The following is a 61979-nucleotide window of genomic DNA, read 5'->3' on the forward strand; positions in this document are numbered from 1 at the left end:
ACTTGCCCTAGCTTTTCCATCTACGCGTTGTGACATTGCTGAAAACATCTCCAATATGGGCCCTGCGGGTACCCATCGCGGCATGGCTCCGCGGTATTCATCAGCGACAACGCAATAAGCAGAGGTCCATGACACACGGGACGGTGTTTCCCCCGTTCTTCATGTTTGCAGGCGACAGTTTGACTTTGCTTGCGGGTCGTGATTTCATCCTTGGTACGCCAACCATTGACTTGAAAAGCTGGCGGCTGATCCGATCTCTTGCACAAAAGATGCGCCTCGTCCAACAAGACCATCCGTCTATGGTAGTGCAATCGTCATGAGGACAGACCGCTTGTCCGGACGCTGGATTTTTCCTCCCTGTCCTTCCACACGAGTCCGGACGTCAGCCCGCCCCTCCCTGCCCTCCCACGCGTGCCCGAACGTCGGCTCATCCCTCCCTATCCTCCCACACGAGCCCGGACGCCGGCTTATTCCTCCCTGTCCTCCCATACGAGCCCGGACGTCGGCCCGCCCCTCCCTATCCTCCCACACAATTCCGGACGTCGGCCGGCCCCCTGTCCTCCCACACGAGCCCGGACGTCGGCCCATCCCTCCCTGTCCTCCGGCACGAGCCCGGAAGTGCGCCCGCCCCTCCCCATCCTTCCACACGAGCCCGTCGCAGTGCGTGCCACTGACAGCGCGTTGGTGGCGTTCGACGACCGGCGTGGGCCGTGCTGCCGTCGCCGCCGGCCCAGGACCGCCAGATGACCTCCGCCACCGCTCTGAGAGCCCCTCCCCCTCCCCTCCTCCTGCGAGCGGCCGGAGCAGCGGCCGGGACGGAGAGCAGGCCGCGCGCACCCCCTCCCAGGCAGCGCCCACCCGCCATTCTCGTGGCTTCGTAAGACGGGCAAAGTCGAATTTATCGCCAGCGGCACTGCGGCGTGCCAACAGCGGCATAAACCACGGGGAGGAGCGGCCGAGCGCGGTAGCAGCGAAGGAAGCTGCGCTGGTTCGTGTTGGGCCGTGACGCGGGTCGACCAGATGCATTATGCAGCGCCGCAGACGGAGCCGTGCGCGAGAGGTGGAAAAACACGCGCCGCCGTTGAGCCAAGCGCCTTTGAAGCATGCGAAGAGTACGAACTTCACCCAAATTGCTAAAGCCAGCTTTTAATAAAACGAGACACTTTTGCCAAGCGCACGCTGTTTACGGCAGCGTACAAAGAAGATTAGTGCTTGGTTGCTTGAAATATCAGACCAAATAATGCGCGAAAAAAGAAAACCGTTTTAACTGCCAACAGCCGAAATCAACACGAGCAAAACACCAGTTATCAGTGAGATGCACAGCATGACCATCAGCTGCCACCTAAACCTCGTATTGTTTCACATTAGCGTGACTAGTTCCACTCACGCGACACTGCCGCGAACACCTTGTAACGCAAGCATGGAGCGTGTATAGCATATGTGCTTCAATCTACCTTAAAACGCACGATATCGCTCGTTATGTGCCGAACATGTCAGAGGTAGGCGCATACTATCTCACTCCACGACTCGTTCAGCGTCCGTACAAAACATTTCATGTTTTGTAATTGCCGTGTTCATCTATGTTGAAATTTTTTTTTCTCATTGATCCCGCTTTCTTCATTAAACATCTGTACCAGCGTTATATTTATAAAGCTGGGCGTTTACCGATGATCATCACACAAACATCCTGAGAACACTTGAGCAAGTCCTAATGGATAGAAGTTGAGGGTATGTAACTGGGAAAGGTCACCCGCAGGAAAGGCTCGATGATCACAGTTTCCACCAATGTAACGCTAACAGCCCAAGCAATTCAGACGACGATCGAAATAGAAAAGCTCAACAAACCTATCCTGAACTCCAAACAATATCGCCCACGGCCCTCTTCTTCCGTCTCCCCAAGGCCAAGGTACATAACCTCTCTTCTTACCACGATATGCTTCACAAAGGCGCGCCAAGGGGTTTGATGCTTTTTTCCTATCAGAGACACAGTTGGCCTTCCAATATGTGTTTTCCTGAACCAAGTGTTGACAGTTTTCTGCCGTGCTCGAACAGCGCGTTGCTCCAGTACGTAAAATGTACGCGGAACAAACGACAGATGAAACACTTTGGGCAAGGCCAGAGAGCCTCAAAAAGATCCAAGTATCTTTAGAGATTTGCAGAAAGTCCATTTACGCGCAGAGAGCTTTGAACATGCTCAAAAACTGCCTGTCATTTCCATACCCTCCCAGATGTTCCCGCACTCTCCCAGACACCCTCAAATTGTCCATAACACTTCTGCAAATCCCCAAGAAATCGCATCAATTGCAAACGCATCTAGACAAATCCCCACATTGTCCGACAGAGCTACGCATCAGCACTACGCGTAAGGCCGCGCCGCACATCTATCTCCCTGACGTGGGACTCTACCAGCCACCTGACCCACTGATGTGGGACCCTGCCAACCACCTGCTCCCTGACGTGGGACCCTGCCAACGGCTGCCTCCCTGACGTGGCACTGTGCCACTCTCCCGCCTCCCTGGCGTGGCACCCTACCAGTATCCTGCCTTCCTGACGTGGGACCATGCCAACCATTTGCCTCCCTGACGTGGGACCCCACCACTCACCTGCCTCCCTAACGGGCTTGACACTGAGCTGGCTGCGCCGTACGCGCAGCATCTCCAGCACATGGCCGTTGACGAGCAACGCGTGGCCGGCCGGCGCCGCCTCCGACACCGACTGCGAGTCCGAGTCACCGCACTCGGCGCTGAGAGAGTCGAGCGAGCGTGTGGTTGACTCGGACTGGCCGCTGCTGATGGGCGGCTCCTCCCCGCCGCGCACGTCGCCGCCCTCCAGGTGGCTGGCGCCCGAACTGGACGAGCGCAGCGCCTGGAACGCCGCGTCCTCGATGAACTTGGAGATGGAGCTGCTGTTGTTGGTGACGGTGCTGTACGAGGTGGCGTTGATGATGTTGGCCAGGCTGGCGTTGAGCGCGCAGATGGCGCTGGCCAGGCTGTACTGGCGCACGCCCGGGTCGCTGCGGCGTCGCAGCAGCGGCTCGTCGGTGGCCGGCACAGACAGCAGGCCGTGGTGCACCACGCAGTCCAGTGAGCTGCGCCCGAACTTGCGCACCGGCACGTGACTCTGGTTGAGGATGAGCTCAACCGCATGGTCCTCGCCGTAGCTCTCCTCCTCGTTCTTCACCGTGTAGATGCTGGAACACGTACACGACGAACATGAGCGACGGCATGCTTAAACTTCATGTGATGCACATGGTACATTTTGACCGATGCTTTTCATTTCAGCTAAAGACGATTTTGTGAATGTATGAAATAAGCTAGCGCTCCTGCTTTATGCTTTGCATTGTAATGCATATTAATCCAGGGGTCGCATTAATAGAGGGCGTAGACGGATTCGTGCAGCCTGCCTCAGACACAGGCTTTGCTAATGGCCATAGCAGTTATGTACGTCACTCGCTGCTTTAACGGTCGTCATTAGCTATCTAAATACACCGAAGATAGTCAATTTCTGGATGCTGCAGTCATTGTTGACTGATGGGACATTAGCGGTGGACATCAAGCGTCACTTTCCGGATTAATGTTTATGCGGAGCTCCTATCCGAATATATGCTGGATGCAGGCTACTAATACGAACTCATCAGCAACTCAATCTCCCCAGCCGCCCGGTAATTAAATAGCTGGGGACCCCGCAGTGTGCCTGATTGATCTGCTGAGTCAACAGAGATGTTCCATAGCCTCTGAACGGTCAAACTCTGTGCCACTGTCGTAACAGGAGCCCGAGTTTTGAGTCTATATCTTCTCAGCACCTCACGCTGTACAAAAGCTGGCTGTTTGAAATGTCTGTGAAAACTCACGACGAACGCTTCTTAGCCAACACCACGGTACATGGGATATCCTCTCCAGATATGTACCATCAGGTATTCAAAGTAGTTACCTAGGTAAAGAAGACTCCGATTACTTGGAACGCTGTTGTTATGTAGCTACTGTGGAGCCACGCGGCACTGTTATTTTACCATAGCAGAGGGGTCGGTGCTGGTCGGCACGCACCCATATACCCTCAAACTACTTGTCGCCTTTTAATTTCCTTGCCTGCTCTCGAAATGCGAACGCCATTTCCGATAGCCGCCCCACACGGCAGCGCGCCAGCTAGCGCCAGCACCGCGGCCGGTGCACCGACAGTCAGGGGTTACGGTCAGCTGTGGGGGGGGGGGGGGGGGACAACAGCGGCCAAACAAACTACCTGCAGCCCGGGCCGCAGCAGGGGCCTAACAGCTTTGGGCCATATTCTGGTGCCCCGCAGCCACGCTGAGCGGCGCCTCGCAGCCACGCTGAGCAGCGCCTCGCAGCCACGCTGAGCGACACCCCGCAGCCACGCTGAGCGGCGCCCCAAAGCCACGCGGACTCGACATAGCCGGAAGGTGTCCGCCTGGGATCAGTTTCAAACTCCGGCGCCCGACTCACGCGGCAGATAGCGGCCGGATGCCGGAAATGAGTGTGCTGCTGGGCCGCGACGCGGCGCGTCTGGGCCGGCGGCACGCCATCGACCGCCGTCCGCCGGCCGCCGCGCCGCGCCGCGCCGCGCCGGCACCCTGACCTGGAGCGGCTCCCCGCGCGGTGGGCGGTGCGCACGCAGTCTGGTATCAGTCACCTCCGGTGGTGTGCCATATGAACACGGCAGTCGCTCGGCGCGCTTTTGGATACCACATGGACACGGGCCAAGCGGCAAACTTTGCCGACATTATGGACTGGCCGCGTAGAGTCAACGGTGGCTAAGCGCCCCCGGTGATTGAGCCCAAACTTGCGTTTAAAGTTACATTAGATATTCTCGGCAAACTTTTAAGACGCAAACCCGCTCAATTCGTGACCAACGTAATAAAAGCATAGGATAATGGCAGCATCACATATTTAACACCACGCTAGGGTATCCCATGAGGAACTGATCGGAACAGAAATAAAAATGCCTGACATTGAAAAATCCGCGACATTTTGGGCAAGAACAATTGTACGGCGCTGTCGCTCGACCCATTGTTTGACACTTGACGTCTTCTTTATTGCTACGGCAGCCATTACCTGCCTCCCGTTACGGACATAGACCAGGACGTCTGAACGCCACTTAAAAATCAGGATATGGATTTCCTTTTATTTGATCAGTTCCACTAGCACGCCAGAGATCAATCACAAAATTTACTGTAAAACAGTCAAAACACTACGTGCCTGTGGTTTTTGCTTAACACATTCTGAGCTAAGCAACAGCGCACTTCGCACAGGCGTAGCAAGATGGATGAAATCCACATTTCATTTCAATGTAGTAATATGTGGTCCTTGAAAGCACGATGTCATGGTTCTTAATAATGTTTATGCCAGACAGCGGTGTATTACGTGCTGCGACTGCGCGTCATTTACCCCGGAATGGGAACATGTCTCACGTGGCAATAGCCTCTAAGAACTGGCTCGCTTCATCCTACAGTAGCAGCCAATGGGGCCCATTAAACGATCAAACGTATGATGGATACACTCGGAGCGCCAAATGCGTGGAATTCACCGGGAGCCAAGCTTAACACACGCCCAGGTGGCCGGCTAGATGCCCTTCGCTCGGGTGGGGGTCAACTTGACCCTTCTGAGATCTCAAGAACTAGAAGAGCTAAAGACACCAAACTTACAAGGTGTATTGACCTGTACGCAAACTCACCTAGGTCAAATTTTGAGGTTCATAGGTCATGACCTTCGGGTCGAAGAAGGTCAAACAAGGTCAAATGTCAGGTTGGTCTCCAAAGTACCCCCAGAACCTAGTTAACTGTTTCTAAGCAAAAGGACACATGCTCAGTTAAGGTCAGTGACCTTGTTTGACCTTTCGAAGATTATGGTGACCAATATCATACATGACTGCCTGAGTTTTGCATTTGAATAAGCGACAAAGATTACGCTAGGCAGTATGTCCCTAAAAATAAAATTTTTACCTGGTTTAGGTTAATGACCTATTATGACCTTTAAGAAGTTCATGGAATATTTATAATGCGGCTCCTGCCATCAATAAATTAGAAATGAGCGCCAGAAACTCACCCATACATCAAGCCCCAGAACAATTTAACGGGTTAGTTTTGACCTTAGTCTGACCTTCAGATCTGACCTTAGGTCAAATTTGTTTGCTCATTCAATATTGGTGTTGCTTATGAAAGCATCTCAGAGATGCATGGCTTCGTCTAACACTCCGTTGTTTCATCAGATTGAACGGTTCCCTAGAAATTGACTTCGCTGAAACCACGGCCTGACTTTGACCTGCCATAGTTAGCGACCTTACAAGGTGCACCTAAATTTTTGTTACCAAACGATCCGCTATTCAATTGTATGCAGCTATGCAAAATTTGGCGTGGCTGCGCCGCGCCGTTCGGAAATCATTCTGGAAAAAACTCCGGAGGGTCAATTTGACCCCCATCCGGGCGCGTGTTAGTAAGCAGTGCTAACGACGTGATATTCATCCAGTTCCACGAACACCAACATATAAGATGACCGGTCGCTAACGGCTATGCTACAACGCCCACACGAACGAGAAAGACCGCAGCCATGATTTCAAGTGTTAGAGGAATCTCAACTGGCGATTATGCCCCTAATGATAATGTAGCGGCAGTCAGGAGCAAAACCAATTAGGTGGTGCGTGCTACGTATCATTTAAACGCTAACCACACGTAACGGCAGCCAGTCGGTTGTGCTGTTTTACTTGTGTCTCACATGTCTCACAAGGGCAAAACAACCATCAAAGAAGGCACAAAACCTTCGACGACAGCGGACCGAAGCACACTGGGCTGACGCCGCGTCACCGGGAACCCTGACCTCCGCACCTCGCGCCGCCGGCGGCCTTACCTGGGCTCGTCCACGTTCTCTACGATGATGTTGCCCATCTCGAGCTCGAGCCGGCTGGCCACCAGGTCGCGCTGGAAGTGACCGGGCGGGTGTCGCATCGGCTCCTGCGCCGCCAGCTCGCCCAGGTTGTCGGTGGAGGCTGCGATCGACGGCAGCAGTGCGTGCTGTACCGACGGTCGCTTCCTGCCGCCGCGACGAGGAGGGGCGTCAGCCGAGCACGCACTCCCCACCACGGCGAGGCGGCGAGGCCGGGGGAGCCAGCGCCACGTTGGCAGCAAATGCCGTTTTCTAAAGTTGATAATGGGTGCTCCAATGCACAGTGTTTTAATCCTTAAGACCCGTTCGGGTGGGAGCGACGGAATTTGGCCTCAAAGGTTTTTCAAAGTTGTTTAACTTCATCGGTGTCCGATGGGCCCCGAGCTCGATCAGCCTTTTTAGGAACGTACTGCCTAGCGTAATTCTAATAACAACCCCCACCCCACCCTGCACCTGAGCAGCGTCGCAATCGACTATCCACCCAAGCGCGTGTAAAATTTGGTCCTTGGTGGGGAGAACCAAAAGTGTCCGTAAACGTTCCAATGATATTGTCTATTTATACTATGGTTGGCTTTCCAACTATGAAGGCAACTGACACCTACATAAGCTTCGTGCCGGATAGGCGAGCGGGCAGGCCAGTTTGGTGTACCTATGACACGAAGGGTATTTGGGTATATTTGCTTCTTTCCCGCCCCCCTTCCACTCCTTCGAAAATATTTGATGAGTCTTCAACGAAAATAAGTCAGGTGATAACTTCACTCGTCGTACTTTACGTTGTGGGTGTATCCGTCGTCCTGTGGGTGCCCGTTCCAAATTTATGGGTGCCGGGGCACCCACAGCCACATGACGTACTTCCTCGTCTGGGGGGGGGGGGGGGGGGGAGGGGGCAACAAGAGCAGAGAACGCCAGCGATATAGGCTGATAATCGGAATGGCTAAGCATAAGACGCATGACGGCAAACACCAGCGGCCTCGCCATGAGTCATAAATTACGGCCGGCGGCCATTGAGGTCTTCTCGACTTTTATGGCCATACAAAGTTATAGGCACAAAAATCAAATACCTTAACCACTGACAACTTGTCTCCTGTTTTCCTCTGCATCCGAGCCCATATGATTCAGATCTTGCGAACGGTTCAAGACTTCGCCTCTCAGGCAGAGCGGAGTGTTGAGCACTGGCAATAAAGTTCCAGAAGACGTCTTAAGTCGCCTCACTGGTGACTGAGGACGGTGGATGTGGAGTCCGAATGAATGTTGAAATAATAGTCTGCACACAAAATAACTCTTCATACCCGTTTCAGAAGGTTGCGGAGTGAACATGATCCTAAACGCTGACAAGCACTAAGCACTAAGCTTGTCATTTTTGCTGACGGTTTCTGTTGATTGATTGTCCCCCAGACGTGCATTTTTACCGATGGGATTAAACGAGTTCAAACGTCTTTGAAATTGATGGCAAAAGTTCGTGTGAAACTGACGGTTCTCTACCGAATAACACATAACTCTTAACACATAAGTTGTTGGTCAAAGGTTATGACTGTACAGGGTCGTGTTGTTTGTGCAAAATATTTTACCAAAAACTGCGCCCATATTCCAATAGCACTTGTCAAAACTGGCAGACAAATGCTGAGCCGGCGTTGAAAACATTTCCATTAAATCGGGCATTGCACTGAACCCGTACCACCCGCATCAGAGTGATAATCGATAGTGTTTGAACAAAATCGGAACAAGCAAACAGAAGGGAGCCACAAAAACAGGTGCAATTTATGTTTCTTCTGGAATTTCAATTCACCTAATTCAGAGACTTTGCGCTGTGGAGTACTAATAACGTGGTCGCGAGGGTCCAAGGTTCACAGTCAACATATTAGCTCCCACTTCAATCAGTGTCAGAGATTGCGACCGTGCTCACGGAGCGTTGCACTTCGTTCGACCCAGCTCGACACCCAGTAATAAGCTCCACAAAAAATGTTGTACACACACACGCGCATGCACGCGCATGATCAGGCGCGCATGCACACGCATACGCAAATGAATACTTACACCCATACTTACACCCACCCACGCACATATACACACAGAGATGCATGCATATATATATATATATATATATATATATATATATACAGACTAACTGACACGCCTAAGGCTTAAAAGCCAGTATTTACCATGTGGCACACCATATTTTAGTTCCAGACTGCACTGATTAGAAGACAATGCAAAAAAGCAGGACCGCTGATCATGAGGACACAACGCAATATTGGCTAAGAACTAAAAAAAAAAAACATAACGAAGTCACAAAAGCAGCACATTTTAAAGATGCCTGAGCATGTCCTGCGATCAGTGGGACAAGTGCACGGTGAGAGCGCTCCGACGGACCACTGACCTGCACGTGGAGTCGACGGTGTCCACCTCGTACTCTGTGTAAGAGCAGAGCGACGTTATCTCCGTGCTCTCGGTCATGGAAGGCCCTGCGAACAGCCGACAGTCAGCCGCCCAGAGCCGCCCGGCCCCGGCAGATCGACCCATGGAAGGCCCTGCGAACAGCCGACAGTCAGCCGCCCAGAGCCGCCCGGCCCCGGCAGGTGGACTCATGGAAGGCCCTGCGAACAGCCGACAGTCAGCCGCCCAGAACCGCCCGGCCCCGGCAGGTCGCCCGACTTTGGCCGCACCGGCCCGCACCCAGAGACGCGCGCCCTCGCACGACCGGCATGGCCGGCAGACCACCGGCAGGACCAGGAGAGGAGAGCAGAGGATGAGGACGAGGACGGGGACAATCGGCGGGACCAGGAGAGGAAAGCACAGGATGAGGACGAGGACGGGGACGATCGGCGGGACCAGGAGAGGAGAGCACAGGATGAGGACGAGGACGGGGACGATCGGCGGGACCAGGAGAGGAGAGCACAGGATGAGGACGAGGACGGGGACGATCGGCGGGACCAGGAGCGGAGGGCACAGGATGAGGACGAGGACGGGGACGATCGGCGGGACCAGCAGACACCGAGACAACAGGAGGGACGAGGAGACGGCAGGAGGGAACGAGGACAAAGGGCTTGTCGGGCCTCGTTACTGACCAACAAAAAGGTTGTCGGGATATGGGATCTGAGTAGTTCAGTTCAGCTCAGCTCATCTCATAGCTCAGCTCAGCTGAGTTGGTCTCATAGCTCAGCGGAAGAAATAGGCGGTAGAGCTGGGATATGAGATAAGGCGTATGATTGTTATGGCGTCCAAAACAGCTAGGGCTGAATCCATGTGACAAGAAAATTACGTCCGACTGTTGGATCTGTATGCAGTGCTACAGAGGCACGTTTTATTCGGGTCCACCATAGTTTTCTAAAAAAGACAGTGCGTATGGCATGTAATCGTGACCTTTCGAATTTTAGGGATGTGGCATGGAATCGTGACCTTTCGAATTTTGCGGATGTGGTATGGAATCGTGACCTTTCGAATCTTGGGATGGAGAACTGCGTATAATAACATAGGTTCACCACTGGACGAATTTTGGGGATGGAGAACTGCGTATAATAACATAGGTTCACAACTGGACGACGTTTTAGGAAAGCTCTGTCCATTCTGTGCTTTGTGTCCGGTGTTTTTCTCACAAAGATGTATAACTAAAAAACAAGTTGCGTATACTTTAATCACAGTTATTTACAACCGAATTATAACCATCAAGAGTGGAAGATAGCCATAAACGTAAAAACATTCACACTACAAACCGGGAGCTTTTGTATAAAATACAAATTAGTGACAGCGTGGGAATTGGGTGAACTCACTGATGTAAAGCTATACAAATATTTCGGGTGCCATGAATCTAGCATCCATAGCTTAATCAGGAACCTTGTGAGACGTTGACTGCCCGCTATCGTAACCTGCACAAGTTAATTACAAGCAAGCCCGGAGGTCGGGCAAGTCTCGTTGGAGCCATGGTTTAATCTTCTAGTTTAGAGGCTAGATCCGGCCCGACCGACCCTGGCTGTTCCACTTTCCAAACGCTAATCTCTTTGCAATCACTTTGTTATCTCCACTGATGGCACACTCGTACGGTTTCCAGGAACACGAAACACAACTCTTTATTTGTTGTGTCATATCAATCGTTAGATATTCACGTGACAGCGAGCATCGAGTTCCATTGGTGCAAGCTGTTTCATGAGGCAAATTTTCTCTACAACATTGAAGTCATCGCGACTGCATCTCCATTCAGTCACCGCCGAAGAAGCAGAATTGTAAACTTAGATTTGAAATAAACTGGTCGAAACTTCACAAACCTGGGATACGCGACGTAGAGGCGACATGAGACTGCAGGTTCTGACGGAAAACGAAACAGCCCATGGTGTCGGCAAAGGTGACCGTTGATCCATGCAATGTGCGGCAGGTCAAGCGCTCTGGCGCGCCAGCCCAGCCTTCGCCTCTTCTGGGGAATATCTCGGCGTCTTGGTAAAGTCCACTGATATCGGCTGTTGAAGCCGCCGGCGTCACAGACTTAATTTTAGGCTGCATCCACATGATCCCGACGTCTTTCACATACGTCACCGCCTCATTTGTGCCACGCCGTGCAGGGCGTTTTCTTGGTGTTGTTTTGACCATCTTGAGTAATGTGGTTGCCATAGATGACGAGAGACTTTGGGCTACAAGCCTGACTTCCAGCAGTTTTTTTCGACCAGCTCCCATCCTATTGTAGGTGACAGGTGAAGCTATATATGATGGGTGAGATGGCAGTAGCTGGAGAACTGCCACCCTGGCGAAGAGGCTGCGATGTGCCTGCCAAACCCGCGGCGGCGGGCTCGCGGAAATCACACGCCTTTAAACAGACCTTTTCGGTTCTGTGATCTATCCGATGGCATGACCTTGCTCTGGACCACCTATGACTGCTATGCCTGATAGATCGGGATAGGCCCGCCACGTGCGTCCGTGCCATGGTGGGCATTCCGATCCCAGACGAGTGGTCCGAAGACTGCCTCGAAAACCGCCTCAAATAGAAACGTCAACAGTGTACAGTGTGTGTAAGTGTTTAAGTGAGTTCATGTGTATGTGCGCGCTAAAAGTCCGTGAAAGAAGCCACCAACTAACAGCGACAGGAGTTTGATAGGGGATTACCAAGTCATACCCTAGGCATCAATGATACATGTGGCGGGTCAAACCACGCCTGATTGCTAGCGGTGTTCCCAAAACACACGGTGTTTTGAGAAAAAAAAAAACATACCATTAGCAATCTGATTAAGGGCAATCAGGTGACATTCGTGTACTCGTACTGCTTCGATACTGCTCAGACACTGTCCGATGTAGCTCCGATGCTGCTAAGCCACCGTCCGAAATTGCTTCGATACTGCTCCGATACTGTCCGATGTAGCTCCGATACTGCTCCAAAAAAGTGGCGCAAATACTTGTAAGGCATACAACACGCACAGGTTAACCTGGTACATCGTCTCAAAACACAGGAACCCAAGGCACCCGTCTCCCGTAACACTGATCTTGTCTTCCTCCCACGAACCATTCCAGAATAGCGTGATTAACTGCATCTATATTATGACGAATGGTTCGTTTTGCTGAAGACTTCAGTGGAGCCAAACAAAAGATGAAAAAACCTCGGCTGGTTTTACATAAGTTGGCGGTGGTCCATCGATTAATGCAGTGGGCTAAGAACGAGAGTCATTTTGTTAAGCAATATGACGTCACCGAAGCAATTTAAACTGAACACCTAAATAACGGGCGATTTTATTCGTATTAAGTGTATCCATTAACTTGGGTTCTTTGCTTGAAGAGCTTATGTCAATGCAGTTTTTCACTAGTTTCCTGGCACTTCACAAAACTGGAACTTCGCTGAGGATGACATGCGTACAGCGCATAGCCTGGTTTTTGTCGGGGACCAGATAGGTTTTGTTTGATTACATGAAGCAACAATGCATTTTACGACACAAAAGGCAGAACTTGTACCGAACAATATAAATGTGCCAAAGTGTCAGATCAACGGGTATCTACATGTTTCCGTCTCTATGATAATATGTTGACGGACAGCAGAAAGGACTTGAGCAGCATGCCAGAGTTCAAAAGTAGTGCAACTGCCCCAGTGAATAATGCACTGAAGCGGTATGCTTCTTGAGTTGTGCTTGTGTCGACCCTATGTAACGCAAAGGCCATGAGCCATGCGGGCGCTGCGATTTTAGGTTTACGTCATATGTATATGCTAAGATCTACTTCTCTGCAAGCCAGGTGAATAATCAAGCTCATTAATTGTAGCAACTGGTTTTTGCGGACATGGTCAGTGCGTTTCAAAATGATGTATTGTTTGCGTTTCTTTTTGTTGCAGCCTGCGGAATATCAATATAACAATCGCATAAGAGGAGCAATGAAATATGCTGGGATGTTAGACCTTTGTCACTTTTCTTCTCCTTTTTTGCTTACTTTTTTACTTTTTATTTATCTGAACTTTACACTGTCTGTTTAAAATCACAGAATAAAAACTTGGATACGATCTACGTAAGTTTTCATCTGAATACTTTTGTTGGGCCGGACTGACCTGCATGGATTCAGAAACTTAAAAAAGCCAGATTGGCAGGCGAATTGGATTTTGAAGAACCGGATCGGAATGGATCGGAATGGATCGGATTCTAAATGCCCATCCGCAAAGTGCTCTATAAGAAGATGCCGTGTAAGAAACAGCGCAATACAGATGCTTCTGCTGTAATGCCAAAACCATTGCTGGACACAAGAGAGTACCTTTTTATGTTCGCAAGTATGTCGGAATGAAATTAAGTCGGCTGTAACACAATGGTTTGGAAAGCACACAATCGACCAGTAAATATTTCAGTACCAAACAAATTGTATGGAAATATACAACAGTCAACACGTTTGTCACAATAATGGACAGCATCACACATTATTTGAAACTGGGCAGGCTAAAGGACCAAAACTCGAAACAGACCGCTCCGCGGCTCAAATATGTTTGGCTAACGCAGCGTTAATGTAACTTCAAAGATACGAAATACGATAAGATGTCAGAAATCATGCAATCATCCGTGCGTTTATGCATGCAGTTCGTGCCAAGCCTATTTTAACGAGCAGTGGACCAAACAGCTCCACATTGCAGTCACGGGTGCAGGTCAAACAGGCGGTTCACGGTCCGTCCGTCGGCGGCAATATGGCTGCCGGCGTGCGTCCGGATCGTGTTGGGGCCCCACTAGTGGCGCCCGGTGCCAGGTCAGGCCCGTGCTTCGTTTTGGACTGAGGCACCTGCGGGCCGGCAATGCGTCCATCTACGACCGAACCCCGCACGTGGGTGAGCTGCTAATGGCGCAGTCTGGTGCCGCCTGAAGTAGCGTAACGTTGCTGGTTGGCACCAGGCTCCGTTTGCGCCGGCGTTTACGTCGGCGGCATAAGCGTGCATAAGCGTAGTAGCGTAAACGTCGTCGGCTGGTGGCACGGGTGAAACGCCCGCGTGCGTTTCGCGCCCCTGTTGTTAAGCGTCTCACATTTTACGCTCTTAAGATGTGGGCTGGAGGTGTCCCTGTTGTGATATGATGACAGGCTGGCAGGCTGGCAGGACAGCCCCTATTCAGACAGATTTCACCAGCTGCAGGGTGATCATGCCCAGACGCTGCAAGGTATTCGTGCCGCATCTCCATACCACTGGACGGATAATGTATAGCCCATGGGATTTGCACATCAGGTCCACGGAAGATTTTAATCTGACCAATGCGCGTGGTTTGTCCGGGGACGGCCACGTTCAAGGTCAGCAGCGGCACGCACAACTCTTCCCCCTACACGTGATTGGTGCGTTCAGCCGATTACGGCATAGGCTAAACAGAGCCAGCTGTTTCCAAACTAGGTGCACTGTTTGATGTTTGCAACGAATGCGTCGGTGGACATTCCTTGTCAGACAGCTAGATTGGGTAGCACGCGACATGGGTGCATGCCCTACCCAACTGCCATTGAGCGGGTAACGTCCCAAACAGGAATACAACACATTGGATAATTGAGGCGCGTTTCAGCCTCATTGCTATGCATGTTTCGTTTGGCGCTGCTAGCAACAGGGCTAGCAGCTGCATGCGCAGGCTGCACTCCTCACACACTGGGTGGCTGAGTGGGGCAGACAGCGGGGTGAGATAAAACCACCAAACTCGGTGCGGTTTGCGTAGCCTGTAAGCGGCACAAGGCTGCTCACGTTTTCGTGGCGTAAGTACGTTGCGTAGCTGGTGAAACGCTCACTCACTTTTGACAGTCCTGTACTTCCTTTAGCCACGCCCGGCATCCAGACACTACACTTTGTCCGCTCGCGAGCGTTCACTTTGTCTAAGGAAGAATTGTATGTCATTAGTGCGCGCGTTTTGATGGAGTGCGGTCGGCGTTGCTGCTGGCGGGTATTCGCGCAAACTTGTACCCGCCGCACACACTCGGTGGCCTTGTGTCATTGGGGCTTTACAACGCACTGAGCTGCTGAGGCTATATGGCATCGCCCGCCTCTCAACCCGCAACGTGGTGCCTGCAGGACGGGCGGGCACCGCGGGGAATCGAACCCAGTACCTCTGGTTTCCTAGACGCATGGGTGGGATTGTGTTGACAGTGGAATGAACTAGAGCAGCCAACCTTGATAAGCCGATTGATGTTGACAACCGGTTACCCTAATGCGTAATAGGTAATAATATCAGCGAGTATAAAGGCGAGACTACAGGTGGGTATAGGTAAGATGTGTGAGGTGGGAACCCCCTCGATTTATGGCGTTTAGGCCAGCACCAAGTTATGCTTTGGAGACCCATAAAGCCGAGTGGCCGTGTCGCAAATCGCGATCCTTTCTTTTCTTTCCAATGCCGGTAAACATTCATAACTGAACTGTCTGGGATGACGGCGTACCTTTGAATGAAGACTGTCTGATCGGGACAAGGACTGCAGGCAGGTAGTGATGGGGAAGGAGGGGCGACACAGCACGCGTGCCCCCCCCCCCCCCCTTTCCTAGGTTTCACAGAGCCGACGATTGATGACCAACTGGGGAGCCGGAAGGGCTGGCTGGAGGCCCTTTTTAGGGACCCTTTTTAGGGCTCGCTCGATAGGAGGCCCTTTTTAGGGCTCGCAGGGCCGGGAACCTCAAGCTTTAATTTATATGCCGTTTGCGCTAGTCGGGAGGGGGAAGGGGCTAGAACAGTGAGGGTCTCTACGTCGGTCAGAGAGCACCGATACCGAGCAGTTGGCCCCGTACCGGCTTAGAACCCATTTCCCAAGCAGAGGAAAAGCCGAGGCCCGCAAATGCTAATCCGGAGACCTCTCACGTATGCCAGGCCCTCATGATAACGCGTGCCCGAGGGCGGTCAGACCTCTCGCGTATGCCAGGCCCCAGGATATTGGGTGCCCTGGGCCGATCAGACCTCTCGTCTATACCAGGCTCCCAGGATAATGGGTGCTCCGGGCCGGTCAAAAGATCAACAAACAGGGGATCGATCCTATAACACTAAGGGCCCGAGTCAGCCAGGGGCACATTTTCTGAGCAGGGAGAAGGATGGCACACCGAATTCCAGTGGCTCCTTGAGTTGGGCTGAGCCCGGGAGTTAATGAGATTTTCTAGATGCCGATGAAAGAGTTAATCATAAAACAGTGGAATGAACCCATGTCAGACAGGGGCCCAGCGGCAAACGGGGCCCCCATCGCGTTTCGGCCGGGGACTCGATAGCGAAACTGGGGTACTCGTGCCAATTATTGGACCTCTTGTGCCCGTAGATGACTTCGTTGTGTCAGCGCAGGCCCCTACGTCGGTCCGGGGTCGACCGCCGCAGTCGGAGGTCTCCTGTGCCAGGGAGGTGAGGAATGTGTGGTGTATTCTCCTAGGAGTTCAGAGGCCATTGACCCCGGGACTTCAGATGATAATCGGTTAGCAACCGGGCCGGGACGGACAGGCCCTCCACCCCCTGACTGGGAAAGATGGTGGCCTCTTAGCGTTAAATCCACGGGGCCTCTCCAGGGAAGCATCCGTCGGCATGGCTGGATGAAAAACAAAGATAATTGATGCCCCATCGAACCAATGCCTTTTTGCACAGGGGAGCGCTTTTGTCCGGTGACCTTCATTAACCTCTGTAAACTTCTTAGCAAGGATTTGGCGACGATCCTCCATCGCACAAAAAAAGGGACTGGGGACATTGCACCGAGAACAAACACGCATTCAGTTCTAAGCGAAACGTTAGCGATATGGAACATGTTTATGTAGCGCTTTCTGAAAGCGTGCGCATCAGCACACAGATGCCTGCGACATGCCTTAGCCCGAGACATCTGCGCTTTAACTAACGGATGCACAAAAGAACTCAGACCATTACAGCTTTTAGCCCATGACCTATCCAAGCCCGGACAGATCGATATCCGGTAATGGTGCCGCCAGACAGTGCGCCTCGTCCACCACCAGTGAGCGCCACCACCGCCTGACCAGCTGACCGACGGCGCCTCGCGCTGCCACTGTGCCGGCCCCCGCAGGGCCGCGTTCAAATGGCTGGCTGCACGGCGCGGCCTCACTGGGCCCATTTACGGAGCGGCGCCGCTGACCGGCCCCATGGATTACGTGTGAACACGACACGGCCGGGCCCGCCGCGCCGGCGAGCGGCCGACCGGGGCGGACTCGCGCGGATCGACCCCCGTCGGCGCGGCGGCCCGAAGCCGAGTCGAGCCCGCGGGCTGGCGCGTGAACTGGCAGCCGGGGGGCCGCCGGGGACCGCGCGCCGGCCGCTAGAAGCTTTGCAAATGAGGCGCGAGGCGAGGATGGAAACTGAGCACCGTGAGGCTCAGCTGGAAAAGGAGGCGATTATGGCGAGGGCTTGCACCATGACATGCTGGGCCAAATGTGACTGTGCGGTCGCGATGTCAGACGTGCGCTGGCTCCAGCATGCGTACTAGAAACAGCCAGGCAAGCAAATCATGCTAGAGCTATTGACCGCCAGCTGTCTGATCTTCATTCATACACCAGACTTTCCGCGTCTGCAGCCGGTGGGGCACGTGCGCTGAAAGCCGGAGCCGAGGGCGACGGCACGTTTAATGAGTGTGACCGTGACCAAACGGCGACGCTCAGCTGACAACAAGCGGTTCAGAGCGCGCGGGCGACCTGGACACACCGACCTGGATTGGAAACAGCGAAAGCCTGTGCTGGGGTGTCAGTCGGCCGCAGGGCGGCGTGTGCACGCGGCCAGCCGCTCGTGCCACAGACAACACCGGAGCGAGCGAGTCGGAGGTGTTTACGTGGCTTGCCTTCCATGCCCAGACAGGACAGGCGCGGCACGGCCAGCCGGCTGCCGGCCATCCGCTGGTTCAGGTACTCGTGCGCCTCCTCTCCCACCTGGCGCATCAGGTGCTGTCGGACGGAGGGCGCCGCGCGTCAACAGGGCGTCGCGCGTCAGTCAACAGGGCGTCGCGCGTCAATAGGGCGCTCCGCGTCATCAGGGCGCCCCGCGGCACCAAGGCGACCCGCGTTACCAGGGTGCCCGCTTCACCAGGGCGCCCCGCGTCACCAGTACGCCCGCGTCACCAGGGCGCCCCGCGTCACCAGAGCGCCGCACGTCACCAGGGCGCCGCACATCACGGCATGGCGCGCCACGGCAGCAAGCAGCGACGGCCTCGAGAGACGCAAACAGATGGGATGAGCAGTGAAGCACTGAGCAGCGATATGACCGGCTTGACTGGTGAACACTGACAAGAGCATGACGGGGACTCCCACCGGACTCTTCCCTCTCACGTCACGCAACGTAACCATTAGCGGGATAGCGGACGCGTTGCATGCCCGACCCGGCGCTGCCAGAGTCAATGGCGGGACATAAAGAACTGGCAGCGAGCCTCGCTCTCCATTCGATCATTGCCACTACCTATGCCCACCGCCTCAGTTACCCAGATCGCAGGGGTTTGAGTCTGCTCACGGCGCAGTCCTGATTCGAAGGGATCAAACTGGGCGGGCTACAGCTAGCATCTTGGAAAGCGACACTGAAGTGCGCTGATATTTCACGCGTCCATCCGCGGCTATCTTTTACCGCATTCAGCTGACACCCCGGCGCCCGCAGGTTCCCCCGCATGCGGTCTCACTCCCCGCCGAGAGCCAAGACCGCTCCAAGTTAGGCCCAACCCCACGCGTGGAGAGCGGCCACAAAAGTTGGCGTCACAGCAAGGCCGCTGGAGCGAACATCTTCCGACCGATGAGTGCTAAAATAGTGTTTGTTCTGGGAAAAGTTAGCGGTACCCTCGCCACATCTGCCACACTATTGTCCACCTGTGCCCAGCTCCCACTCAAGTTCGCTACTCAACTCACATCAAATCCTTATTAAGCTTCGCCGTACGAGGTACGCCCAGCTTTTACACAGGAGCCTGCAACACGCCTTACACCAACCTTTTCTGGAGCGGCCGCAGCTGAGCTTACACCTGGATCAGACTCGTCGTTCCGGCTCAACACAAACTCAGCTCTTACCGCAGAGCCAGCGGCTGCCTAACACTCACCGCCCAGGTCCTGTCCCAGCGCCGGCAAGCCCTAGCACTCACGTTCAGCTCCTGTCCCGGCGGCGGCAGCCCCCAGCACCCATGTCCAGCCCCTGTCCCAGCGCTGGCGGCCCCAGCACTCACGTCCAGCTCCTGTCCCAGCGCTGGCATCCCCAGCACTCACATCCAGCTCCTGTCCCAGCGCTGGCAGCCCCGGCACTCACGTCCAGCTCCTGTCCCAGCGCCGGCAGCCCCCAGCACTCACGTCCAGCTCTTGATCGAGGGCGCGCAACTTGAGCCGCAGCCGGGTCTGCAGGTCCTCGGAGCGGCGCGTGTTCTCTCGGATCCCGAGCGCCGCCGCGTTCACGCTGCACTGGTAGCCGTGCGCGCGAGGCGGCTTCAGCGTGGCGCGCAGCCGCTGCTGCGGCGCCCGCGACGACTTCTTCAGCTCGATCAGCTGTAGCAGAGGCCGGGTCAGAGGCGACGGCGGCGGCCGCGGCGGCCCCAGCCGTACTGGCGATCTCAAGCGGTATCAAGCTGGGGAACACCACATTGTGTAAGTTGGTTTTTGTTTCTAAAGCATACACGCTGCTATGCGAACCAAAGCCGCACGCTATCCCAAATCATAGACCACTGTGATAATAACTCCTACAATGTTTCGATCTTGACCACTGCTGCGACTGAATGCACTTCACTTCACACATATTCCGGCTGAGCTGCCCATCCAGCTAACCTTTACAAATGGCGTGTGCCCGCCAGCGCGCACCTGAATGGCTTCGGTGCATCGGACACGTTCAGCTAAGTGAGCTAATCGAGCGTGTCATCTGAGGCCGCTCCGCTGGACGGTATGAATCGAGTCGCGCCAGGCAGCGCCGGGCGTCGGACGCTCTGCGGCAGCCAGGCCCCGCCGCCAGCTGCCCGGCTCGCTGCCGCCAGCTGCTCGGCTCGCCCAGAGGCTAGGACTCACTGTGCTATCGACACAGCTGCCGACACTGTGAACGGCCTACGCCGACGCAATCCCATCGCATCAGTGGAAAAGATTCTTCGCATTGGTCTAGTCGCCTTACTTCCGATGTTGATCATGTGTGTCATGTGCGAACCCTCGTAGTTTCCGCGGAGGCCTAATGCATAGGAGGGTCTACAATACTTCATGAACGTTTATGCACAAAAACACTGTGAAATTATCATGGACAAGGGCATAAATTACGGACAGACCACTAAGCTATCCCGATGTATGAAGCACCGCCGCGTACCCATGCCAATATGCCCTGGAATTAGGTCTTACCTTCGGTACGAAGACTAGACACAGCGTGCCTGTTGTGCAGAACAGGATGAAAATAGATATGATGATGAAGGAGGCGTCTTGGTCGTCCGACAAGACGAAGGAGATTGCTACGCCGATCACACACATGATGACCACGTTGTAGACGCTCATACCGATGTACTTGGAGTCGTTCAGAGCCGCTATGTTGACATGGCGCGTTTCCCACGCCAAGAAACACCCAAATATCTGCGAATGTTCAAATAGCGTTGGACAACACACGATTTCCTGCATGTACGCATGTCACCATGCGTCTACGAGTCATGACTGCAAAATTCTGACACTAAAAGTGATAAGCGTGGAAACTCAGGACCCGTGGCGAGCCCTCGTGGCTGCGCAGATCACTCCTGTTTCCCGCAGCGATTACATGTGAGAACATTTCCGACAAGACCGGCCCGGCCCGGCCGTGATGCCGTATCTCGCTCTGGCCGTGATGTCGACTCTCGCTCCGACCGTGATATCGACTATCGCTCCTGCCGTGATGCGGACTCTGGCTCCGGCCGTGATGCCGACTATGGCTCCGGCCGTGATGCCGACTCTTGCTCCGGCCGTAATGCCGTATCTCGCTCCGGCCGTGATGCCGACTCTCGCTCCGGCCGTGATGCCGACTCTCGCTCCGGCCGTTATGCCAACTCTCGCTCCGGCCGTGATGCCGACTCTCGCTCCGGCCGCGATGCCGACTCTCGCTCCGGCCGCGATGCCGACTCTCGTTCCGGCCGTGATGCCGTACCTCGCTCCGGCCGCGATGCCGACTCTCGCTCCGGCCGCGATTCCGACTCTCGCTCCGGCCGTGATGCCGTACCTCGCTCCGGCCGCGATGCCGACTCTCGCTCCGGCCGCGATTCCGACTCTCGCTCCGGCCGTGATGCCGTATCTCGCACCTGCCGTGATGCCGACTCTCGCTCCGGCCGTGATGCCGACTCTCGCTCCGGCCGTGATGCCGACTCTCGCTCCGGCCGTGATGCCGACTCTCGTTCTGGCCGTGATGCCGTATCTCGCTCCTGCCGTGATGCCGACTCTCGCTCCGGCTGCGTCAGGCCCATCACGTGACGTGGCCGCGCCCGTGACGTGATGTAGCCGGCACGTCGGCTAATTGGCGGCCAGAGGCCTGAGCGCTGGTAATTACGGCACTGTGCGGCAGCCAATATCTCCCGGTCACCTGCCTACAGCAACAGCGCCCTATTTGCCCAGGTTTAGCCGCCTAAGCTCCCTCGGAGCCCCAATCACCATGGCGTACCTCAGTTGCCGTGCTGCGGCGACCTGGGCCGTCACGGTGGCCCATACTTGGGAGAAAGGCGAGCGCGCCGAGGCGGACGTGATCGCTACCGTATGAGAAGGAAACGGAACCCGGGGGGACGGGGGGGGGGGGGGTAAGGAGGACCGCCTTTCTCTCTTAACGAGAAAAAATGGCGCCAGCCTTGTGTGCGGCCTGGAAAGGAAAACGGTGAAAATTGCGTTGCCTGTCAGGGCTGCAGAAGTTTTCTGCAAACGCTTTCCGAGATTTTGTAGGGTATGAACAGCCACCCGCGCACGGCATTTACGAAACGATGCATCTCATGTTTATAGCGGTGTGGATTGGAGTAACCGTGACCAGCATTATCTCTGAACACGTAACCATCGAGTTCAACGTCACAACAGCGAGCTATCGACTGCTCTTTGCGGGAGACGGCACGCAGGTACACTGACCGACGCAGCGTTCAACCGACAAACATAAAAGGTACCCGCATGTAACTGGAATGCGCTCCAGACGTGACCTCGGCAAGGAGCACCTCACGCGCAATTTCGCCATGGCTTACAAATCGTTGCGTTTAATTTGGTTCATGCGACTTTGGAGATTCCCTTGCAGCCAAAAGCACTGACCCATCAGGGGATTAAACTCATCCAGATGCGTGCGACTTGCAGATGCGCTGTGACTCTCAGCTGATAGACACGGTGAGAATTTGGCGCAGCCGGCGGAGAGCCGGCAAACAACCACCAATGAGCGCTACCCACCGAGAAGCGCCAACAAATCACTGGCTTGAGATGCATGCACCTTTGAATGATTTTTGACGCCGTAGCTCAGAGTTGCAACACCGCACGCATCTGCCGTCAGCGCCCCGGCCCTGCAGCGTGACGTCAAAACAAGACGTCAAGACGTGACGTCACCAAACGGTCGCGTGCTTGGATCTGCTCACTCTGGAAGCTGTGAAGGCATCAGGACGCGTTTTTCAGCCAACTCAAGCGGCGCTTGAGCGTCCGGCGGCCGGCAGCTTGCAAATGAGCGCGTTTGCATACGTTTCCTTTTGCTGCGAGCGATCAATGCGACGACTGCCTATGGGGAGAACATCAACAGCCTGATTGGGCAAAATCTGCCGAAGGTGCTGAGCCGGGCGGTCGAACTGAGCCCGCGGCGCCTTCACGTCGCCTGCAGGCGGTGTTTTACACCGCGGAGTTGCCGACCCAAACAAGGCCCATCGCCGACTGCGGGGCGCGGCGGTCGGCGACAGCGCCGGTAAATAACACGACGGCGCCGCGGCGTCACGGTAAACACGCCGGCTGGTGTCGGCCAACACTCGATCCGCGCGACGGCCGTCAATAGGCCGTGGAGCGCGCCGCGCTACAGCTCCGTACAGCTCGTGTCGACGCGTGTTGGCGGCGCGCAGGGACGCTGCCGCAGCGCGACGCCGTCGGGGTGGACTGGCTGGAGGCACCTCTCCACGCCTCGCACCGGCACGCGGCGGACACTGGCAGTAACGCCGGCACAGTTTTTTTTTAGAGGCGTTTTTAGTCCGGTCTTGGCTGCATAAAGAGTGGGCTGGTCTTCTGCCGTGAGCCGGCACAGATGCCCGTCGAACGTTATCAAGTACCAGCAACGCAGTTAGCAGCGTGTGTTCCACATTGGTATGGTGGTTTCGAATATGTTAAAATAATAGTAATAATGTGGTGCAAAATAATGACATGGTGAAATAGCCATCTCAAAAATCCTTCGGTGCAGTTCACAGCCCTGCCTTTCTTAAGACGTAAACCCCTCTAGTTTCTGAGCTAAATGCCCGCGAAAATGTATAAAATTCTTTGAAGGAATACCTCAAGGTCACCAAAGCATCTATGATCCTATAATAACGTTACCCAAATTTTGTCATTCCTTCAGCCCTGCGGTGATCAAGGCCAAGCAAAAAATAATTGTCGAGCTATTCATATCTGACGCTTGTGAGCACGATTTCCGGATAAAACTAACGGCCGTCGATCGGCTCTCAATCATTGTCGTGCAAGGTGTGATAACGCACTCAAGCAATGAGGTATTGAGTAGCATATTTCATAAACATATAATTTTCGCTATCTAAAGCAGTCTTTTTCACTTAAAGGCACACAAATAGACATAAGTGAGCCTATTTCATCCGTCTCATGTTTGCTCCTCCATTATCTTCAAATGTGTATTCCCGTTAAAGGGAATACTCCACATTTGAAGATATGAAGCAGCATCAGATAAGATGATACAATCTCACTTATAACCATTGGTATACTTTTAAGTGAAAGAGTGCTCTACACAACCTAATTTCTCTGTTTGGTTAATGTGCTTCTCAATACGTCATCGCTTAATACGTCAATACATCAATACGTCAACGCGTACGACGACCTTGTAGCGTAACGTCCTCACACCTTGCACAAGTACCAGAGGTCGTCACTATTACATCGCTCGGCCTGTCTCTGTATGCACTACTGGCTCTCAACTAGAGCTGCCATTTTTGTTTATACTTGGACACCCGCACCCACCCCGCGCCCAGATCTGAGAACCCGCCCCGTCGCGCAAAGCAAATTTTCCCGACAAATCCTGCATGGACCCGCGTAGCTTATTTTCCGGTTCAGGTACAGCTTCTCAACCGAATGATCTCATTAATTCCAAAACAAAAAGCGGTAAGATTTAAGGTTTAAGTCGTGTTTGTCACCGCTAACATCGAGAGACCTTTCCATTCCAGGTACACATACTTAACCTCATTATAATATAAGGGCCACTAAGGAAATATTTAAATATACAAACATCTATTCCCTCATCTGTTCTTTTATAAGCTAACGCCGAGTGAAACAAATACATTTTATCCATTGTAAAATCGAGAAACATGGCTCACTTTGAAAACACTTCTGATGAACCAACGCATGAAATCCCATTGGTCCCAAAAATAGAGTTCTCTTTGTCCGAGACAAAATACTCCCGGACCCCCCAAAGGCCCTTCAAAATGAACCGACAGTCAAAACCTTGAAAAAGAAACCAAACAACTCCAACCAGTCTCAGTATGCATGCATCTCAGCCATGACTCGCTTTTCATTTAGCTGGGTTAATATGATCACTTAGTATATATATATATATATATATATATATATATATATATATATATATATATATATATATATATATGTAAATATACATTGGTTATGAAAACCCAAGCGGGAGGCTAAAAGATTTGCAGACTTATGAATCCCTCGCGTTGCAGACCTACGGGCTTAAAGGTGACAGCTCTTCTCTCGGCTGTCCCGATAGTTGGGGAGATCTGGGGGCGTGGAGGCAGCGTAGCGCCGAGACCATGGCAGCGTCCGCCAATACGATAAAACAATGTTTGTTACTTACAAAGATAACTCACAACTGTGCTGTCTCCAAATATGACACCCTATATTCAGTCGATATGTGCACTGCCATAAGGGAGTCTTCACGAATCACATTAACGAGCGGTTTGGACCATATTTCTCCGGACTGCAAAAACAACACTTTGCTCTTTTCCAGCGTCTTGTACATACCTCATGCCAATTTACAGCTCACTTGGAGGGGCTCAAGACAAACAATCGGCGGAAAGGGGAGGGGGCAGATTTACTAAGGACGTGTAAAACTGAACCCATACGTACTAGAAAACAGGTCAGACACAGGGAGCACCCAACGGCAGAGGGAAAATGCGATCAATCCGCTACAGAAACGTTCGATGACGTCCAGCTCTGCGTGGACGCGATAACACTCCATCCCCTAATGACACGGTAAGTACCGTGTCACTATTAACGTCCCACTCTATATGCAGCCGCTTCGAAACATCGGCAAACACGGCGACAACCGCGACGCCGCGCTAAACGGGTAGTCGTGCCCCCCCCCCCCCCCTCTCCGCGCGCCGGCGGCCACGCCGTCGGCCGCGCGCGGCCTCTCTCGTTGTACCTCGGCCACCATGCCGGTCACGGCGCCCTCTGCGGACTAGTAATTGCGTGGCGTCGCCTAATTACTGGCGGAGGAACCGGCCACGGACCCGCGACACATCGATTGGAACAACTAGTTACCCGCCGCCACCGGCCGCGATTTCCCCCGGGGAAAAACGACACGTTCGGAAGGGGCGCCGCGCGAGCTGCCGGCAGAAGCGGATGTGACCCAACAGAGGGTGTAATCCGACCCGTCTTGGGTTGGATGCGCCAAGGGGCAGGTAGAGTGCTCGTGGTGGCGCTTTTTCACCGACCTCAGGTGCTCAGGATGTGCGTGGGCTCGAAGCACTGCAGCAATTAGTTCTGTGCGGTGTCTATCGCGCCATTACGCGTGTTGTACGGTATTTAAACGGATCTTCTTGTCGTTTGGGGATGCTTAGAGCTTGACCGAAAATGTTATGCTCATATACAAACCAAAACAACCCTGAAATTGGGGGCACAAGTGCTCTGGATTAAACTGCTGCGTTGCGCAGTGAACACCAGTGAATAAGTACGCCATCACATTTCCAGGTTTTACCTTCCTACATTGCACAGAGCAGGTGAAATTCCAAGGCCTGACATTAAATGCGTGCCGCCATCGGCCCATTGTATGCTCCATTGCCGGGCACATTCTGGGCGGTGCGGAAGCCCGACGGCGCCCGCACTTTTCTCACTGAAAAATTAATATCTCCCGAGTCAGGGCGCGGCGCGGCCGACAAAGGGGACTGCAATTTTAATTACATGCATCGCTGCCCACCCTTACATAAGAACCGGTATACGACAGGGCGTGACGGGCGTGACAGTGTGGGGGAGGGAGGGGGAAGAGAGAGTTGGAGAACAATGCGGTACGCTACCCACAGCATGGCTCGGCTTTACAGCTGGCACAGTAAGCCAGCCGCTCATGGCGACCGTCTGCAATGGCCCTGTCAGCAGATTCGAAGTACTTATATACGGCTGGTAGATAACACAATGAACGCATATCCTTGCAACGGTCAGCAGTGCCCTGTCCCATCCTGATGGTTCGGGTCTGAGCCAGAGTCCTTAGCTCGTACCCTGCAACTAACGCGATTCCGGGTCTGGACCGAATACCACGGCTCTTAGCCTTGGTCAGTCGAAACCAATTTCTCTGCAAAGCACATGAGTCTGGGCATGAGCAAACATGCGAGAATGAGTTTCAGTCAAAATTCAAACCTCGCAGAGTTCAATCTGAGCCTTGTTCCGCGCTCAGTTCCTCAAGGAATCGAACAGGACGTAACGTGTAACATCAGATTGTCAGGTGCAGACGAATCATTTAATCGTTCCATCTTCTAGAACATTACTCTAATCAGTAAAATGCGTTTTGTGACGTAGGCTGAGCGGGGTGATTACAGACGTGATTGCCAGGTGATTGTAGACGTGAATGCGACGGGATTATGTAGGTGATTGGTACTGTCCATATAGTATCAAAATATGAGCGAATGGAACCAGTCACCTCTGCGACCACGGGGCTTAAAATGCAGAGAAATGTCCGCCTTTTAAGAGCTTTTAGGGACGGCGCGCACCGATGCGCACCTGGGCACCTGCCCGCACATTCACGAGAAATATGATCTAAAAATTGGCCGACTTTAATTGCTCTATGGCCTGGTAATTTAAATCGACTAGGCCAATGAATTTACAGCGATTAACAGCAGCCTTGGCGCTCGTAAGCATACCGCTATTTAATATGAAAAAAAATACTGGGTTGACGTTGGTCACAATGACCAGAACTACATGCTTATATCATTGTTCAGTCAGTCAGTGGTCACAGTAGCCGAAACACTGCTAATAATAATCACCATCATCGTCTCATCTGCATCGTTTTGATGAAACAATCAGCGTCGATCGTTTTAAGCCACGGCGTCCCAGATTCCAACTCCGTTTTGGAAAAAGTGGGGCTGTCCGCTTCCTGATCGACTGGCGGATACGTCCGGGCCAGCCAGCTTTGAGAGCTGTCGATGAGTTCAGGCCGGTACCTTCAACTGCACTGTGCATTCTGTTTCATGGTTTCATTTGCCCTGGTAACTGATATGTAACATTGGTTGCTAAAAACGTCCCAGAACGGTCTGACCCATGGTTCGTGCTAGTATCATTCGTACAACTATGCAGACATCAATCACACCTTTGCCAATGCGATTTTCAGCGTTGCTTAGCATGGGTCTTAACGTAACCCTTAAGGAACGTTTTCGACTGTGGCGATCTTATAGGAGACCACGGGTCATAACGCCAACCGGAAATCGAACCGAGCTATCCCGGTTGGAAGCCGACCACACTTCTGATTGGGGTATAAGTCTCCCTCCAATGAGACCGCCCGTTTGTTCTTCGGTCAGTACGGGGTCCCGCTCCGACCCAGTGTTATTCACACTTTTTTCTGCAATTTGGGAACTTGATAGTTCCAATGTTGTCTGTACAGGAAAGTGCAATACCACTGGTATTGCCACTGCAGAAATGCATCGCACGATCAAGCAGCTGACATTTTAATGTCTCGAGAGCATGCGAAAGCCTCCCGCCGCTCCCATATCTGGTCTGCGGAATGACCTATCAAACTTTTCAAGCACGGTGTTCCTTGGTACTAAACGCTTCCCGGCGGCACCATCGGCGGTCGCAGACATCAGCCCGCCAGGGCCGTAACTGGCCGGCTGGGCCGTGGCGTTGAAGCCACGACATTTTCGCTCGCTCGCTTGTCATTAAGGCGGCTTCGCTCGTAATTAATTGCCGCTTATGAACGCACACTAGTTTGACCTGACATTACCTGATGTCTTGCCGAGCTTTTACTTTTATCGTGTGAGCTGCTGACATTTTCCGTCGCTCACAGGAACCCCTTTCAGCTGAAGCGTTTTTTACACGCACAACCCATTGGTTTACTGAATCAGAATCAAAGTTACTCCAATTTGCGTCTGACCAATTTTGCGCAAAACCTTGTACGAACAATTTGCGATTTGTTTATAAGACAAAGTGAGTGATCTAGAGGTGCCAAAGACATTCCCTTAGCTCGGATGTTTGTATTTGTCCTCTTGTTTTGTGGATTGTCTTCACTTGCTCTTATGAGTCCTAGCATGACTCCTGGTGTAATATTTATAAAGGTCAACTTTGTTCAAAGCCCGAAAATGAATGCGCTGGACCGTTTTTCAACCTGATCGGTCAAACTCAGAGTCCAAGAGCTATTTGATCAGGATGAATCCTAGTAGGATTAGCCATCGACCCGAAGCCGACCCAAACATGAGAGCCACATTAACATAAGCTTTTAAAACCAATACTAGGACGAAGGGCAAAAACTTAGCCCACGCTTCCCTGACAGTTCTCTTAGTAAAGCCCAATCAAGCATTCGTACACCACCTGCCTCATATGACACTCACCATGAGCAAACCCTTGTAAGCGTAAATGCAGCCCACAAAGACCGTCATCTTGTTGGACTTGCAGTACTCATTCTCTGGGATGACGACAGCGTCATCATTCTGCGGGTGGGGCTGAAAGGAAAGAAACACTGTCAGCTTCACTCGGCCAACGTCAGCGCACGCGGGGATCGGTGGGGGAAGGCGGCCCGTCGCCGATTTCGGCGCAGCGTCGGCTTGACGGGCGTCACACCGGGCTGTCCTCTGCGCGTCTCTCACCGCCGCAGACACAAACAGCTCTCTTTCTCGCCCGAGCCGGGACGCCCACTCGCCCGCAGAAAAACAGCCAAGGGGGGCTTGGCACAGAAACTGACCGGCCGGTACGTCGCCCGAGGCGCCGTGGAGCTCCGGGCGCCGTCTGACCTCTGACCCGAGCTATGCCGTGCGCCTGTTGCTAGGCGACGGCGGGTATCCCGCGCACCCCCACCCGACCCCGGCAGCCGTTTCGTCGGAGCACGTCGCACGCCCTGAGGGCATTTGCGCGGCCGTTCACGTGTCATTTGATGCGGTTTGATAGGGCGGCGCGAGAGCTCTTTGTTTCGGCGAGAGCAGCGCCGGCGGCGGCGGACACTCCGCGCTCGTCGAGCAGCACGCTTGAATAAAACCGGGCCCGTTCCGAGATCCCAGCTTTCAGAGGCATCGATGAAAGACTTTCGCTTCTTGTCTGCCAACGCGCGCTGAATGTTTCTCCCACGCGAAGCCATTCGGGATCGCAACGAGGCGACATCGCCGAGCACCTCGCGTCCGACACACGACTGCGTGAGCAATAAAGAAGCGCTAGCGCACATGAGCACCGGACGCACCTTGAAAACACGACTGATGTTGAGCGTAGTGACCATCACGCTCCCAGCTTTTTGCGTACTTACATACTGCTCCAGTTGCTTGGTTTCCCGATAGAACGGGTCCAAGATCTGCCACGTCGTCATGATGGCAATGTCGATGGAGAGAAGTACGCCGACCACGATGTACAGCTGATAGTCCTTGATCACCTACGCCGAAGGGGGAGAGAGACACTCAGGCGGCATAAAGTTTTCGGACTGATTCATGACACGGGCCCGGCCCGATCCAATTTATGACGCGGGGCCGGCCCGGTTCAATTCACGACGCGAGGCCGGCCCGGTCCAATTTAGGATGCGAGGCCGGGCCGGTCCAATTCATGACGCGTGGCCGGCCCAGTTCAGTTCATGACGCGAGCTCGGTCCGGTTCATGACGCGAGGCCGGCCCGGTATAATTCATGACGCGGGGCCGGTCCGGTCTAATTCACGACACGAGCTCAGTCCGGTTCAATTCATGACACGAACCGGGCCCGGTCCAATTCATGACGCAAGGCCGGCCCGGTTCAGTTCATGACGTGAGCTCGGTCCGGTTCATGACGCGAGGCCGGCCCGGTCTAATTCATGGCGCAAGGCCGGTCCGGTCCAATTCATGACACGAACTCGGTCCGGTTCAATTCATGACACGAGCTCGGCCTGGTCCAATTCATGACACGAACCTGGCCCGGTCCAATTCATGACGCGAGGCCGGCCCGGTTCAATTCATGACGCGAGCTCGGTCCGGTTCATGACGCGAGGCCGGCACGGTCTAATTCATGACGCGAGGCCGGTCCGGCCCAATTCATGACACGAACCGGGCCCGGTCCGGTTCTAATTATGCGACGCGAGGCTGCGGGGCGCATAAAGTTGACGCTGTCCCGAGGCGCGACAGAGTATGGCCTTTCAGCACAGCTATTTCGGAACTGGCAGAAGCGATTTATAGCGGGATGGCCCGGGCCAGGCCGTTTAGCACAGCGACGGGAAATACCAGATGACGAACGGTGATCGCACGCATCCTGTTGAAGCGGCACTGTCTGACCGGCCGCCGCCCGAATGACCTATCACGACTCGGTGACGGAGCCATCCGCCCGAACCATCACGCCATGATAGCCAATCAGAGGCCCCCGCGGCAGCAGGAGCTGGTGACCAGAACAAGCCTCCCGGCGGTAGGGGCTGGTGACCAGAACGAGCCTCCCGGCGGTAGGGGCTGGTGACCAGAACGAGCCTCCGCGGCAGCAGGGGCTGGTGACCAGAACGAGCCTCCCTATGTGGGAGGAGGGAGGGGGCGGGGGTGACTAAAGTAGGCGTAGGTGGCAGAGGATAGTGACCAGCGCGGTTCTGACGCCGCACTTCGAGAACGAATATGTCGCTGCCATGGGCGGGTACGTCTGTGTAACGCACGGCGGCCGTGAAGTAAACGAGACACCAGCAATTTGCCACGGGTGCACATCCACGTCATCACATTTTGCTTACGTTTTTTCACCTTCGTTCAGCATGACGTACCTTTTTGTTGAGCTTGACGTCGGTGAAGATGGAGTGCACGCGCCACGTCTTGGAGAACATGGAGCCGAACGCCAGCGTGAAGCCGGCCATCAGGACCCAGGTCTTGGCCGCGCACAGCACCGGGAAGGCTTCCTCCGAGGTCAGGCTCGAGTCCAGACCGAGCAGGATCACCGACGTGTACGTCAGGATGCAGCCGATGATGATCAGGTTGTTGAGGTAGGGCGACGACATCTTGATGTACCTGCAATACAGGCAGGAGCAGTGTCAGTCAGTAGTTGTGACGCAGCCAGGGCAATGACGACGGTGTTGTTTGATTGGCTGTTGTGCAGCGCGAACGATGTGGCTGCTATCAGGAGGGCAATCATGACGGACCAATTGGTGAAAGCACTACCGCCTTGGGAACTGCGTACTAGTTGACAATGTGGCTTAAAGGGTATGTTCCATATTTAAAGATACTGAGGCTTTCAGATATGATGCGTCAAATATGATGAGATAAGCTCACTTAAAACCATTCATATTCTTCTAAGTGGAAATGACTGCTCTAGAAAACATTATTTCTCTGTTTAGTACAGACGTTCCTCAACACGTCATTACTTGATAACGTCATCGCACTTGGCGCAACATTAATAATGAGAGGCCAGCTGACAGCCGTTATATCTGGAAATCGTACTCGCAAACGACAAATATGAACGACTCGACAATTGTTCGTTTTTTGTCTTCATCACCGCATGACTACTGGAATGACAGCTTTTGAATGCCATTATTATGGCGTCGTAGATGCCTGAGTGGCCTTAAAAAAAATTCTCCGAAATATTCTGCACGTCTTTGAGGGCGTGTAGCTCAGAACCTAGAGCGGTTTGAGTCTTAAGAAGAGCAAGACTGTAAACCGCACCGAGTGATCTTCAGTAGGGCTTTTTCAGTGCAAAAGCCGATACGCTCCCTTGAAGTCAATAACGCAAAGACGTGGTATCGATTGCTACGCTCCTGCTATTGTGTACCACTGGAGCTGGTTTCGGGCGGAGGGACATTTCACTCGGCACTGGCCGGGCTCCTCAGCGGCACACCGCTGACCAGAGGAGGGGGGGAGGGGCAGATCTGACCCTGTGCTTATCTCAGTAACGGCCGGGCTGAATTAAAAAAATGAAAAAGTGATCGATAGCGCTGTGGCGTACACTCTCAGACCACACAGCAAACTTAAGTTGAAATTGTGATCAAGGTCACAGGTCAACGTCATGTTCTTAAAATGCTACTTTGGAATCTCTGACCGCTCCCACAACGCACATCATTCAAAGCGCATTTCATATTTGAACAATCTCAGCAGATTTGACCGATCTAATTTTCTAGTTATGTTTTCACATATCTTGAATTTTACATTGTATGTCATGTCATCTAAACGCGAAGTGGGAAAGCTTATCCGCCATTATGAAAATCAGACACGTGAGCAAGAGCTGTTGCTTTTCAATGAATCGTCTTTAAGCAGATATGACCCCTGTATACGCAGATGTGTACATATAATTACACGCTTCGCCCCAACCACACAAAATGTACCAAACTAAAGTCAACTACCTGCGACACATCTTAAATGACACATCAAGTGCCACGCACTGACGGCCAGGCGGAGTCGCTTGCACAGGGCGCATACATGTGGACACTGATACCGTGTCGCTCACCGACATACTTGACACACGGGCAGCATGCCTTCCTTTTTGGCAGCCAACATCGGCAGCTTGACACTTTTTATCAATACGTTTGCTATCTTAGGTCTAAATATTTTAGTGTGCAATATTGAACCTGCACAACAATAGGACATATGAGTCATGAAATAGGTGGCTCACATTTCTCCTTGATATATATATATATAATATATATATATATATATATATATATATATATATATATATATATATATATATATCAAATATGTTCTTTCGTTCGGCCTCTGTGTCAATTTGTGTACGGCTATGCCTTTTATGAAAAAGAGGTGAAAATGACGTTACTCTGTCGTCACTCACGCTTCGCCAAATATGATCTCATTTTTGTTATTTTGGCACAAGGCGTAAAGCTCATCAAATGACAACTACTAACAATTTGGCACAACGTCTTAATGCATGTTTGAAATATCACGAATATTGGCCAGAGGGGGGAAATTTGACCCTCCCCCGGTGACTGCCGGGTTAACGAACAGTTTAAGAAAGGAAACGGTGGTAAATGCAACTTTTGGCACAACGGACGTCTGCGACGTCGACCTGGTAAGTGCGCATGACCTCATCTGGAGCATACGCCCGCTCCACACACACCCCGCTTCAGTTCGCACTACATTTGCCATGCTTTAAAGTCTGTTAGCCCTCGACGCAACAGGACTGCCGGTCGAGTGGCAAATTACCTCTGCCTGTATGCCGGGCGAAACCATACGTGAAAGCTGGCATACGCCATTAAATGCGCCGCCGTGTTAGAGTAGTGACACCGTGCGTGCCATGATTGGTCCTAGCCGATGCCCTGGATTCGATCGCGACCAAGATGGTGCGTACGAAGTAGAGGTGACGATTGGATTCCAGATTTTTGGAAGGTCAGAAACGTTCAAAGTCCCATTAGGGATTGGATGGGCAAAGGGAAGAATCTTTGGAGTTTTTCGACAGCCAGCGCCATTTTGCCGGGTCGCAAGTTGGTATGCATCTCATCCTATTTAAAACTGGTCTTTAAAAAAAGAATGGATTCTGGGAACGCCAATAAGTCGATGATAGAGCACACAAGAAAATGATACATTTTGAAACAAGAGATGCGACGTTTCTACGATGAAGACCATCAATACGAAAAGAATCAACATTACGTCTTCAGTAGAGCCTGGGATACCCACCACTTACTTACCTAGCTACAATTAGTTTCCATTCCCACTCACCATCCGACTAAGCTGTCATCATCGAGCTAAGCGATGGGCAAGTTTAGCGGACATCGGCGTAAATTATGAATTGTGACTGTTTTACGAAAGCATGCGGTACACGCTACTTACCTGCGATAATTTTCTTTCTTTTCATTCAATTCGAGTAAGGGGATGCTGCAACACGAGCGGTGGATGGGGTTATTACTTGTAGGTAGGAGCTATTCCATATCTTTAAATTTCTCCAAAATTTTGGGACAAACTGAATTTTTGGACACTTCTAGGACGGAGAGCTGGTCTGTCCTTGGACTTCAGACTCGACTTTGGACAAAAACTTCCAGAAAACGGCACGTCTAGTATGAAGCGCTGTATCTTGTTCAACCGCGAGTTCATTGTGAGTATGCCCCGAGCGCACGTCTGAGGACGGATAAGACGAGACGAGGCTCATCCGATGTCTCGAATCTGAGGACAGATAAGACGAGACGAGTCTCATAGAGTGTGTCGAATCTGAGGACGGCTGAGACGAGACGAGGCTCATCCAATGTGTCGTAACTGAGGACGGATAAGACGGGACGAGGCTCATCCAATGTCTCACATCTGGGGACCGATGAGACGAATGCTCATCCAATATCTCACGAGTGGAAAACAGTTCCCTTGGCTTATAAAAAGAAGCCTACGTAAATTATCTATACTAGCCTCTCGCGTCGCCTGTCGAGCAGCCCGTCCGGCCACACCGAGCTCTCGCCGGTTCGGCGCCGTCAGCGCGACCGCCCAGATCGTGACTTCAGGCCCCACGGCTCGCCGGCCCGACTCGCTGGCAGCCGGCGACTCGATCCAGTCACCGTCGCGCGCTGCCGGAGCGCGGCGGGCGGCGCGCGGCCGCGGCGCCCATCGTCGCGTCCGAGCAATGGGCCGCGACCGTCACGGCCATTGGCCGCGGCGCCCGCTGCGTGTTCGCCAGCACCGCGTGGCCGCCGCCGGACGGCAGCCTGCCAGTGGGCGGCGGCGCCCGGCTGACGTCACGGTCCCACTGCGGAGACTTGCGGGTAAACGGGTTCAGTAGCGACGCGCAGATGGTAAACAGAGGCGGAGGTGTTTGCCTCGGAGAGGACTGAAGATCAATCGCCCAGCATAACTTAGCCTCGCAGAAGAATCGACAGTTCCACGCAAAGATAAACGGCTCCGCGATAAACGGACAGTAAAATATCATAATTTCGGGGAACGTATTACTCGCTTAATGGAGCGTGCAAGATGCAGAGCCGCCTGGAGTTTAAGTGAAAAATGTCTCGCTGAAAATCACGGGCATTCCGCCAAAATGGTGAGGTTGGTTAAATGGCAGAAGCCCAGAAGCCCAGAAATCCACTACCAGGCATCCTTGCTGCCGGCTGTGGCCCAAATGCAACGTTGTTCCAGTTACAAAGGTGCATATCTAGGGCAAAACTGTCTTTGTCTCTGCAAATGCGTACCTATAAATGACGCTTCTTGGAGAGGCTAGCGGTCTTTTTTCCGAGTCGATAAAACATCGACGGAGGCCACTGAACAATGAACAAAGCATGAATTAGCAACACAATACATGCATTGTACGTGCGAGCGTGTGTGTGTGTGCGTGCGCAGATGCGTGTGTGCGTGCATGCAGGTGTGATTGCGTGCATGCATGCGTGTGTGCGTGCGTGCGTGCGTGCGTACGTGCGCGCGCGCGCGTGTGTGTCGGTGGAGATGACAGCATATTGGCCGTTTGACTCTTCCTTGCCAAAGTGCTCCAGGCTCCGGTTAATTGGCCACCATCATTCAAAGAGCTATGTGCGATTGCACCTATATCGCTATCTCCTAACGCTTCGTCAAATCCATTAACGCCATGAAACATACAAAATAGGCACAATACACAGAACCATATACTAAACAGGTTGTCGGGTCGGTAGCGAATTCGTATCCACAATCAAGCAGGTCAATACACACCGCGCAATCCAAATTTTTCCTAGTAGGCATTGAAGCATGCTTCATGTATACCAGAATCGGAGGTTAAGACCAGACTAGGGAAGCTATACCAAAGGTTGGCAGTGCTGATATAACGGCATCTTTGGTGAGGCTGCGGCGATATAGGGGTGTTCCACATTTGAAAGGGAAACATGATATATTGGAACACCATGTATGACGACATAAGCCGACTTGTAACTGTTAGTTTACCTCAAGAGTTAAAGACCGCTCTATGCAAAAACAATTTCACTATTAAGTAAATATGTCCCCAATAAATCATCGCTTAGTTACGTTATGAAACGTTCTTATGACGTCAGAGTGGCTGCAAGACTGGCCGTCATAATTGCCACTGTAGCAGATGGGCTGACTCACTTCTATTACTCAAAGAGAATATTTCGCAGGAGAAGATACTGAAGCAAGCATGAGATATGACGAAACAAGCTCACTTATAACCATTGGTACACTTTCAAGTGGAATAGAGTCCTCTAGACAGCACAGTTCTCTGTTTAGTAACTATATTCCTCAATGTTCATGGTTTGATTACGTAATCGTTCCTTGCATAACATTGATTCAGAGCCAATTGATGGCCGTTAGATCTGGAAATCGCACTCATAAACGCCAACTATGAACACCTCGACAATTTTCTATTTGTCCTTGATCGCCGCATGGCTTATGGAATGTCAGGATTTGAATGACCTTATCTTGGCGTCATGAATGCCAAGGTGACGTTAAAATACCCTCTCCGATATACCTTTCCCTATTTCGCCGGCGTGTTGTTCAGTGACTGGAGAGGGTTAGCCCTTTAAAAAGGCAGAATTAAAAACAGCACCAAAAAGTCTTCAAGGCAGCTATTTCACTTCAAAACCCCAAATAAATGTGGAACACCCCCTCTAAGCTTACCGAGATGTGTGGTGTTTGCTGATGCGCGTTTGCTGAACCCGAATAGCGTTGTGCTCATGTTTTGGCTCTTCCTATGGTGTTCTTGTATATTTCGTTGTGGTTTTGTATTGTTCGCTTACTTTTACATATTCGGTGAAAGCGCATTTCTTATGCTATTGAATTTGTGTTGTGGGTGTCAGGCTTGAAGCAAGAAGGTTTTAAGTTTTAGAAATGTCATGACTGCTGACTGCACTGAATGATCTTCAAAATGTTAACTATGTTAATCAAAGTATAAAATGTTGCACGCTGTAAATATACAAGTATCGTGCTACTCGTGCACACCTCCGTTAGTAAAAGATTGGGAATCGTGTTTCGTTCACCTGCATCAAGGTCAGACCGATATATCCTTGGTCTGTGCCCATTTACGTTATGACTCAGTTTACACGTTATCACTCATATCATGACTCATTTACGACACAGTGAGTCAGTTATGAATAGTATGCCATAGATTATGCAGAGCTGCCGGCTGGTGTGTGCTGCATGATAAGTGGCTGGGCGATACTCACCGTACTCAAGTGTATCCCTGCTGAGGCTGACAATTGGGTTGTTTTAGGATGATAAAAGTAGGAAAACTGTGGTGTACGCATTGAGGTACGGGGGTGGCGGTCAAAAAAACATTGGGAGAGCTCAGGTCCGCACTGAATGCTCAGCCCCCCCCCCCTCCGAAAGTATACAAAGCGACATTCCTACGCATGTCCCTCACAACATGCATGGACAAGACCCTCGCGTTCACGGTTTTAATCAATACCAAACGGTGCCTACAAAAGTTTTTTCGGGCTTAGAAGTTCAAACCACATCCTACATGTGATCCAGGGTTTGGCTTAAATGTGACCCAGTGTCAGTTGAGGCTATCATTTTGGGAGGCAAAACTCCCAAATCCGCACTGGTCACGACACCCTGCGTCCAGCCGACCTTGGCAGAAGCCCAGTGGAAATCTCCCTCTCGGACCCTCCGCTTCGCACGCTGCCCGGGCCGGCTCACGTCGATCCTCTGTTTTCCAGCAGCTCCTAAGGGACCGTCCCGTCTGGCCGACACAAGCGCGACACGAGCTCCCGCTAATTAACGACCGAGTCCCATTTGGCCGCCAGCGCGCCAGAACTGCCGAACTTGCGCCCTAGGCGTGTCCGCCGCAAAGGTCAACGCGCGCCACATACGCCCGTCGCTGAACATAACCGCCCGGCGATCCAAGGTGAAATGGTGCGGTGGTGTTTGTCGTGTCGATTTCGTGGCTCCAGCGCGCCTTCATAGTGATGGACTCCCTATGCGTTGTCGGCGTAAAATGCTGACGGCTGCGATAACACCTCAAGACATTATTAGTGTGGCATAATACGACTACTCTGCAAGCCTGCTTTAAAGTAGAGGTGCGTGCAGCCAGCTCCCATTAACCACCACTACCTCACGACCTATGTGACTACAGTTTAACTTCTCGCACCGTTAGATCACGAGCTATGCGATCTCTGTCGGACTTCGCACGCCGCCAGCTCACGAGCTGTGCGATCTCTGTTTGACTTCGCACGCCGCAAGCTCACGAGCTGTGCGATCTCTGTTTGACTTCGCACGCCGCCAGCTCACGAGCTATGCGATCTCTGTCTGACTTCGCACGCCGCCAGCTCACGAGCTATGCGATCTCTGTCTGACTTCGCACGCCGCCAGCTCACGAGCTGTACGATCTCTGTCTGACTTCGCATGCCGCCAGCTCACGAGCTGTGCGATGACTTCTAACATCGCTCTGCGACATACTCTCGAGGTAAATTATGGGCGCGGCTTGAAGGAATTGGGCATACCGATACATCATTGCTTGTTGTTTGATATGCAGAAGATTGCGGTGTTCTCTCTCAATTCGATCCGTGTCATTCCGTACGCGGAGAGCTGAGTCTTCACCTTGCAGTAATGCTGCAAAGTGTACACCTTAACACGGGCAGACCATGGCGGCACAAAGCGGCGCTTTTATTGTTGTAGGGGCTTAGTCCATGCCGCTGCTAGTGAAGTCTGATTGGAAACGTGAAACATTTTATCTTTGTTTTTTTTAGGGTTGGGTTTGTAACCTTCCTCAGGAAATCAGATTTTTTCGCTCGCTTTAGGAAAAGTCAGAAACTTGTGCGGCAGATCAGTTCCATTTACGTAGCCTCGGCGCCTCCTGCTTACTCAGCACAAAACATACCAGTCCCCACCCATTCTTCATCACACCATGCTCTCCCCTCCCGACGCCCCGCCTGACGTCGCCTGCACCTGACACGACTGACCTTTGGTTCCTGAACCTGACGTTGATGCTGAGGAAGATGACGGCCATGACGATGCCGACTGACGCCGCTACCACCAGCGCTGCGTAGATCTGTACGTTGACGCGCGCCTTCTCGATGATGGTGATGGTCTGGTCGACAGGCGCGTGGCCCGAAGGCCACCAGATGGGCTCGATCCGGCTGTCGTCCTCCGGCGTCAGCTGGCGCAGATGGATCAGGTCGTGCACGCCGATGACGGCCGTGGCGTTGTCTGCCGAGGAAGGCGCGTCAACAGCCCGTTCAATGCCGCTGAATAGAGAAGAACACCACGGAGGAGGGGGGGGGGGGGGGGGGGGGTACGTTAAGGCCGTTGGTATCTCGTACCGCTGGGAAGAAGAGTGGTAGGAGCCGTATGGGTGGTTCGCTGGCTGCATTTTGATCCGTAATGCCGAGTTGGGAAGTTTTTTGTGCATTACTGTTTGCACATTGAGATGCCGACGATGCTTTCCTGAGACGCAAATGTTTCCTAGTCTCAGGCCATGAAAAGATGGTTAAACGTGCGATCTATTTTTTGTGTTTTTCAATGTCTTTAAGCAGTAAAAATGATAGATAAAAATCACTAGTTCATGACAAAGCTGAAGATAGTTCTGCCGTTGCTGCGCTGCTTCAGAACTATGTGAACTATGTGTGCTGGTTGTCTGAGCTAAACAAACGAGTCGAGATAAGTAACCATTTCATGTGAAGTTATTGGCTATTTACGTTTCTTGCACTGATTATTTCTAACCTTCAGAACCTTCAAAAGTGCATCGACACCTATCAGGGGTGTCGGAGTAATTCACAGGTTAGGAGGGAATCCCCGCCTGGCATTACTGCAGCGCAATGTTCGTGGTGGTGATCGAAAAGTTCTTCATTCATTATGTTGCACGATTTCGTCTTCAATTAATCGCGCTTGGCGTATAAGCAAAGGCTGTAGCTTGGGTAGCAGAATCTCAATGACGGGCATAACTTTTTAAAGCATTAGTTTTGTCGTGTCACACTAGAGCCTTACATAAGTCATTGTAGTAGAAGTCATGTGGCATTTCAGTGGATACCAGGCCGGTGCAAGGGCGTAGTTCCGCATTCAGACCCCATCCACCCCTCATCTGTGATAGCAGCGTGTGTCACATGCGGGGCAACGCCATGTTTGATGCATTCTGGCGCAGGCAGCAGTATTGACGTTACGAGTCTGTAGACCGCAACATCTGCAGCACCAAAAGTGCAGCAGCGCCATGGAGTGGGCACCTGCAGTCCGATTTCGCCCGGCTAAGTGTTCCCAGGCGTTCGTTCCCTGCGGGGTGTTGGTGAACCTTACCTATGGGTTGGAGTAATGACGGTGACTTCTCACATTATAAGTTGTGGATTATGGCCTGCATCGTATTGCATAAATGTCCCATATAGTTGTCGGCCGGAGAAGTGATATTATTGACCTGTAGGTGCTGTATAGGTTTAACAATCGGCTTAATGACAAACATATGTTTTATACAATTTTTCGTTACTTTTCAAGTTTTGTTGTGCAGCACTCAGGGGACATATAGCTCGTTGGAGAAGAAGTAACGCCGCGCATGAATACTGTGTAAGTTCTTACGCTAAACGTGGTGACTGGTATGTGTTTTTGAAATTTTTGGCATGCGTTTTTGAGGCTTGCATTTATTCGTGTAGCACTCATGTCGTGCATTAGGCGTTGCAGTAAAAGTAATGGTCTGTATAAGTTTTTGCAGTAAAGTTTTGTTGCGTATTACTAATGTCCTGGCACTGCTGTCGCTAGGAGTTGTTGTCGTTGCAATAATGCCGCGACATTGTCAGTTGACTCTCGCCCAAATATCCGTATCAGCTCAGACCCGTCCAATGCTCCGCCGCAATCAGCCACAAGTAGGATAACTCCCAACGATTCGCGTCCATGAATGTGCTACCTCGAACCTGGTCGCCGGGCGATGCTGTCGACACCATGCTCAGCATTGCCTTGTGGTCGGACACGGCTGATGGTCCTCCGCTCAACGTATTATCCGAGCCGCGCTTGGCCGCGTGACTATAGCGCGCTTTAAGCCGGCACCTTCGCCGTTTGCCTTCGTTCTCTGCGCAGTGCCAATCATCGGTCAAGGTGCGGCGTCGGGGGCGGGGGCGGGTGGGGGGGGGGGGGGGGGGGGGGGGCGGTGCGGCCGACGGCGCGCCATTTGTCTCCAGTTGATCCAGTCATTAGCGGCAAGCACCGGCGCCGCGTATCGAGCGGGCGCGTCTGACAAGGCGGCGCGTCATGACGCGTGCCCACGCCGCCTCGTTACGCTGGACCGGCCGCCGCGTCCGTCGACGGCGCTGATTGACGTGCCGCCACGGCCGCAGCGTCCAGACACGTTGTCCGACGCTGATGCGGCCACGGCAGCACGCGCTGGGACGCCGTCAGCCGGCGGCGTCGGACGCGGTTTTTGGGTCTCGGGGAGGGGTGGACACTATGCAGGTCAGATGATGATGTCAAGGAGGGAGTGGAAATGACGGCATCAGTGCGCTGTCTTTCGGCCTAAACGGAATGTTTTAGATTTGAGGATATTGAAGCAAGCGGAATAAATGGTGAAACAAGTTACTTGTAAATATTGGTGTACTTTTTAAGCGGAAAAGACTGCTCTAGACGGCACAGTTTTCTTGTTTAGTGAATATGCTCCTCGATACGTCGCGGTTCGATCACGTTATGATATCTTGCACAGCACTCATTGAGCGCCAATTAGCGACCGTTATATCTGAAAATGGTGCTCACGAACGCCAGATATAGAACGCCTCGACAGCTATATTTTTCTTAGCCTTGATCGCCGAATGGCGTGCGACATGGCTGGGTTAAAATGACGTTATTATGACGTCATGGATGCCAAAGTGACTTTGAAATACTCTCCCCGATACACCTTTAGTAGGCCTTATGTCTTGGTCTTGAGAAGAGCAGGATTGTAAACAGCGCTAAAAGGTCTTCAAGATGACTATTTTAGTTCCAACCCCCTTATAAATGTGGAACACTCCCTTTAACAACGTACGGCGCGCATCCATTCTGTCGCACATCAAACTAGTGCAGAGTCGCGTCCACGACTGCATCTCCTTGAAATACGCGCATAAGCTTCAGCCATTTTACAATCCAGTCCTCGCTGTTCTGAATACGCAACATGTTACTCAGGTGAGGTACGGTTTTGGGAGGTGAAAGAAGCGTCATAAGTATTTGAGCAGCATTAAATATTCATACGGTGTTTTGCAGTGGTCCGCTATCACATAACTTACCTCGAAATTGCTTGAGAACGACAAAGCCTCTTCGTTCATTTTCCGTAAACTTGACAGGTCCCTGTAAAACAAGCACCATTAGAAAATGAAAATTAAAAACTCGACCTAAACGGCGAATACCAGAGATTGGCGCCGTTACTTTTCACGATTGCAGCTGTGAACATTGCTTTAAATAACTAGCATGTTCATGAAGTCTCTCAATGATTGCTGTCCTCGCTTAGCCAGAATCTCGTAGCATTAATGTCGTTTGCTTGCAGCGTGAGATGTCGCCCTGCCAACAACCAGCGTTGTTGGCAACAACCACATTGGCATTAAAGAAGGCCTTTAATACCAGCTGATGAGCCACGAGTCGGCATGGCAGCATGCCGATCAGGTCATCCCACGATCGCAGTGCAATGGCGGCAAGCAGTAGGCACGGATTATTCTCTGCGTGACTCGTCGCGTCTCGAAAGGCTGTCGGTCCAGTACCATTAATCCAGTGTCCTGGCGGGCGCCTGTAAAAGGGACGCCACGCCCTTCTCTGACCATTGTGTTGAATCAATGGCCATCCCGTGACGCGCATGATGACCTCCCATTATTGCCGTCATAATACATTCTGCCCGAGAAACTTTGTCAAAATTATTCATTAGTGACAAAATGTGGCGTATTAAAACCCTGTCCGAGTGGCATTCGCCGACACACCGGCCGATCGGAGTTACCACCATGAACCACAACCATCCAGCTGAGGAACCCACTCCCCTTCTCTGCTCCGCAATCGCCGGTCACACTCCGTATCACAGCAAATGGACGAGGTGTCCGGATCCGCATGGCCGGTCGGCAAGACCCAGTGTGGACGGACGTCTTAGATCCCTCCCCTTCCTCGCTCGCTGGGCGCGCCCCTGCGCCGCTGTGGCCGGACAGGCGGCTGGGGCCGGCCAGTTCCGGTCAGATGAACTCCCCGGGGAGCACAGGTGATACAGAGACACTGGCTGCGCCGCAATGGCCGCCGGTTCGGCCCGAAATAGCCGCCGATCGGGCCGGCCGACCGCGGCGGGCGGCGAGACAGCTCGGGCTGGCTGGCCACGGCGGGCAGCGAGACAGCTCGGGTCGGCTGGCCACGGCGGGCAGCGAGACAGCTCGGGTCGGCTGGCCACGGCGGGCAGCGAGACAGCTCGGGTCGGCCGGCCACGGCGGGCAGCGAGACAGCTCGGGTCGGCTGGCCACGGCGGGCAGCGAGACAGCTCGGGTCGGCTGGCCACGGCGGGCAGCGAGACAGCTCGGGTCGGCCGGCCACGGCCGGAAGCCTCGGGTCGGCCGACCATGGCCGGCAGCGAGACAGCTCGGGCTGGCCGGCCACGGCGGGCAGCGAGACAGCTCGGGTCAGCCGACCACGGCCGGAAGCGAGACAGCTCGGGTCGGCCGACCACGGCCGGCAGCGAGACAGCTCGGGTCGGCCGACCATGGCCGGCAGCGAGACAGCTCGGGTCAGCCGACCACGGCCGGAAGCGAGACAGCTCGGGCTGGCCGGCCACGGCCGGAAGAGAGACAGCTCGGGCCAGCCGGCCACGGACGCCGAACTGCGGCGGGCGATGGGACAGCTCGGTCCGCCACCGTCCGCCGAGACACGCTTCCGGCAGTGACATGACGTTCGGAGCGGGGTCTCTGACCCTGATGCTTGGAGCGGGCCACGGCCGCCTTGTCACAGGCTCTGAGTCAGTTTCAGGCAATCCACGTTCAGGGATAGCGTTATGAACCCCACCCAGATGACAAACTTGGATGTCACTTGGTGAACTCGGGATGGGGTCATGGGCTTCAGGAATGTAAGAACGTACTGCGTTCACCGAGTCGGGATGACACATATTAGGTTTACTGGTGCCAGCTACTATGCAATTTAGTTAATTCCTAGCGCTTCATTATGCAATCCTCGTCTTCTGTTGAGCGGATTACGTAAGCGTAAGGGGGCATAATGTGCTCCCGTGGCGGCACCAGAGGCACGCTTACTAGGCACGAGTGGGTGCTCTCCCCGTGCCCAGCTCCAATCTACAAAGGACAAAGCAAGAAAAGGCATCTACGTCCTAACTTATCGGTGATCACCACCCTTCACGCCAGTGTGCGCGCAGTTCAGCCCCCATTTCCTCGGCATGGCAACAGTGGCTTCGTCGTCCAAGTCCTGTCCTGGAGCAGCAAAGTGGGTCAGAGGCCCGTCTGACCGCCATATTGCGCTGCCCAGGCCGTACTTAACGCCGTAACGAGCAGGGGCCTGTCACGTTCCCGTGAAACTGTAACAACGACAGCTGTGCAGAACGCGCGCTGCGTTCTGTCGTCGTTACCAAGGGCAGGCTCTAGCCAAAAATAAAAATTGCTGGATAGATGAAGAGGCGTGATTTTTTTTTGTTTCGCGGAGAAACAGCCGCCGGGAATGAGCATGCGAGATGGACACGTGCAATTAAGTCATTTGTGTTGCCTGAGCTCTTCGAAACTTCTTCCAAAACCACAGCGAGGCAGCAGCTGTCCATATTAACATCATGACCAGCAGAAGTGTTGTGCGGCATAGGGAAGCGCGGACAGCTCCCCGTTTCACTTTAGATCGTCGTCTCCTGTCTGGATTATTCCAGCGCAAGCGATGAAATTGGCGTAGCCACGTTCCTAACTTTTTACATGAGTCTGAAAAGTTCCGATTTAATTTGACTACATGACCTAGTTTTAAGAGGTGGATAAGAAATCTTATCTCTTTTGGTTTGCGTCGCATGAGCATACGTCCTTAAAGCTGTTTCACTGGTATTGCTTTCAAGAGTGACCTCCGAGTTAGCCGCTGAAGGAAAACCACACTTTCCTGCCTCGCATGCACACATGGCGTGACTTTAATATGCTTGCGTTAATAGTTTCGTTTCATGAAACATAGCTTGGTCACTAAGCTATATCCTATTTCTACGAACACCGCAATCTACGCGTTGAAAATGCGGAGATTTCACGTTTCTGGCTGTGCTGCACGGTATGCTGTCCGGGCGGTTCCGTCCATTCATTACTTTTAGTCGTACCTGAGCTTCTAAGGAGTTCTAACACTTGAACGAGGAATTCAGAGCCAAAAGCAACAGGTCACGGCAAGAAATCGACGTCAAGTCATTAAACTGAACATTTGTGTAATGTGACCAAATGCCAATGCCGACCATGAGGTTGGCAATATGCAGTCATACAATGTAGAATGTCATGTCACACCTTGACAATAGCCCAACATCCCTTAGCAAGAGCTTCCCTTTCGTGTGCGGTATTGTGCATACGATGTAATGCAAGGCATTATCAATTCATGCTGAAACCTACAGTTTCCAGTGGACCGCTGAGATTGCTTTATTCGTTGTGGGCGTCGACGGTTTTAGGTAAGGGAAGTCACTGGAGCAAATTCAGACAATGCTTACGGCTTGCGGAGAAACCCAAGCAGCGCTAGCTCTCGAAGTTCTCATGCTTCCTTCTTCTTCCTTCTCCTTCCCTTTCTTCTCCCTCCCTCTCTCTCTCTCTCTCGTCTCTCTCTCACTCTCTCTCCTCATCTCGTCTCTCTCATCTCTCTCTCTCCTCTCTCTCTTCGCTCCATCTCTCTCTCTCATCTCTCGCGCCGTCCTCTCTCTCTCATCTCTCACTCTCTACTCTCATCTCTCTCATCTCTCTCTCTCCATCATCTCTCTCTCTCCTCTCTCTCTCCCTCTCTCTCTCATTTTCTCCCTCAGGCCAACCAGACGGACGCCACGTGAACCCTGTCTCTCTCCCTTCCTTCTCTTCCGTGGTTCCACAGCCCGTCTCCCTGGCCCTCTGCCACCCACCAGCCGTCTCGGTGCGGGCCGGACGGGTGCCGGGGAGGCCCGACCGGGGCAGCCGGGTGATCAGGCGCCCGCCGTGCGGCCTCAGTCGTTGTCCACGGTTTACGAGCGCAGCCACCGCGGTCGCCGCCTGGGCCGAAGCTTTCATTGCAACTGCATGGAGTTAACTGCAACTTTTATGGGCGGCAGCAGGACGTAAAATACCGGATCGACATGAGTGACCATGGGCTCAATTGATGAAACCTTCTGGAACGGTCACGTCTTCTCTAGGAAGGGATCAGCCGAAATGGCGCACTCATCAGTAATCTACGGAAAATAGTTGTCTGGCCAAGGAAATTACCTGATATTCGACCGTATCGCAGCATGCTGTATTTGAATCCAAGGCATGTCTGAATTGTGTAAGAATATGTTTCACAAAATGGCGAGAAAGCGCATCAAATTTTGAAATTCGGATCACTCAAGGGTTTCACAATAATGCGCTGACCAGCAACTTTGGTGAGGTAACCACAATGCCATATTGTCTTTATTTCTGTGGTCTAACTGAACGAGTCAAAATTTAACGAAACATTGTCACCCAACAAGTATTTACACAGGATAATATTTATGGATTGGCTGCAAGTTACTATAAATCTTTTATTCGTGCCTTTGCTCAGGAACGCACTCAAAGAAAAACTCGTGTCTTTTATTGTGCTCGTCATTGAACAAATAAGGGGCCCTTAGACATCCATAGAAAGGGAGAAAAGAAGAGTACGAAGGCAGCACTCTGTCGTATTGCTCACTGAATCACACCATAAATCCGAGGGGCCTGGACTTTTAAGCACACTATACAAGGTACCTGAAAAGATACCAACTCAAGAACTTCTGGTGTCAGCAAAATGTCGAGAGGCCCACAGCACAAGGAGAACACATTTCGAATGTCTGCCTCTTTTGCTCTCTAGGGAGTGCCTACAAGGACCTTTGTCGGGGCTCCCGGGCTACTCCTGTCGGCGCTCCCTTGAGATCGAATATCTTCACCAAATTTTTATGTCCGCGCCTGTTCGTGGCACTGTGTTTCAGTTATAGGTGGGGAACACAGACACTCAATTCCCCACGTACGGAATGCTGGCGATGATCCATCACTCTTGCAGCTATTGCAGCCCGGTGCTTCATCACTGCTGTAGATCAAGTACGTTTACCCAATATATACATATACATAATCTATAATGCCTAAACCCGAAGAAATCCTAAAACCAGGCAAAGATACGTTTTCATGTTCCCGAAGGAGCCACTGAATAGCATATGCGTCACACTGGCCGTTGTTAGAAAAGCGAAGTCGCCACTGACGTTTGTCATAGATTTACGTGCATTTGTTAGCGGAAACAAGCATAACAGAACAAGCAGAGAATGTAGATTAATATTCAAGATACTTTTTCTTTCCTTGTTGCATTTCTTAGATACTCCGATATTACGGATTACTGCGCTTCATGTTAAACCTTATAGTCATCAACGCTGTTCCCTACAATAACGGCTTCAGTTCGTTAAGTTTGCGCGCAAACAATATTACAGCAAATCTTTTACGGTCCTAACTTTAGATGTATTCTAACATACAATTGGGTATAATTTACGAACATTTGATGATAACGATTGAGCACTAACCTTATTCCGGGCGGGCCCCCCCCCTCGTTAATGCTATTTCAGACAGGGAGGGGCCAATCCCCTGTGAGAACTCGCTGAAAAAGCTGGAACCACTGACAGATTATATACAAAAATCGACATTCTATGTCTCTTGACCAAATCTGCATTTGAAAAAGAAGATCTTAAGAATTCCCCATGGGGGGCCACAGGGGGAAAACAAAATTTGGCCAGTTTTTTCATAACGCAACATAGCTGTAACGCTGCCAACCGATTTCGGGTAGCCAACGCAAATGGTAAGATCATGATACGTTATAGCAACATCATATCAACATTATTCATTAGCGTATCCAGGAGGTTCAAAACGGGTTGACAGCAACGAATTAAAAAAAAGAACTTAATGGAGTCCATGATGATAAAGTGGGACGGGCTCATGCTTTGTCATAATAAAAACAGATGTCAGCCGATCTTTTTTTGACAAAGATGGAGCCAGAGTGCTAGTGTCGGTGATGAAGAAGCCATGCTGAGTGGGTAGCAGTTATCTTGTTGAACGTAATGATCCTACGCCTTGTTAACACGCGCTCGATTTGAGGTTAATTTGGACCCCGAAGGTTTCTCCAAAACAACCATCAAACGGCACGGCATAGCAGCATCACAACTTGCCTGACTACTGGCAATTGATCGCCCAGTCTTTGATATACAAAGTTGGGTCTTGTAAGGTCGCTGACCAATGGCACGTCAAAGTCAGACCATGGGTGCCAGCAAACATCACTCCTAGGGAATCGTTCAATCTGCTGCGACACCGAAGTGACGCATGAGTGCGTGAGTGATGCGGACGTCGGAGTGAGTGTTGTGTTAGACGCAGTCATGCGTCTTTGAGATGATCTCTTAGACAATAAGACAATTTAATAAAGGATTACGAGAAACTGCATCGACCTTGGCATGTGGGATTGCTATAAAGGTCAGAGCGAAATCAAAACAAAACCACTTTTTATTTGAGGACAAGTCCTATTATGGGATAGTTTTTGACGTTCATTTCAAATGTCCTCATAACAAGGACGTCAGCAGATATTTAATTTGGACTTAAGAGGTTTTGGGGGCCAGAGAGAGTCACTGACACAAAATTACCCTATCGACCTGTTGTTTAAAGGAACACCGCTTGCAGTAGTCTTCAACGCGTATGCCAATTAAAAAAAAAACAATCAAGAAGGTTTTTGGTCATCTCGACCATGTGAAGGTCAATACTGTCATTAACCTGAAATTATCAACCGTAGCCTTTTGCTCAGAACTGGTATTTATGTTAAAAGGGGCCATACAAGGAGATCCGAGTGCCCTTTGGACTTCAATCGGGACTTTTACCTTATTTAACCTGAAGGTCATGATTAAGGGACCGCAAAATGTAACACAAGTGGGTTCACATACAGGTCACTTACTTTGTGAATTTGGTGACTCTAGATTGCTTAGTTTTTTTTAGATCTCAGCGGGATCGAATTGACCCCCACCCCAACCGAGCGCCTCACATTCACCTGGCCACCGTGTGTTGATTAAGTATGTTGTCTATACAGCATGCATGGACATGGACAAGACTTTCCTTCCTCCTGCTTCACGCGTGCGCACATTTTCCCACGCTGTCTTCACGCGACATTGTGGTGTTTTCCATAGGAATGAGGTCAGGTTTATCTGCACCCCTTTCACAAAACCTGAACACACGTAAAAGTCAAACGAATTATCATCAATTTCCACCGTAAATTACCATTAAACGTACGTGTAAACATTGCCGGCAGTGCAAAGTGTGGCTAGCAAAGTTCGGCTATCTTGGTGCCGATAAATATTCCTTACACGGCTGCATTGGTGACTCTTAATGCAGTCCGCATTACTAGGAAACTGCCCCTATTTCTAGCCTTGGGACCACTTCTGCCTTTACTATTTTGTTGTTTTGCGATGATCATGCCCATGCTGCAACTGTCTTATTCAACAAACTAAACGTTCCCTATGAAAACAGAGCAGTGTGTATCATCCAATAAAATCGCCATATTGACATGATCGCCAAACTTTACAGAGGTTCCTCCCAATACCAGCCACAGAGCACAGCCCTGCGCATTCTATGTGCTCGAGTTTTAACACAATGCGAGCAAGACCTTCTAAACAAGTCAGCCAATTTCAAGGACCTGCTCCCGTAGTGGCGGCGGGATCCCTAGTAGGGGTGGAATCCCTGGTGGGAACAAAATCCTGAGTGGCGGCGGGATTCGCAGTGGGCCCGAAGTACTCTAATGGAGATATCACCCCCGCCCCCTGACAGGGATAGGGTTAAGTGGTATTTAATAACACGTTGTATGCAGCTCACAAAATAGTTCGCATGGAATACATATTCCCTAACAGCGGCACTGAATGCACTGCAAGGGGCCGATGAGCCCAGCTAACCATGATTCTAGCACCCACTTATATTTTTGCATAAGTACATTGCCACGAATGTAATCTTGCATTTTGATAGCGCGAATGTGCCGATCAGCGCAATTATCTCAGCTTGAAAAGAGCACCGTGGAATTTCTGTCACCAAATTTCACATTCAAAGTCGGTCCATAATCGGATTATTCTCACTCCTACATGGCAACTGCTCGGGTCCCTGCGGCCGGGCCGTTCTCAGTCTTGTGCAGCGGAGCCTCGTGTCATCAGGTGGACGAGCACGGTTCCGTCCGACGCGGTGGGGGTTGCGGGGGCGAGGCCTGCTTCCAAGCTTCGTCGCGGAGCGGCTCACACAAGACACCCCCTGGGAGCCAGTGGAGGGCGGGGGTGGGGGAGGGCCCTCTCCCGAGAGGTGTGGGGTGGTGTCGCGTGTAATGGCCGACCCACGCCGCCAGCGCGCACCGCGCGTGGAGGTGCTAAATTTTTAGTTGGCGAAACAGCTCTGTTTATGGTCCGTGCTGAGCACCTCAAGACGACGACGGCGATTTACGGGTGACCCGTGTTATTAGGCCATTAGCGGTGCGCCGCTGAGGGGGCCTTCCAGGTGGGATATCAACCAGCGACGAGGACCAGGCGAGAGGCCGCGAGGTCTCGTCGCTCTCTCGTGCTCTGTCGCGCGGAAGGCGTAGCTACGAGCGCTTACCGTGACGCCCTCAAAGCTGATGTGGTTGAGCGCTTTCTTCAGCATGGCCTCCCAGTCGCCGTTCCTGTAGCGAAAGTCTGAGAGCCGCGACTTGGTGGGCAGAGGCGACCGGTTGTGGCGTACCTGCCAGTCCACCTGCCGAAGCAGAACGTGACTTTCACTACACAACTCAGACACTTGTGGAAGGGGCTACGTATAGATTCTGTCAACATGTGGTCAGTGTATGCTAAAATGTTGCAAACATTTTGCAGCTAACGGGCTGCTGGGTTGTTTTGCGGCGTCAGTAGGGTTGTGCTTTGGCGTCTTCTGCCAATCTGACTTGATGAGGGCAGCGCTGGATGGTCACATAGCACTCATGTAAGCGACAATGGATGGTCACCATCACCTATAATGTAGACGCCGATGGGTGGTCAGCACCACGTCTGATACACGTGACGAGGAGTAGCCACCATGGCGCCTGATATGGGCGACGGTTGGAAGCCACCGTCACGCCTGATTTAGACGCCGATGGGTGGTCAGCACCACGCCTGATGTAGGCGACAAGGGATAGTCACCATGGCGCCTGGTATGGGAAGCCACCGCCACGCCTGATGTGGACGCCGATGGGTGGTCAGCACCACGCCTGATATAGGCGACAAGGGATAGCCACCATGGCGCCTGATATGGGCGACGGTGGGAAGCCACCGTCACGCCTGGCGTGGACGCCGATGGCAGTTCACCATCACACCTGATGTAGGCAACAATGGATGGACAATCATGCCTGACGTAGACGATAATGGGTGGTCAGCACCACGCCTGATATAGGTGACGACGGATGCTCACCATCACGCTTGGTGTAGGCGGCTACGGATGGTCACATTACGCCTGATGCAGGCGGCGACGGGTGTTCACCATCACAGCTGATACAGGAGACGATGGATGGTATAAGTATGACGCAGTCCTGTACAACTGAACAGCTGTGCCGCATGACACAGGGCCCTCGCGCCATCAAACCGTCCAAGCGCAAATCGCAAAATTTTGCCTTGGAGGTGATTTTGTCACGAGGTACTTTTAATATTCATCCCTAATTCAGATTCAGCGAACAAAGGAGCATATGCTGTGATAAACCAGCTGGTAAACATAAATACTAACATAAAAACAATCATAAACAAGCTTCACTTGTTTGAACCTCATGCCGTGTCATCTGGCCGGATGAAAAAAGTTGCTCGCACTGTATCTGAGACGGGTATCTGTGTTGTGCTTTACATGTTCTCAAGTGGGCGGTCGTATAACAATTTAGGCACATATAAGTTAAATTTTACCACAGACTTACACTTCACAGAGGAAAAATTGCACTCAGCCGTTCAAAAAGTCGGTTTTTCCTCGGTGATGTCCACATCCAACAGGAATCATTTCAGTAGCATTAAGTTCCTTCATCCTTCACAAGAAACCAAATGTTAACGCCCCCGGCTTTCAATTTGCTTTTTGACCGTAATCAAGTTAGCGCGCTGTGAATACGAATTGGTCGCCGATGCCGTTTCATGCATATTCGCACGGCTCTATCAGCGCCGATGGCTATGTCCATTTGGCACTTGATAAGGACTAGAGGGGAGGCCAGCATGAGGTCGATTGCATATTCAGTGTGGAAGACGCCTGCCAGACCCAGGGGCGTCCGATGATTTCAGTCCTCGCAATGAATAGCTTACTGCCAAGCCGCGGCGCCTGATAGCCACGCGGACGGCACTCAGTGCCTTCCGCCATTCCACAGACTCTGCGCGTCAGAAGTCGTCATTGGCTCCCTCTTCCGCCCTCCGGTTATGATGAGCCTCGATATTAGGACGACCGCGTGGGTTCGACCCGCACTTTAGATCATTAATTCGTTTGCCAATTGTTGAGGGTGGAACTGAATGCGATAGCCTAAATCGTTATATGACTTTCTACTGGAAACGGTGACAAGTCAACGCTGTGTTGGTGCGCTGAGACGGCAAATTGTTTATGACCGTTACAGACTGGTTATTATTAGCTAGAGGACGCTGGTATGACTTGAGTGGAGCTCAAAAATAAACGTAACGATTTTGCGGATTTTTTTACCTTGCGCTTCGTGAGAGATGCGGATGTTCGAAGCTCATATCGGCATCGGACCAATGAACGCATCGCTAGCCTCACATAATGACAATCATTTACCGACAACCTGGAAATCGCGCTAAAACCATGCACTAGCACAAGGGAAGCCATTATTTTCACGCCCGTTAGCGATGATTACCGGCCGCGTCAGGCGCCGTTTGGCTCCCGCGGTGCCGTGTGGGATCGATCAAAACTCGATGAGCGCGCGAGAGCTGGCGCCGGCAGGATCGTAGCACAGAACCCGCGGTCACACCACGTGCCGTCCGCGATCTATACGCTGCCACCCGCGTTCACAGCGAACAGGGACGCGGCGAGGCCGGAGAGCCCAGCGGCTGTGCCGTGGCATTAGTCCTGATTTGTGCCCCGCCCAGTCTGTGGGAGCCAATGTGGACCACATCGCGCGGCGTCGGATAGAATTACGCTCGCCATCCGCCTCTCATTTCGCGAATTAACGGATATCCGGCTGCAGGGTATTGCGGCAGCTGCGGCGGGGGCGGCGGCGGCGGCAGGGCCCGGCGGGTACGGCGCTGTTTGGGACCCGGTCTGGCCCCCATAGAGGCTCGTCCGGTCCGGCGCTGGTTGGAGCCCGGCCCAGCGTTGGTTGGGGCCCAGTTCGGCGTTGGTTGGGGCCCGGTTCGGCGCTGGTTGGGACCCGGTCCGGCGCTGGTTGGCGCCCGGTCCGGCGCTGGTTGGGGCCCGGTCCGGCGGCGGCTAGCTGTCTGCCGCTGCCGCCATCAGGACCGTTCTCCCGGCCGCGATCCGGCAGCAAGAGTAATGGCGGTAATTCCGACGGCGGCCGCCCTGGGAGGAAGGCGCCGGCACCGGCTAGTTGGCGCGACAGGTAGAAATAGCCGGCCGGATAACTCACGCGCCCGCCGCTTTTCCGCCGCTCTTGAAATGGTTCGGGCGCCGTAATGAAATGAGGCAGATCACTTCATGAATCCGGAAATAGACCAGTTTTGCGCGGCTATGGCGGATTAATCGGCCCCTGGAGTGGACGTTTGGTTGGGTTCTTGCGGTGGCGGCATGTGCGACACAAAACGCGGTCAGTTTCGCGCAGTCGCTGCAGCTTTTTGCAAGTGTGCTTCCTGCACTGACTTAAAGTTTATGTGATTTAAAAATAATCCACTTGCACGGATTTGTTCTGCCTTATGAACAGGCCTATATTTAAAAAGAATCTAGAAAAAGACTGTCGGAAGCAGGTAGTCGTTCAAATGATCTTCACAAGGAGTGCTGAACAAACAACACTCATTTCCCCCGCAAGGGGCCCGCGGCATTGTGCTGCCACTGAGAATCAGCCTGAAGAGCGAAGTAAACGTAGTTACCTTCGGGACCATGAACGTGAGTCAAACGCTTCTCATAATCTCTGGCGACTTTTGAGTCACAGTTTTGCGGACGCATTAAGACGAGGTATTATTATCATGAACGGAATGGTTGCCCGGACTATCATCCTTGTCTTGTGTGCGAGATACACAAACTTTCGGCCAGTTAACTGTACGGCCGTCTTCAGGTGCTATACAATCCTGAGAATGTCTGGACGATGTTTATTTGCCAGCTATTATGCGTGACAAGCCGAATACTGTCTTTGGAATTGCTCGGCTTCAAACCAGAGCCGTCACGATGCCGTCCAAGCAGTCTTCTTGATTGCCAGTACAGTGTGCCCCCAACTGAGCTACTTACCAACTGAACAATCATTATCCACTCCTGTTAGCTCATTTGGAAGAACCCTGCGCTTGCAATCATGAAGGCCTGGTTCGGATCCCAACAATTTGAAGGAGATGACTAGGATTATTGGCACCTACATGGCTGATAACCAAGCACCATCCAGTTCTTCTCAGTGCTTCATAACATCTGTCCACGAAGGGAGATTCAACTGGCCGAAGCGTTGTGTAATTAACGCATCAAACGAGGATGATTGTCCGAACAGTTATTCATTCATGACCTTTGAGTTGATGACGCTGTTTCAAAGACATTCCTGCATGGATACCGCCCAAGCAGACTGAGCCGCAGTGCAAGTACGGTTGTGTGCTTAAACGTTGTGGATCACTGTTATGTGGGCCTTGGCTTCAGAACGGCACCACTTGGTGTATGCTGCACCAGGCATGTCAGGTTTAGTACAGACAATGCATCGCGCGTAAGCTATAAATTGTTGCTCGCGTGTGGCCTCTCCTCGTTGGAATGAGTTGGAACACACTGCATCTATTTATAATATAGAAGATTGTCGCACGTGGCTCTGATTCTGGTTGGCCAACCAGCCTGAAACACCGCCGCCACACCTACCAGTAACCAGTTTCTCAGAGCGAGGGGTAATAGATCGATCCATACAGGTCTTTTATAGCCATGAGTAACGCGAAGTACAAGAAAATGAGATGTGCGGCGATGTATACCAACATCTGTTTACGAGAGAGCCGTGCACGACCCGGACAGGCCTGGGACCGCTGCAACGGAAAACGGACAAGGGGGATGTTACAAATCGATGGAGCCACGTAATGTGCTTCTACAAAACGCTATCATGATAACGAGATTATGATTGAGCGATCGCAAATAGTGATACAGAATGTAAGTATGCATGCACAAACAAAAAATGAAATAAAACCAAAAAATGTTGCCTTTATTTTTGCTGCGGTCAAGACGAATTTTACCAGGTGCACATTTTAGGCATCAGTATAAGACAGTTGTGTCCGCTACCCCTCACGGAGGCCTCAGTTGGAAGTGACCACCGTGACCTAAACAAAGCGCAGCGGCCCAGTAATGCTTCACACAACAATGTACTTCCAACGTGCAACTTTCCGAGACGTACGTCGAGCGAACGCCAAACTCCGGCCAAGTCAATGGCATGGCTCGCTGTCCATTAGCGTGTGCATTAATGCTTGAGTGGGCCGTCAGTAACGGCGAGAAGTCGGCTGCCTCCTCGATCCGTCGCCTGAGCCCGGAGCGGCGCGGCGCGGTCCCCGGGGCCGTCCGGGATGCGATTCCGCCTGTCAGCTCGAGCCCAGCCAGAACGCGCCGTCCTGCTGCTACCTGGCAACGGCCGGACGGCGCGGGCCCGGAATGGCCATGCCACCAGCTGACCCCTGTCTGGAGGCGGCGGGGGCGTTCGAGGGCGGAGAGCAGCGGGCGGGGCGGGTGATGGCTTGTCTCTCCAAGGATCAAAGGCCTCAGATAGGAAGTTCTCTGATTCAGATGTCACCGTTTCCACGGGCGTTTCTGTGTGGATGAGCGTAACGTGGGCCGTGCGAAGCGACGAGTGAAATGTTTTTGTTCTATAGAGCGAGAGCTCAAGCACTCTGGGACCAATCGAGTCCAGGCAGTCGTCTCGCCGGAGGTGAGAGCTATTCAAGCAGGGCTGACTGAGATAACAGCACTCTCAGAGACAATCGAACATCTCCTTTGTCTGAGGTCAAGGCGTGCTCTTCTACGGAAACAGTGTCTGGTACGTGGGAACTGGAAACCGCCCGGGCGTTTCTGACATACGCATCATGTATCAAGCTCACATATCGAAAGCTTGTCGAGCTTGTGCATTGCGAGTCCGTGCATCCAGAACAAGGAGGGCACCCTCCACTCCGCAGAACACAGCGCACTCCAGTGTAATCTCGCCCGCTACCTGTAGTGCACGCTGCGCTAGAATGCACTGATAGAGTCACAATGTCTGCCTCTTGGCAAGGTCGTGTACCGCGGGACAGCGGTCGGTCGGCCGCTCACCTGGTGCAGGGTGGAGGCTATGGCCCAGATGCCGTCGTAGGCGTAGCCATGGAAACGTGAGTAGGCGTTCCCACGCACATGGTTGTACTGCTCGTAGTACTGGCTGGCCGTCTGCAGACGAAATGAAAATATTAGAGGCTTGTTGAAGCGTGTTGGCTGGTGATCGAAGGTGGGCGCATGCAGCGTTTACCGATTGCCGAAGATCAGTTACGATACCGTTTCACTTTTATCAGTTGCCTTTTACAGTATGTTATCTGCGTATTTTGAAGAATTACCGCAACTGGTTTCAGCGGATCTCCTTCGATCTAACGTATTTCATTCTTTAGGCATGACAACGCTCAATGCACAAGGAATATCCTAATAGCTGAGAGCCCTAAGGCTCATTCTTTTGTCGGCGGCACGGGGCGCAGTGATGGATCAGAAATGGAGTCTGTCGGTTGCCTTGATTTACTCGATGAGCCATATTCTACAGCTGTATCCAAGAAGAAACAAATTGAGGATGTCCTCAATAAGGCTTCGTGATGATGTCTGACATAAATTCAAGGAAGCGATTTCCAAAACAAATCGGTTGTCTTCCATGACAACATAAGGAAATGGACTCTTCATTTTGCCGTCTGATAAACTGCGCATTGGAATAGTTGCCCTGGATTTCGTTTTAGATTCAGTATGCTGCCGAAACACGAGCAAAGGCAAATGAAACATATTTCTGAAGAGGGGTTGGTCGACACGATCTCTTATCACACTGTTTACAGTAATGCGTCCCCGTGTAACCAGCCATACAGTCAGGGTTATCTATTGTGGTGTATAAATGCATCATCATTCATTACACTTGATTTTCCATCATACATCCCACAGAGGTGTGTGCAATTACATATGTCATGCTGGTGGAAATCATACACACGCTGTTTGCAAGTCTTCGCCGAGCAGAATTGTGTTCGACGCGAGCTGAATCATGGATCGGCTCATGAGTTAGTCGTTTTGGGGTGGGTCAAGTCATGAACTGCAACACTTTTTCGTAGATTTCATGAGCTGAATCGTGAGCCGATGGTGTCTTAAGATTATGTGTCAGCGAGTCATATGGCCCAAATGAAAATGGCAACATAAAAAACACCCAGCACCCCAGACAAATCAACAGCCCATTTCAGATTGCTAAAATGAACAGCATGCAGCAGTAATATAAAACGCTTTGCAAGATCAGCAACGAAGTTCTCTACCGCAATTTATAAGTAGCCAGCCCAATATTGTTGATCCTGAGCTAAATTTTACAGAATCTCAGCCAGGAACCAGAGTATATTGCATTGTGCAGATATCCTTCATTCCTATATTGTATGCTAGAATCAATGAAAGGTCGTCTGCTACCTTGAAAATCTAAGTGCGGTCATATGCATTCAGGTCAATTATCACTGCAATGAATTAATCCATGACTGACCCCGCACTACATTGCTCCATACTACTTGGTCAGCTGCAAGCATGCTTTTTCGGAAGCTATGTGAAATAAACAACAATAGTGGCGAGGTCGATTAGTCCCACACGCGCACTGTATCTCACAGGCGACCCACAAGGGATAACATAACTAATCCTTTTCACGCAACTTGGGTGCAAATCTGACCTCCAAATTTAGTAGTCTTGGAATGCGGGTAAAGTGGCGCACAACACTTTTATCTCCACGCAGCGCGGAAGTCTGTTTTCACTCCTCACTCCTCGTAGAGTGACCCGATGATGTAAGTTTGGAACACCCTGGTGAAAACGGCGGTCACCGCTAACTTTAGCTTATTCTAATTCAGTTCTTCAGTTCAGTTCAGCTCCTTGCTGACCGGAAGTCGAGGAGCGAATGAATTGGATTTTCGCTGCGCTCTTTTGTAAGAAATGTTAGTCTAATTTGTAATACATATTACTTAAGTAACGTAAGGTCATCACATGTTTGTAACTTATGGTAGATGATCCCTATTGCAAGAAATTAAATCGAATGTTGAATTGTTGGCATGCCATCAATACCAATGTCAATACCATGTTAATGCACTTGGACGGGCACTTGGCAAGTGCGGACTGCCAACTATCAGGTTCTATGCAGTCTAGTTCGCAGGTGTCAGGTAGAATTGCAGGCCTAGAACTGAGACTTGAGAGAGCTGGTTGGTAGCAGGTTACAGGAAAAACATTCGTTGCCGCACTGCATATGCTAGGTTCAAACTATAAACTTGCTGCTCAGCTATTCGTATGTATTTACATATCATGGTATATAGTATATATATATATATATATATATATATATATATATATATATATATATATATATACGACTGAGTTATAAAACAACAAACCGAACATGAGTTGGATTTTTGATTTTGCAAGCGGCGCGAGTCATGCGTCAAGTGATTCAATGCAAGCAATGGGTCTGAACCGAGCTGAATAAAAAAAATGGGCCCGCCATGAGCCATGGCTGGATGGGATCTCAAAATCTGTGACTCGGTCCTGAGCCGGATAAAAAACGAGTCAAACACAACTCTATCCCCAGACCAGCAAAGCAATGCCTTTCGAAAAAATAAAGACGTCGACAAAGTCCGTCACATTCCCCTGCGTCCCGGCATGACACAGTCAGCTGGCGCCAGTTTGCGCAACAGCTGTCCGCGCTCGACCAGGCCGGCAGCCGCCCGGTGCAGCCAGCGGGACGTACCATGCCGGAGACGGTCTTGCGCTGGTTGTTGCTGAGGTGAAGCACGTCGGCAAACACAGCGCCCGGCAGGGCATGCAGCACCTCGGCCACGGTGCAGGGCTCGGCGGCCTCCGGGCCGGCGAACTGGTCCTCGAGCCACCAGCTCTCGCCGTACAGGCCCACCAGCACCCACTGGTAGCGGCGACCAAACATGCCCTCGCGGCGCGCCTCACAGAATATCCGGCGCGCCCAGCTGGCGTCGAAGCTGCCCAACACTATTCGGACGTCCTTGCTCTTCAGCTTCTGCAGCTGGTCGGTGATCTTGCCGGCGAACGTCTGCATCTCCACCACTTCCACGGAGAAGGTGTCAAGCAGGCCGACCATGTCGTTGTGCGCCTGCAGCAGGGGCACACGTCAGTGGCGGCCCGAGCGAGCCCGTCGGCCCAGACGTCCGACGCCCAATTTATGACCGGTATCAATGAAAGAGCCCTGTCGACCATATATTCATTTCGAGCAGGTCATCCCTCGCCGGCAAATGTAACCGGTGACAGGACATCAATTGCAGGAACACGTTCAGGGACGAGCGGGCCGCTCTATACCGCCCCGCCTCTGCTCCGAGCCGTGAGCGCCACTCGACCGGAACGACCGTCCTGAAGGGAGTGACCTCTCCAGCTGGCCGCGCGGCGGCACTGGCGGCGGCGGCTGCCTGGGGAGGGCGGCTGCCAGGTCGGCCCGGCTCCGCCACGGGCGCGTACTCCCACGGCTCGTTGATTTGTTATTCAGCCAACTTGGTACCATCTTGAGAAGATGATTGCTTTCCGGGAATGGTCCACTCGGGTCAGCTTTGAATGCAGTGGACGCTTGCGACGTCGTCAGAGAAGTGGCCGCTGGCATTCACGCATCGCTCGCCAGCAGGTTGCGCACCATTTTCGTATTGCCTGGCGTAGCCAGCGGCCACCCAAGCGAACGAACCTCGCGACATCTACAACCTTAAACTCGACACCTACACCAAAGCTGTCGGCAAGCCTCCTAACACAGTGTCACAGGCTGACCTGGCCTCGCGTTCCTCCAGCGTCCGGGCTGAGTTGCGTGCGTTCGCGACCCCCGCCCACCGGAACGCCTCGGGGCAGGCGGACGGCCGTCCCTCGTGAGCTGCCGGCGGCACGCTCTCCCGACAAGTTTCAACGGCTCCGTTTGTTTACTGGCCGGGGCGCGGCGCGCAGCAATTAATGCGGGCCGGCCGGCGGCCGGGTAGCGTGCCACGTCGCAGGCGGCACGCCCCGGCCGGCACAGCCCCGCCCACCACAACAGCGCGCCAGCGCCCCGGCCAGCGACGACACAATCAGGCGAGCCAGAGCCAGAGTCAGAGCCAGAGCCCGAGCCACCGCCGCCACGCCCGTAAGCGGCCAAGTTTTCCGCTGTTTGCCGGCAACTTCCATCGGCATCTCTCTACCGCAGAAGACGTTTTGTTTGCGGTTACTCCGGCAGTGCTGAAAGGCCTGGCTAGCTAGGGAGGATTGTGTGGTTACACGGGCTGTGTGTGCATTCACCTTCCGTTACTCTTCCCTCTCCGCAGACACGAGAGCACGGAGGTAAGGGAGGTGGGTGGCTGCTGAAATTTGAAAATGTCTCTCACACCAGGAAATTTTCAAATTTTCGTGGCATGAGTCTTGTAGCGAAGAGTATCAAAACAGGTCAGAGCACATGCTGTAAATTCCAGGTTCCAACATGTTGGAACCCGGAGCGTCATCTCGTCTGTCTGTCTCTGTCTCGTCTCGTCTCTGTCTGTCTCTGTCTCTGTCTCTGTCTCTGTCTCTGTCTCTGTCTCTGTCTCTGTCTCTGTCTCTGTCTCTGTCTCTGTCTCTTCTCTGTCTCTGTCCTGTCTCTGTCTCTGTCTCTGTCTCTGTCTCTGCTCTCTGTCTCTGTCTCTGTCTCTGTCTGTCTCTGTCTCCTTGTCTCTGTCTCTGTCTCTGTCTCTGTCTCTGTCTCTGTCTGTCTCTGTCTCTGTCTCTGTCTCTGTCTCGTCTCTGTCTCTGTCTCTGTCTCTGTCTCTGTCCTCTGTCCTGTCCCTGTCCTGTCCCTGTCCTGTCCTGTCTCTGTCTCTGTCCTGTCTCGTCTCTGTCTCTGTCTCTGTCTCTGTCTCTGTCTCTGTCTCGTCTCTGTCTCTGTCTCTGTCTCTGTCC

At 52.3% G+C, this 61979-nt stretch overlaps 1 protein-coding gene across 1 annotated transcript; it reads right to left on the reverse strand.

The window, feature by feature from the left end:
- Positions 1-2603: 2603 nt before the first annotated feature.
- Positions 2604-60186, reverse strand: LOC119095750 (gamma-aminobutyric acid type B receptor subunit 2; the record flags this gene model as incomplete). Its single annotated transcript, XM_037218609.1, is given in 15 exon segments — positions 2604-3190; positions 6855-7037; positions 7952-8062; positions 9268-9352; positions 17967-18198; positions 19573-19764; positions 20593-20817; positions 29187-29297; positions 30089-30211; positions 31539-31779; positions 39570-39816; positions 42837-42897; positions 51342-51476; positions 57147-57257; positions 59818-60186. Coding segments are annotated over 15 exon segments (3007 nt in total), but the record flags the coding sequence as incomplete, so codon positions are not given.
- Positions 60187-61979: the final 1793 nt, after the last annotated feature.

Source organism: Pollicipes pollicipes, unplaced genomic scaffold (genome assembly GCF_011947565.3).
Source record: "Pollicipes pollicipes isolate AB1234 unplaced genomic scaffold, Ppol_2.1 Scaffold_1774;HRSCAF=2075_pilon_pilon_pilon, whole genome shotgun sequence".
NCBI lineage: Eukaryota > Metazoa > Arthropoda > Thecostraca > Pollicipedomorpha > Pollicipedidae > Pollicipes > Pollicipes pollicipes.